This window comes from Sturnira hondurensis, unplaced genomic scaffold (assembly GCF_014824575.4).
Source record: "Sturnira hondurensis isolate 20B ecotype Veracruz unplaced genomic scaffold, ASM1482457v3 Scaffold0013559, whole genome shotgun sequence".
NCBI classification, from domain to species: Eukaryota; Metazoa; Chordata; class Mammalia; order Chiroptera; family Phyllostomidae; genus Sturnira; species Sturnira hondurensis.
Genome location: NW_028086190.1, coordinates 1089822 through 1161910, shown reverse-complemented (window position 1 = coordinate 1161910; position 72089 = coordinate 1089822). Strand labels below are relative to the sequence as shown.

Genomic DNA, 72089 nt, shown 5'->3' with positions numbered 1-72089 from the left:
GCCTTGTAGATAACCACTTGCTTTTCTCTGGCAGCTTTTAGGATTCTCTCCTTGTCTTTAAGCTTTGTCATTTTAATTATAATGTGTCTGTGTAGGCCTCTTTAAGTCCAACTTGTTTGGGACTCTCTGAGCTTCCTGGACTTGTTTGACTTTCCTGTCCCAGATTAGGGAAGTTTTCAGTCACTATTTCTTCAAACAGGTTCTCAATCCCTTCCATGCTCTCTTCTCCTTCTGGTATTCCCATGATACATATGTTGTTATGCTTCATGTTGTCTAAATGTTTCTTAAGCTCTCCTCATTTTTTAAAAGTCTTTTTTCCTTTTGTTGCTCTGCCTGAGTGTTTTTCTCTACCTTGTCTGCCAAATCTCTGATTTGATCCTCTACTTCATCTAACCTACAGTTTATTTCTTCCAGTATATTACTCATTTCAGATACTGCATTCTTTATTTCTGACTGGCCTTTTCTATGGTTTCTATGTCTTTTTTCATGCTGTTGAGTATCCTTACAATAATTACTCTAAATTTTCTGACAAATTGCTTGCATCCATTTCGTCTAGTTCTTCTAAAAAATTCTCTCATTCTTCCATTGGGGTCTGTTTCTTTGTCTTCCCATTTTGGCTGCTTCTTTGTGTTTTTCTGCCTTAGTTGTTAAACTAATCAGCCACTAGACAGATCAGTTATTAGTCCAATTAAGCTATGATAGTCAACCAGTCTTAAGCTCCATGGGATGGGGCAGAGTAAATTCTCAGGGTAGGGGTATTGCTTTCCTTCAGGCTGATGCCATTGGAGAGGGGTGCTCTGCCTGAGAAAGATGGTGGCGGTTCCTTCAGTTCTCTCCCCTGGGTCACCAACCTCAGACTCTCCTCCATCTCTAGTCCACTCTGCCCTCCCTTTGACAGAGACCAGAGTAAGTGGCTGCAAACAAAATTTTGTGTGTTGGCCCATAAGAGGCTCTCTGTATCTCCAGCCATCTCTCCCTGGTGGACAGAAGCTCTGCTGTTTTCGACAACTGTATGTTATCTTGGGTCCTTTCTGGCTATGGTGCTTTAGGCTGGGGAGCCCAGCTTGGGGTTTAGACCTTGAAGCTCTCAAAGGAACCTCCAGCCACTGAAATATCCCTCTGGCACTTCAGCTGCCACCCGTGGGAGCCCAGCCAACCCTCTCACATCTCCTCCATGCTCCCTGCCAGTCACACTGTGCTGAAGTGGTTTCTGTCTTTCCATGGTCATAAGGCTTCTCTCCAGTCAGTGTTCAGTTGGTTATTCTGGATGATTTCTCTGCAATTTTGTTGTAATTCCAGATTGGTCCTCAGATGAGGGTAGTGTAGCTTTAATTCATTCCTCTGCCATCTTGGATCCCTCTCAGTTTCCTATTCTTGATTAAAGGGGTTGAGAAGGCTGCAAGCAATCATCTTGTCCTTCTGAAGAGGAAAGACTTCTGAATTCAAAGATCATCATCAGTTAGTGTTATGTCTTTCTATGAGTCTGGTAACCCACAAAGCAGCAACTATTTAGCAAGTATATGTTACATGCAAAGTGTTGTGCCTGGATTCATGGGTACATATTTCATGAACCAAAAATTAGAATTCAGAGTCTCACATAAAAGAAATGTGGTAGGTTCCAGCTCAAAAGTGCATGCCTCAAATTCTTGAATTTATAGGCATTCTTATGACCTAAAGGGAGCAATGTTAAAGACAATTTAAATGTGGGCTGCTTGCTTGCAAAATCAAGGCTTATGGTTTCTGTAGTTATAGGAGATATACAATTTTTCCATCACTTCACTATCTTTAGACTTCCATCCTCATGCAATTGGAACAATATTTCAGTTACCTAGGAGCCCATTTAATTTATACTTTGTTTATAGTATTCATCAATTCCTGCAGTAAATAGTAATTTATCCTAGCATATCATGATTTCCTTAAGATTGTAAGGTTTTCAAGGGCCATTCAACAAAAGAAAGAAAAAAGGAGGTCCTTAAAGAATAAAAAAAAACAAAGTAAACTGTACCCATGACTCCACTGCATGTTAGTGTATACACATGTATGTGTGTGTACATGCAAGTATGTGCACATAAATGAAGAGGTGAAAATCTCAGATAATCTCCAACATACAACCCCACCATTCCCCAGGGTTAACCACTAATGCATAATAAGTGTATTGCTTTTCTATTTTTTGTGCTAATATCTGCTCTATTAGCATATATGTATCATATATGTATATATCACACACAAGCAGAGACATATATACACATTTCTTTTTTACAAATATGAAATCCTGCTATACTATTGATGTACAACTTGTTTTTATAATAGCTCTTTATTATATCTTCTCAAGTCAGTACATATTGTCCTATGCATTCTTGCTATGGTTGCATAATACTATATCTTTAAATAATAATCTTTAAATAAATATATCATCTTTTATTTAAGCAATTTCACAACTGATAAATATATAGCTCATTTTTTGCGCTATAAACAAGGCAGCAATATCCTTATATGCATACTTTTACTAATTTTTGTTAACTATTACTTCTGAAAGACCAATTCCTAGAAATATAATGCTGATAACTGGGCTGGGATTTGTCTTTAATTATTAATTTGTCAAAAGAAAGAATTTGAAGTTGGGGAGAGAGATCATTGGTAACAGATGTACAGAGAGTCTGGAAGACAAACATTGTTAGAGCCATTCAAATGCTGTTGAAAGAAAGAGAATTCTGCGTCTCAGACCTCATGTATTTGGTTCAATTGGCAAGTTGCCTCTTTGAGGGGAGACTTGCCTTCAGCTCTTTTAGCTGATAACTTTAAGTGATAATTGAATACATTGAATAGTATCAAATTCCTATAACTTACTCATATTCTTTGCTTGCTAAGAAACATTCTGAATCCAATATTTCTCCAAAGGTCTAAACTGAGAGAAAGTTGAGTATTGGAAAAATGTAGATAGTAAGCTGTCTGTTAGTCTATCTTTTGGGTTTGTGTAAATCCAACCTTAATACCCAACCTCTTCCAACATGCTCATAAAATTAATTCCCCCTGTTGAATCTATAGAATTACCACCCTGTGGGACCTTTCAAAAGGCATTCAGTCATTAACATAGTCAACACTTTCCCCCATTACCTATCTTCAATTTCAAGCTTGGATAGATGGCAAGCTTCTAGGAGACCAGAGCCACTTTTGATTTGAGGTCATCACCCCTACAGCTAGAGGATAATGGCAGAGTGGGCATCCATTACCAGGTGAACTTCTCAGTGTCCTTTACACTGAGATCCTCTTGGTTCAAGCTTGCATCTGCAACATCAGCATTGCTCCCCACTGACTCCACTGTCTTCAGTCTCATTCTCCTTGATAGCACGCTAAAATAGTCATCCTACTCACAGAATAAAGTACAATCCCCTAACGACTGACTTCTAAGACCTGAGGTCTGGATCCACCATAAACTTTGCAGTCCAATTTCTCACTACACCTTTTCATTCCAATCTCCAGGCCTCTGCTTATATTATTCTCTTCACCTGAAATACCGTTCCATCCCCACTACCCTCTCCTTGAGAATCTAAAATATATTTGTAAAATAGAAGGTATAAATGTTTCACTGAAGAGCAGAAGCCTTTATAATAAAGCAAAAGTTGATAAGGCTGGGAGACTTGGGGCAAGGATGGGGGAGAGTTTTGGACTCATCAGTCATGAGGACCTATCTACTCCTGCCTCCTGGCCCTGATTTTTCTTCTGAGCTGTGGCATCCACAATAGAATAATATTTCAAGGAAATTATTTTATAAATGGTCACTGTTACTTTACATTATTATTTTTCATAAGGTGACAAAGATGGAAAAGAAAAGCTGTGAAAATCACAAGTCAAATATGTGTTTGTTGGATTGGCATGATGCTTTCTCTCAGTACTGAACAAAAAAAGAATCATTTGTTGAAGAAATTAAGTAACATGTTTATTTTCTTTTTGAATTTGGTTAACTGACATTAACACCAAGCAATCACTTATAAAGTTGGGGTTTTTTTAAAAAGATTTTATTTATTTATTTTTAGGGAGAGGAAGAGCAGGAAAGAAACATCAATGTGTGGTTGCCTCATGTGCGGCCCCTATTGGGGACCTGGCTTGCAGCTGAGACACTTGCCCTGATTGGGAATCCAACCTGTGACCTTTTGGTTCACAGGCTGGCACTCAATCTACTGAGTCACACCAGCCAGGGCTATAAAGTTGTTTTAGAAAATTCATTGGTCAAGTTATCCATGTTGATATTTATTATAAATTTAACTTTGTTCTTTTTCCTTGAGAAAAACACAGAAAAATTTTAAATTGTTGTTAAATATTATTCTAATACAAGATCTGGATTCAAGATCTGGAGCACCTTTCTCAGAATAATTCTTATTTTACTTTATTAAAACATATGGAACATGTAATACATTTCAAGTTCCAAGAATAAATCTTTGTCTGAAAGTTTCCTTGACTTCCTGTTTACCTTGCTGCTAAAGAACAGAGAGAGACCTAACTATGAACCCACCTCAAATAAAGTATAGACTTAAGCTTGTATATCTTGCTGCCAATCAGTTCTGCCCCAAGAAAGGTTATGAAAAGCCCTGGAACACCTCTCTCCTTGGAATCAGCTGTCCAATTTTCTGAACAGCACATCTTCAAGTTTGGGATATCCAGAGCTGTTAGACATAAGAAAAAAGGTAAAAATTTCACATAAGACTGAAAACTATATGGTGACATAAATATTGTGTAATAAGGTCCTAAGACAAAAGTAAATGAGCAACATAATAATGACTTGACCATTTTTTAGGTCTCTTGATATCTGGAAATATTTTAGAAGAAAAAAATTGGTTCAAAGCTAGACATAAGAATTTGCCCTCAGTTTGGCAAGTGTCCAATACAGATATGCAATAAATACTTGATCAGAACTCAAAAGGTGCAAGCCTTACTCTGAGTTAAGGATTTTTTTCTAAAATAAAAACCTACTTACAAACTTTAAAGGATGGCCTGTGGCCAGTACCTATCCTACCAGTCTTGGGGAGATAGCATCACAAAAGGGTATCATTAACCAGGGGCAAAGAGAACTAGACCTTATCTCTGTCCAGTGATGACTTCTTTGGACAAGTCACTTTCAACTAGTCTTTCAGACTAGTGACTTTTCTTATTCATAAGAATAATAATTTTTCTTATTCATAAGATATGGATAACAACACATGCCTACCCAGTCTTAGAGGAGGATTGAAAGAATTAAATAATGTATGACAGAATGCTTTACAACTACCATGCATATCACAATATCATTTTCTATTTTAGCCCAAAATCATCTCTTGTAGTCTACATAGTCAAACAAGCACTATGTGGGCAGGAAAGTTATACGTTCTAAATTTTCCCAGATGACCTAATTTCAACAGTTCTACCCCGTTGTCCTCATGAGCACACATCAAATCACATGTCCTTACTTAGATTAGAAATCACATCAACTTGGTTTTTAATAAGATACAAAAATATACATCATATAATTATGATTCTACACAAAAACAGTTTAATAATAATATACTTCTGAAAGACATAGTATGCTCAACAATGTCACACAAGAAAATCGGCCAAATGCAAAAAGAAAGAGAATGCAATATGAAACTAGGTCAGGAGAGGAAAGGGAAAAGAGCTACCAGAGGCATCTTTCTAAGCCACAGTAAAACTTCTGGAAACTAGATAAAACTATCCTCCTTTACCTTTTACTATGGCAAAAAACCACATAAGACATTTCTCCAATGACAGGTGGATGTGAATTATGACTATTGTAGAAGAAAACGCCTTTTGGAGGAAGTCTTTGGCAGCTATGGAATCCGGATTAGAAAAGAGTTAATTTAAGTGTACAAATAAATGGAACCTAAATACACAGGTATTAGGAATGTTATTTTTAAAAAATATTTTTTATTGATTATGCCATTACAGTTGTCCCATTTCCTCCCCTTCATTCCTCTCCATCCTGCACACCCTCTTCCACCCACATTCTTCCCCTTTAGTTCATGTCCATGTGTCTTAAGTTCTTTAGCTTTTACATTTCCCATACTATTCTTGCCCTTCCCCTGTCTATTTTCTACCTACCTTCTATGGTACTTATTCTCTGTACCTTTTCCCCTCTTTCCCCCTCCCACTCCCCTGTTGATAATCCTCCATGTGATCTCCATTTCTGTGGTTCTGTTCCTGTTCTAGTTATTTGCTTAGTTTGTTTTTGTTTTAGGTGAGGTTATTAATAATTGTGAGTTTGCTGTCATTTTACTATACATGTTCTTTATCTTCTTTTTCTTAGATAAGTCCCTTTAACATTTCATATAATAAGGGCTTGGTGATGATGAACTCTTTCAACTTGACCTTATCTGAGAAGCACTCTATCTATCCTTCCATTCTAAGTGAAAGCTTTGCTGGATAGAGCAATCTTGGATGTAGCTCTTTGGTTTTCATGACTTGGGATACTTCTTTCCAATCCCTTCTTGCCTGTAAGGTCTCTGAGAAATCAGCTGACAGTCTGATGGGAACTCCTTTATAGGTGACTGTCCCCTTATCTCTTGCTGCTTCTAGGATTCTCTCCATTTTAATCTTGGGCGTTGTAATTATAATGTGCCTTGGTGTGTTCCTTCTTGGGTCCACCTTCTTTGGGGCTCTCTGAGCTTCCTGGACTTCCTGGAAGTCTATTTCCTTGCCAGACTGGGGAAGTTCTCCTTTATTATTTGTTCAAATATGTTCTCTACATTTTGCTCTTTCTCTTCTCCTTCTGGTACCCCTATAATTTGAATGTTGAAACATTTAAAGATGTCCTGGAGGTTCCTAAGCCCCTCGTCATTTTTTTTTTAATTCTTTTTTCTTTTCTGTTTGGTTGTTTCTTTCTTCCTTCTGGTCCACTTCATTGATTTGAGTCCCAGTTTTCTTCCTATAACTATTGGTTCCCTGTACATTTTCCTTCATTTCACTCAGTGTAGCCTTCATTTTTTCAACTAATTTGAGACCAAATCCAACCAATTCTGTGGGCATCCTGATTACCAGTGCTTTGAACTGTACATCTGATAGGTTGGCCATCTCTTGCTCACTTAGTTGTATTATTTCTGGAGCTTTGATCTGTTCTTCTGTTTTGGGCATTTTTTTGTCTTGTTGCACCTGTTACATAGTAAGGTTCAGAGCCTTAGTTGTTCCCCCAGGCGGGGCAACCTAGTTGCTGGGTTATGACACCGCTGTATGTGGGGGCAGGGTCCCAGAGGGAACAATGGTGCTTACTCTGCTCTCTGTTGGACCTCAGTCCCTTCTGTCACTTCCCCCAAGCAAACTGGGCCCTTCTGGTGCTGGCTCTTGGGTCGGTGGGCTTGTATACATTCTAGGACCCTGTGAATCTCTCCAACAAACTCTCCTGTGAGGCTGAGAGTTTCTCCCTGTGCGTCAACCTCCATAGGTGATTTCAGTTAGAGGTTTGAGGCTTTATTTCCCAGCGCTGGGTCCCTGGGTTGTGTGGCCTGTCTCACTCCTCATTTATGAGCATGCGAATGTGGGATAGTCAGTCAGCCCAGGTCAGTCAGCCGCCTGGTGCACAGTGCCTCATTTCACACTCGCCCCCTCACTGAGTCTTCCTGCTGCCATCTTGTGCACCTGGGGTGCCTTTCATGCTGGGTGCCACTGCTTCTTGTGCCACAACCCCTCTCCGCTTGGCCACCCAACTCCACACTGCCTACCGGTCTGGATGAATGTGCCTATTTCAGCTTTTTGGCTGTCCGACTTCCATACAGTTCAATTTTCTGTCAGTTCTGGTTGTTATTTTGTTTCTAAATTTTTGTTGTCTTTATTTTGGTTGTGCGAGGAGGCACAGTGTGTCTACCTATACCTCCATCTTGGCTGGAAGTCCAGGATTGTTCTTTTTGACATTTAAAAAGAATAAATTTTGACCTCAGTTGGAATATGTATATATGTGATGGATCTTCTATCTCATTCCTAGCCTCACTAACTGGTGCATTATTACTTGGCCACTAAAGGAAGAGAAATGCCATTCCATCACTAGATCAACATGCTCCTTTAGAAATCCAAGTTTTAACACAAGGAGTATGTCGACAGTGGATGGAGTATACCTGAGCATACCTCCTCTTTGCAAAACCCCCACAACCCAGCTGATAAATCACCCAGAAAGCCACTTCTATTTAAATACTAATGAAACTTCTGAGGAGAAATCTGAAACCTTTTTAAAAATCACAGTTGAAAGTGAATTACAGTCTTCTAAGAGTAACAAAGCTGGGAAAATTAAGGCAAAATTTAAGATTTTTCCTCCACTCGGGGAGTCAATATTTATTTATTTATTTATTTATTTATTTACATATTTAGTTAGTTAGTTAGTTAGTTTTAACATGAGGCAAGGAGGGCTTATGCTTGTATACAGTTTGATTCTAAAACATTGAGTGGGCTTATGTAACAAATCTTCAGGGAGGTGAAAGGTCCTGATGAGAAACTCATGAGGTCTGGCTTACAACTGCAATATCAAATTTGGGTGACTTCCTGATAGCTCTCATGGCTTTCCTCTCTAATTCCAGTCCAACTTGGCTATTGGGTGTCAACTTTCATATTGCCACTCTCCATGGAACATCCATAGCCACAGTAAATATGCCCATCAACCATGAGAAAATTTCCAACTTTTTTGTTTTCAGTCCAATGAATTGAATTTGAAACATCTAGCAAATAATTATTTCCCAGGCAACCCTGTTAAAATGATCATCATTTTCCTCAGGTCCACATCTAGGGTAGGAGATTGACAAGTATTTTCTGTAAAAGGCCAGAGAATAAGTTTCTGTTGCAAGTTCTCAGCTTTGCTACTATAACACAAAAGCAGCCATAGACAATGCATAAATAAACATGGCTGTGTTCTAATAATTTTATTTATAAACATATATTTGATTTTCATAAAACTTTCATGTTATGCAAGTTATTTTGCCTTGCATATTTTGCAACTATTTAAAGATGTAGAAACAATTCTTAACTAGTAAACCATACAAAAATAGATAGAAGGACACATTTAGCCCATGAGCCAAACTTTGCTGACCACTGTCTCAGAAGCTCAGAAGGGAAGAGCGTGCCAAGGGTCACTTTCAGAAGTCAGTATAGGAGGTTAGCTGTGGGAGCAGCCCCTTCCTCAAGGGTTAAAAGGTCACTTAGGTGTGACAGTTACTGGACACTCAGGTATGATGTTCAGTGTCTATTCCCTGGTCTGTACCTGGGCTCAGGGTGGCATTGTCTTTTCTACACTCTGTAGTCAGTATGGTCATATAGCTTACTTTGTCCAAGGAGATATGAGTAGAAATGGCATGTATCCCTTCCAGGTGAAAAACTAAAGAGCAAACACATGATTTATTACATTAACTTTTCAACATTAGAGCAACTAGGAATGACAAAGAACCAACTATTGATTTACAGTGCAACTAACCTGAGCAAGAAATAAAATTCTATCATATTAAGCAATTGAGATTTTGCAGTAATTTTCTTGCACAGTTAACTTGGCCTGTACTAAATGCAACCAGCTTATTACATACTACAATCAGAGGATGCCAGGGGTTCCTTAAAATAAAATACTTATACCCACATTTGCAGGAGACAGTCACTTTATCAAACTTATCAGTTTATTGTTCTTTAGTCTCTGAACTATAGAGAAAATGATAAAAAGTCATAGATAATATTTTTAATGATAGTATTCAATGAAATACTATCACTAGTATTATGAAAGTGATGTAAGACAGGTAATCTCATATTCTGCTTATTGAAAAATAAACTGCTGCAACCTGTCTATAAAGTTATTTACCTAAACACATCAAGATCTTTTAAACTTTCAAACTTTTTACTATAAATCCTACTACTAGTAAGGATCAATACTAAAAAATCAAGATCCAAAGAAATATTTATGAATAATAATACCCATTGTGTTAAAATGATTTATTAAAACCCTGGAAATAACCGCATCCAACTATATGGAAAATGCCAAAATTCATTTGTATAATGAAAATATATATATAATTATTAAAAAACAAGTTTGTTAAAATTAATGACAAAAACATTATATATGTTACAATTGGTGTAATTCAATAATTTATTACATATGATGTATGTAGAGAGACAGAAATAGAAGGAGAGAAAGGGGAGTGGCGTAAATACACCCAAATGTGGTCGGGTTACAGATGGTTATTATTTTATTTCATTGACACTTTTATATTTTCCAGTTTTTCTGAGGAGTGTGTATTACTTTTATAACAAAAAAGAGCAATAAAATGTATTTTTAAAGTAGTCCCAAGCCAGCTAGCTTTAGCCTCCCTTTCAGAGCACACCAAGTCCTTTCCCTCTTTCCATAAGCTATAAAATGCTCAAGCACCTCTTTACTGAAGAAGCTCCTTTTTCTAAAATTGTTACTTAGGACCCTAAAATTGTTGTCAGCATAAAATTAGCCAGAAAAAAATGATGACTCATAGAGTCGCTCAATGGAAAGAATGAGCTATGCCTTCTTCCTGATGTTGGCCTATATTAATTCAAAACTTATTCCTACTTAAATTATTATTCTAATTCTTGTAAATGACTTTCTTCAGGAGGATTTCATAGGCCTTTTAGACTTACCTTTTCAGGCTGACCATCCTCTGCCATAGTGCTCACAGCTTAACATAAATCTTGTTCCCAGTCTAACCAGGTATTTGGTGGGCAGTTTTCTGCTGACGATCCCAGCATCTTGGGGGCCTTCCATTCCATGGGACCACCCTCTCCCAGGGTCTCCTCAGAGACCTTTGCTGGATGCTTTGCATTTAGCTAGCCAAACCAGCAAAGAGAGAAACTTAGCAGAGACTGGTGTACAATCACTCTCTCTTCATTTCATCTGCCAGAAGAAGGCAGTAACAAACCCACATGTAACTCAGGGAGGCTGCAGAATGTAGTTTCTCTATTTGTTCAAGAAGAGGAAATGAGATTGGGGAACATCTAGCATGTCTCTGCCACGCTAACTACAGGTACCTGGGAGGAACTCACGCCTCTCAATACTACCACATGTATTCTGTTTTACCTTAATCCCTTTGCTAAAAGAACTTCCCAATTACCTGCCTTTCTCCTTCCAGGTCCATTATACTACTTTTCAATTTACCCCCCTTTCTCCATGGTTCTATTGCATGAATATCTAGTACAGTCCTTCTCTGGGTTGTATTAGAGGAAACTGTATGTTTTTTTCTTCACCAGAGTGGAGGGAAAGAATTGGGCGTCACCTTCATGACCTGCCCTGGTGCTCAGCACAATGCTTTTGCATAGTGGGCACTCACCAAATATTAACTCCCTCCCATTGCCTTTCAATCAATATTTGTGAAAGTCAACTGAACAAAAGGCACTGCTTTAGCATTTTATATAAATACTGATGGTTTTTGCTCTCCCTCTTTGGAGATATTATCTGAAGAACATTTATAGTGAGGTCCAGAAGAACCATCCAAAAAGTATATGGGCTTAAAATCTCTTTGGCGATTGATTTAAGAACCACAGGATCTAGCGTAATATTTCTTATCCCTCTGATAATCCCGTTGTATTTTACAGATTTTAGAACTCTCTGTGGATTTTTCCTTTTCCTGGAAAATCCAAGTTCTTCAGTAAATTAACTTTTCAGTCCAGTGGGTATAAAAACAGAGGATGTAGTGAATACGCTTCAGCTTTGCCGAGTTTGCAGGCAAATGGAAAGAAAAACAAAGAAATAAAGTAAAAGTGAGAGGTGTGAACTTACTCCATCTATCTTAATGGAGTGCTAACCTTCCTGCCTCAAGGTGACTAGTCGAATCCTAGAACTATTAAACAATGAGCTGAAATCCAAACACTCTGTCTGGGAGTAAAATCTCCTTGAGAAAGGACAGCTGTGTCCAGTGTTGACTAAGATTTGGGCTTAAGAAAGCAAACACACACCAAATAAAACTGATCCTGGCTGTCCTATATAGCTGTAGGCTCTAGAATCTTCTCTTTGCTCTGCTGTGAAAGGGTCACCCTGTTTAAAAGGTGAATAGGGTGCACAGAGTAGCTTTGCTTTTAAAGGTGGCACCTGAGGCAAGAAACATTAAGTCACAGACATTATCTTTGGTCAAGAAGTGTCTCAAAACTCTTAGAATTTAGAATCTCAGTGTTTGTTGGTGTTCATCATTTGGAGTGATTTATTTAGTGCCTGAACAATATCCTACCCATTGAAATAAGGTCTTGACAAATGCATATGAATTTCCTGGAGTGAAAAGGCACAAAGTGACCAAAAGCTGACCAGTAGAGCTTCACAAGAAGCCAGAAAGAGCAAGCAAGAGAACTCATTTCCAAGACTCTTCTTGGTAGTCTCTTCCTTTGTAAAATAAAAAAAAGGCTTGGAACCAAAGGACCAACAACTCCCTGCTGGTTCTGTTGTTTGGTAATTAGGTAAAACACAAGAAAAAAGAAGAAACCTGCTTTGAAGTCAAGTCAGAAATGGGCCTCATTTCCAGCTTTAGGACTCTGCTGCCGTTTTATTTTGGGCAAATTCCTGACTTTCCCTGACCTGGGTACCTCATCTTTAAAATATAAATAATAAGAGGAACACGTGTAGCTTTTGCCTGTTGATTATGATGCTGGCAGTGGGTTTGTCATATATGACCTTTATTATGTTTAGGTATGTTCCCTCTATGCCCACTTGGCTGAGAATTTTTATCATAAATGGGTGTTGGATTTTATCAAATGCTTTTTCTGTGGCTATTGATATGATCATGTGGTTTTTATACTTTATTTTGTTTATGTAGTGAATCATTTATTGATTTGCAAATGTTCTATCAACCTTGCTTTCCCAGAATAAATCCAACTTGATCATGGTGTATGATCTTTTCGATGCATTGCTGTACCTGGTTTGCTAATATTTTGTTGAAGATTTTAGCATCTATGTTCAACAGAGATATTGGCCTGTAATTTTCTTTCTTTGCAGCAACTTTATCTGGATTTGGAATTGGGATAATGCTAGCCTTATAAGATGAGTTTGGGAGCCCTTCCTCCCCTTGAATTTTATGAAATAGTTCGGGAGAGGTGTTAGTTCTCCTCAGAGTGTTTAGTAAAATTTCCCTGTGAAGCCATCTGGTTCAGGGCAGAGTTTTTTTAATTGCTTCAATTTCACTAGGTCTAATCTGTCTATATAGATTCTCTGATACTTCCTGATTTAGTTTTGGAAGATTGTATATTTCTAGGAATTTATCCATTTCATCCAGATTGTCCTGTTTGTTGGCATATAGTTGCTCATAATATTTTCTTATAATTTTTGTATTTTTTGGTGTTGTTATTTTACCTCTTTCATTTCTGATTTTATTTATTTGGGTGCTTTCTCATTTTTTCCTGATGAATCTTATTAAAAGTTTGTCAAACTTGTTTATTTTTTCAAAGAATCAGCTCTTGGATTCACTGGTCTTTTGTAATTTTTTTAGACCCTATTTCATTTATTTCTGCTCTAATATTTATTATTTCCTTCTTTCTACTTACTTTGGGCCTTGTTGATATTTTTCAAGTTTCTTTAAGTGTAAACTTATGTCTACTTTCACCTCTCTTATTCAACATAGTATTGGAAGTCCTAGCCATAGCAATCAGAGAAGAGGAGAAATAAAAGGCATCCAAGTTAGAAAGGAAGTAGTAAAACTGTCTTTATTCACAGATGACATGATTCTATACATAAGAAACCCCAAAGATTCTACCAATAAATTATTAGAACTGGTAAATAAATTCAGCAAGTAGCAGGATATAAAATCAATATTGAGAAATCAGTTTCATTTTTATATGCCAATATGAAATCACAAAAAGAGAAATTGAAAAAAACAATACCATTCACAATTGCTTCAAAAAATAAAATACCTAGGAATAAACTAACCAAGGATGTAAAAGACCTGTACTCAGAATATTATAAGACACTGAAGAAAAAAATGGAAAAAGAGATAAATAAATGGAAGACTATACTGTGTTCATGAATAGGAAGAACTGAAATCATTAAAATGTCCATACTACCCAAACAATCTATAGATTTACTACAATTCTTATCAAAATTCCAGTGCCATGTTTTACAGAACTAGAACAAATATTTCAAAAATTTATATGGAACCACAAAAGGCCCTACATAGCAATAGCGACCCTGAGAAACAAGAACAAAGTTGGAGGAATCCCACTACCCAATATCGAACTGTACTACAAGGCCATAGTAATGAAAACAGCCTAGTCCTGGCATAAAAACAGACACAGATCAATGGAACAGAGTACAGAGCCCAGGAATAAATTCACACTTTTATAGTCAATATTCAACAGGGGAAACAAGCACATACAATGGGCTAAAGATAGTTTATTCAGTAAATAGTGTTGGAAAAACTGGTTAGATACATGCAGAAAAATTAAACTAGACTACCTTCTTATACCACACACAAGAACAAATTCAAAATGGATCAAAGACTTAAATGTTAGCCCCAAAACAATAAAAGTCCTGGAAGAAAACATAGGCAGCAAAAAATCTCAGACATTGCTCGTAGCAGTTTTTTATCGGCTATATTTCCCCTGGCAAGGAAAACAAAAGCAAAAAGTAAACCAATGGGACTATATCAAACTAAAACATTTTTGCACAGCAAAGAATATTATCAACAAAATAAAAAGAAAACTCACAAAATGGAAGAACATATTCACGAATATATCTGATAAGGGGTTAATATCCAAAATGTACAAAGTAATTCTGAAACTCAAGTCCAAAAAACCCAAAGAACCCTATTAAAAAATGGGCAAAGGGCTCAAATGGACACTTCTCCAAAGAGGACACACAGATGGCCAATAGACATATGTAAAGATACTCAATGTTACTAATTATCAGAGAAATGTAAACTAATACCACAGTGAGTTACCACCTCACACCCATCAGAATGGTCTTCATCAAAAAATCAACAAACAAGTGCTGGCAAGGATGTGGAGAAAGGTGAAGTCTTTTGTACTGTTGGTGGGAATACAGACTGGTACAGCCACTGTGGAAAGCAATGTGGAGATACCTCAAAAAATTAAAAATGGATCTGCCTTTTGACCCAGTGATGCCACTTCTGGGAATATATCCAAAGGAACCCAAAATACTAGTTTGAAAGAACATAAGCACCCCTATGTTCATTGCAGCACTATTTACAATCCCCAAGATATGGAAGCAGCCCAAGTGTCCATCAGTAGATGAGTGAATGAAACAACTATGGGACATTTACCCAATGGAATACTTCTTAGCCATAAAAAAGAAGAAAATTTTACCCTTTACAATAGCGTGGATGGACCTGGAGAACATTATGCTAAGTAAAATAAGCCAGACCCAAAAAAGACAAATACTATATGATATCACTCATATGTGAGATCTAATGAACAAACTGAACTAACAAGGAAAATAGGAACAGATTCATAGATGGAGAGCTGGATGAGAGCTAATGGAGGGGGACAGTTAAGAGGATAGGGGATGGAGGGATTGAGCAAAAAGGTTGATCGACTCATGGACATGGACAACAGTGTGGTCAATGCTGGCAGATGAGGAGGTATAAGGAGACAAAAAGATAATTTAAAAATTTGTAATGAAATTTTTTAAGTAAAATAAAATGAATAATAATGTTGCTTCATAATTGTTACTTTGAGAACTAAGTAACATGAAGACTACAATAAGCAATCAAAATTGTAATTGTTCTTCATGATGAGTAGGGGTTCAGAGAGGGTCTGACAGGCACCCTTCCTGACATACACTCCTTCAGTTTCTCCTGTTATCTCAGTTCTGTATGACCAATAGCTGTGAACAAACAAACAGAAGCCCTACTGAAATCTATGCAAAGCAAAAAAACAATGGAAAGTAAAACTCCAAAAGGTCAACAATGTTGTTTTGGAGTGCAGGGACTTGAGTGATTTTTGTTTGTTTGTTTCAATCTGTAGTTTCCAAATTTTCTATATTAGCATGTATTGCTTTTAAATATTTTAATATATATTTTTGACAGAAAAAAGAATGAATATTCAACAAATATAGAGTGATTGATAGACTAGTTATAAAGCAGTCCTTTGCAGGTTACTATATATAAACCATGAAAACATATACCCCAGACTTCATGGAGAGTTCTAAAAGTGTAATTCTTTTTTTTTTAAATTTAATTTATTTAATTATTTCCCAAGTACAGTTTTCTATTACTCCCATCCATCCCATCCCCTCCTGCTCCCCCCTCCCTCCCATTTCCACCCTTGTTAGTTGTTGTCCATATATTCTTTATATTTGTTCCTCTAAATCCCTCCCCTGTTTCCCCTGAAATTCCCTCCCCTCTCCCCTCTGGTCACTGTCAGCCTGTTCTCTACTTCAGCGTCTTTGGTTATATTTTGCTTGCTTGTTTGTTTTGTTGTTTAGCTTCCTGTTAAAGGTGAGATCATATGGTATTTGTCCTTCAACACCTGGCTTATTTCACTCAGCATAATGTTTTCCAGCTCCATCCATGCCATTGCAAAAGGTAGGAGATACTTCTTTCTTTCTGCCGCATAGAATTCCACTGTGTATATGTACCATAGTTTTTTGATCCATTCATTTACTGACTGGAAGCAACCTAGGTTGCTTCCAACTCTTGGCTGTTGTAAATTGTGTTGCTATGAAGATTGGGGTGCATAGGTTCTTTGGGATTGGTGTTTTAGGGTTCTTAGGACACAATCCCAGCAGTGGAATTGCTGGGTCAAAAGGCAAGTCCAATTTTAGTTTTCTGAGAAAATTCCATACTGTTTTCCATAATGGTTGTACCAGTCTGCAATCCCACCAACAGTGGACCAGAGTCCCCTTTTCCCCACACCCTCTCCAACATTTGTTGTTTATTGCTTTTTTTATGATAGCCATTCTCACTGGTGTAAAGTGGTATCTCATTGAGGTTTTAATTTGCATCTCTCTGATAGCAAGCAATATTGAGCATCTTTCCATGTGTCTCTGGATCCTCTGTATGTCCTCCTTGGAGAAGTGTCTGTTCAAGTTCTTTCCCCACTTTTTAATTGGGTTAGTTGTCTTAGAGTGAAGTCATGTGAGTTCTTTGTATATTTTGGAGATTAAACCTTTGTCTGAGGTATCATTGGCAAATATGTTTTCCCATACAGTTTGTTGTCTTTTTATTTTAATGCTGTTTTCTTTAGCTGCGCAGAAGCTTTTTATTTTGATGAGATCCCATTTGTTTATTCTTTCCTTTATATTCCTTGCTCTAGGGGACATATCAGTAAAAATGTTGCTGCATGAAATATCTGATATTTTCCTGCCAATGTTCTCCTCTAGGACTTTAATGGTGTCACGGCTTATATTTAAGTCTTTTATCCACCTTGAATTTATTTTGGTGTATGATGTAAGTTGGTGCTCGAGTTTCATTTTTTTGCATGTAGCTGTCCAGTTCTCCCAACACCATTTGTTGAAGAGGCTATCTTTACTCCATTTTATGTTACTGCCCCCTTTGTCGAATATTAATTGACTGTAGAGAGTTGGGTTTATTTCTGGGTTCTCTATTCTGTTCCATTGGTCTATGTGCCTGTTTTTATGCCAGTACCAGGCTGTTTTGATTACAGTGGCCTTGTAATACAGTTTGATATCAGGTATTGTGATCCCTCCTACTTTGTTCTTCTTTCTTAACATTGCAGCTGCTATTCAGGGTCTTTTATGGTTCCATATAAATTTTTGAAGTGTTTGTTCTATGTCTGTGAAATATGCCATTGGTACTTTAATAGGTATTGCATTGAATCTGTAAATTGCTTTGGGTAGTATGGACATTTTGATGATGTTAATTCTTCCAATCCATGAACATGGTATATGTTTCCATTTGTTTGTGTCTTCCTTGATTTCTTTCTTCAGTGTTGTGTAGTTTTCTGCATACGGGTCTTTTACCTCCTTGATTAAATTTATTCCCAGATATTTTATTTTTGTTTTTGCTATATCAAATGGGATATTTTTCTTGATTTCTGCTTCTGCTGATTCATTGTTAGTATACAAAAATGCTTTTGATTTCTGGATATTGACTTTGTATCCCGCTGTTTTGCCAAATTCATTTATTAGTTCGAGCAGTTTTTTGGTAGAGTCTATAGAATTTTCCATGTACACTAACATGTCATCTGCAAACAATGGCAGTTTTGTTTCTTCCTTTCCGATTTGAATGCCTTTTATTTAAAAGTGTAATTCTATTCCATGTGTCACTTGATATATCACATGCTATATTAGATTAGGGAAAGCACACACAATCCTACCTATCTGGGATTTTAGATCTTTTAAAAGTACTGTATGTATATTAAAATAATGATAAAATCAAACTATGTAATGCCTGAGCACAGACCAAGTACATATTGTAAGATAGTAAGTGGGGAAGTCACACTGGGTACAGACAGCTTGGTGTGTTTAGGATGCAGAGAACTCCTCTGGATCCAGTGTAGTAGTTCATGTTAATTGGTGGAAGAGATGGCAGAGGAGCAGAGAATCTGGAGAAGGTTAAAATGCAAACTAGAAATGACCAAGGGTTTTTCACTAGGAATGGAAGAACTGCAGGGGAGAAGAGATATTGAGAACAGAATTTTAGAATTATAATCTTTATAAATTCACTGACCCTAGATTACCAAAGGAGAATTGTGACTGCAGAATCAATATCAAAATCACCTATGGTACAGCTATAATCATGTTATTTTTTTGCCAATTCAATACTTTTTACTGTGAAAAATTGGATACCATACTTAATTAAAATATGTTTGGCTGCATATAACAGAAGCCCAGAGGTAGGTGTTCCCAAGATTGATTCAGTGACTCAACAACATCAAGAATCCAGACTCTTCCAGGTGTGTTTCTCTGTACCATCCTCTGTGCTCTGGTGCCTTGAGTGGCTGCAGGATAACTGCAGCCACTGCAAGTCTTACATACTCATACAACCTCCAAGAGAGCAGGAAAGAATTGTGGTGAGGATAGGGCAAAGAAGTCCAGAGTGACATAAAAATTTTTCCCCAGGCTCTCTATCTTTATCAGGGAGAAAAATATTTCCCAGAAGCTCCCCAACAAAGTATCTTTAATCTTCAATGGCCATAATTGTGTCAAAGGCCACCCCATCAAAGAAGGCAGAAAAGCAAGGGTCTGTATTTTCAATTCCTAACATGGGCTGTTGTCCCTACCCCACATGAAAACAAAACAAAACAGTAAAAAACAAAAGAATTGGATAGCAATTATCTCTTATGTAGAGAATCAACATTGTTTTTAAATAAATTAAAATGCCTTTCTTTGGTTAATTTACCCACAAATTCTCTATCATTACAGAAAGCTTGCTATTTTACCAAGTGATTCAATTGGGTTAATTGTTTTAGCAGGTATTGCTCAGAATAAAAGCACCTGTATTATTCCTCATGCCTGCCTCCACCCAACATACATGTACACAGCAAGCACTCCTAATACTGGCCTCTGCTTCTATTTTTCTCTCTTTATACTTCTCACAATGTCTGTCCCTTGGCTGAAACTACAGAACAAGATCATCTCAAAATTACAAATGTTACAAATGTAATATTTCTCATCCTTTGGATTTTTGTGAACTTTTTTGTTTTGGGTGAAATTAACGTGATTGTAACAAAAAACAGAAGTCAAGAAAGTGTGGTTTCTGAAAATGTTTACTTTTTATATTAAGTTTTAAAGAAATATTTCATAAACACTTTTGAAATCATACACCAAATGATGAACATGGTATGTCCTTGGGCATGGAAAGAAAATTAACCAAAACAGAAATGATACCAAAGTGCAGTGCATAATTAGAACAGCTTCTATTAACTAGTTCAAATGCACCAACATAGTAATTTAGAAAATCAAAGGTGATATACATTCATCATAATTTCATTTTAATATAGAAATTATTTCTGAATAGTATTTGAAATCAAAAGCTAGCCATTTTTGGATAAGTTAAGAATAATTAAAAGTAGAACTAAAAGTAGGTGACAAATTCTTGTCTGTTTTGTTTTACTTTCCAGAAAAAACTAAATGCAACACAAAACAATGAGAGCAATTTAAAATTGTCATGCATTATAATAATTGCTTTGTAATTAGAACACTTCATCTTTTTTAAGAGCTCATTACTTGTGCAATGTATTCATCTGCACAAATATTCCTGAATTCCCTCAGTTAATTCATTTTATAGAATAGTGCTGAATGACACATTCTCCTTTACCATTATTTCTGAGATTTCATAAAATATAAGATCTCTTATCACAATGTTATGTTCAGAAATGTAATTAACAGAAAATGTTATATGATATTCATGTGAAACAGTATTTGGGTAAAATGCATATAGACTCTAAGTATTCCTAGATGACCTAATTAGGCAAACCAAATTTATCTCACAAAACTTGACATCTATTCTCTCTCTAGCAAAGACATTCAAGGCCTTAGGAAGGATGTGATTCTATGTTTAATCTCATAGACTCTCAAGATTCTGTATCCTACAGTGAATTTATGAAATGAACCAGGAGGGTCCCCTCAGCTCCTTTCCAGTGAAGTCCTCATCTCTCTAATACACTGGAGCTGGTCCCACTTCCCTGTTGGCTCCTTATTGTGAAATCTTTATTACTTGCCTTTGGAAATCAAGGAGCTTATGATAGCTTTTACTCATTGACTCTCCACCCAAGGCACACATGTTGCTGAACTGAATTTTCTCCAGTAATTCATAAAAAAGGAAACTTCTTTGTTAGACAGTGACATCACACAGTTTCTTCTCCTTTCCTGTTCATACTAAATCCTACATATGCCCTTTCACCTACCTAATGTTTCACCAATGTCTAGAGTTTGTTTTTGTTTCTAATCTTGCACTCTGGCCCTGTCCTTGTAGCACTAAATATAAGAAACTCATTCCTAGAAAAGGTACCTATTGCTGCAGTATTGCAAAATATCAACTAACATTTTCTCAAGTCAGTAACACAAAGATCCAACACCACAGTGAAGAAAATAAATGCTTCTATTCACCAGACTCCAAAATGGCATTGGTTTTTCAATTAAGGGTGACTGTCATGAAGGACTTCCAGTCAAGATGGAGGCATAGGTAAACACACTTTGCCTCCTTGCACAACCGTAAGAAGGATCAGAACTAACCTCAAAACAAAAAACGCCCAGAACTGCCAGAAATTTGAATTGTATGAAAGTCCAACAACCAAGGATTTTAAAAAGCCATATTCATCCAGATGTATAGGAGGTGGAGACCAGGAGCTACGGCAGAGAGGACACAGTGTAGCAGTGGTAAGGTGGCAACAGCAAGGCAGCCAGCAGAATGGGTGCTCCCACATTCATGTGTGGTGGATACAATCGACGGATACCTTGGGAGTGAGCAATCCCAGCCCTAGGTCAGACTGTGCAGACCAGGGTTCCAGTGCTGGGAAAATAAAGCCTCATAACTTACTGTCTATAAAAATTAGTGGGGTTTGGGGCAGCGGAAGAAACTGCCAGTCTCTAAGAAGAGGCTAATTCCAGGGCTTGCATGGTTCTAGGATAAATGCAAAGTCACCCACTCTGGGAACCACCACTGGGGCAGCAGCTAGAGGGGTGCCAGTTGCATATGAGAAGGAGGTGAAGTGACTGGAAATGGGGCAAGTACCAAGCAAGCGTCAGTGGCATTGCCCCCTCTCCAACCCCTCTGCCACATACAGAGCCACAAAGCAGTGAAGCTGATTGCCCTGCACTGGCAAATACCTAAGGCTCCACGCTATACAACTTAACGAGTGCGCTAAGACAGGGAGTCAAAGCAGTTCTACCTAATACACAGAAATAAACACAGGGAGGCTGCCAAATCAAGGAGACAAATATGGCTCAAATGAAAGAACAGAACAAAACTCCAGAAAAAGAACAAAGTGAAACAGAGATAGTCAACATATCAGCTGTAGAGTGCAAAAAGTGGTGATAAGGATGTTCAGAGAACTCATTGAATATGGCAAAACCTAAGGGAAGAAATGAAGGCTACACTAAGTGAAATTTTAAAAGTTCACAGGGAAACAATAGTGAAGAAAAGGAAGCCAGGGTTCAAACCAATGATTTGGAACATAAGGAGGAAATAAGCAATCAGCCAGAACAGAATGAAGAAACAAGAATTCTCTCCTCATGTTTGAAAACATGAGGAGAGAATAAGAAGATTCTGAGACATCTCAAAAAGGGCCAACATCTGAATCATAGGGATACCTGAAGGAGAAGAAAAAGAGCAAGAAATTGAAAACTTATTTGAAAAAAACAGGAAAGGAATTTTCTCTGACTTGGTGAAGGAAATAGACATATAAATCCAGGAAATAGAGAGAATCCCAAACAAGTCGGACCAAAGAGGAACACACCAAGACACATCATAATTAAAATGCCAAAGGTTAAAGTGAAAGAGAAAACCTTAAAAGCAGCAAGAGAAAAGCAGAGAGTTACCTACAAAGGAGTTCCCATAAGACTATCAGATAATTTCTCAAGAGAAACTTTGCAGGCTAGAAGGGACTGGCAAGAAGTATTCAAAGTGATGAAAAGAGAGGACTTACAACCAACATTATTCTATCTGGCAAAGCTATCATTTAGAATTAAAGGGCAGATAAAGTGCTTCCCAGAGAAGACACTCTAAAGGAGTTCATCATCACCAATCCCTTATTATATGAAATATTAAAGTGACTTACTTAAGGAAAAGAAGAAGATAAAAACTGTGAACATTGAAATGACAACAAACTCACAACTATCAACCACTGAACCTACAAATCAAAACAAAAACAAACTAAGAAAACAACTAGAACAGGAATAGGATCATAGATTTGGAGATCATTTGGAGGGTTATTAATGGAGATAGGGAAGGGGAAGAATGGGGGCAAAGATGCAAGGATTAAGAAGCATAATTAATAGGTGCAAAATAGGCAGTGTTAAGAAAAGTATAGGAAATGGAGAAGCCAAAGAATTTACCTTATATGCATGACCAATGGACATGAACTAAAGCAGTAGGGGGGTTGCTGGAGGAAAGGAGGGAACTGGGAAGAGGAGGGTAAAGGAGAAAAATTGGGAGGACTGTAATAGCATAATCAATAAAATATACCTTGGAAAAAGAGTGACTGTCATGAGAAATAATTTGTTCTAAGACTAAGATATCTACTAAGGACACTATCACTTCTGTCCAAAGCAAGAGACAATAAAAATTATTTTTAAGAAACATTCTTTATAATTTTCTTATATCAATTTATTTGTTGAGCATCTCTGAAGTACTCACAACTCTGGTAAATAACTAAGAAGGACAGGAGAAATGAAAAACACAAGAACTTTATTAAACTGAAAAAGTATTTTCTATTAAAGATAATTATCACCACTTGAATCAAATCTCCATACAAAATCATGAGATCAACAAGAGGGAATAGATAGAGCTACACGACACTCACATGATTAGCATTACCTGAAAGTATTACAAATTTCAAATTGGTCATAATAAATAATGCCAGTTTTCTGATTTTCACAGAGTCCCACAACCATTACATGTTTGTAAGTGTAGGGAATAGAATGAGGTGGTTTGAGAGGCTCCATGAAGAAACTGGGCAGGCAGGGGTGGCAGAGGGTAGAGTAATTGTACATAAAAAACACCTTCAAAAATCTAACATCAATTGCTAAAATAATGAACACGGGTCTAGGACTTGATATTTCACAACTATGCCTATAGGGAAGGGCTTTATAGTAAAAGATATTGAAAGTGGGAACTTCAGAGAAGCACTGCTTCTGAAGAAGAATCAGATAAATACAAAAAGTGTGATGGCAATTGGAAATGTAGCAGTGAAGAGACAAAAAATACATAAAAGGGGGAAATACAAAATCAACAATTCTATAGAAATTATAGAAATAAGATACATCAACCCTCTCCCTACCCCTACTCTTACACCCATCTGTATAATCCATTAGAAAAATTGTGCTGCGTGAACCTGAGGAGGGTACTCTTCAAACTAGGATCCTTGACCACAAAATACCTAGTAACAAAATCTAAAAAGCAGGGGACTTCCGCCAAGATGGAGGCATAGGTGGAAACACTGTGCCTTCTCCCACAACCAAGTTTGAACACAACAAAGGTTTGGAGAACTGGGACACACCCAAAGACCAGAAAACGGAATTATACGGAAGTCCGACAACTACGAACCGATCAACGGGGACGGTAAGAGAGGCGGAGCCAGCAGTGGAGCTGGGTCGGGCAGGACAGATCCCCCGACCTAGGCACGCAGGCAGCCCGGAACCAGTCGGGGTGTGGGGCAGACTGACCGAGGTCGCACATTCGCGCACAGTGAGACGGACCACGCAGGCCCCAGGGGGCGAACCCAGTGGTGGAGGGCTGACAGCGGTGGCACACTCGCATGCAGTGGAACAAAACGCATGGGCCAGGTGACGGTGGTGGCTGCGGCGGCAGGTGGCAGACAGGAAGCCATTGTCCCTCTTTGACCCCGCCCCCACATACAACGTCACAACCCAGCGACTTAATTGCCCTGTTTTAGTGAACACTTTAGGGCTCTGATCCTGCTACAGAACAGGCACGAACAGCCCAAAAGATGGTGCAAGAAGAACTCAAAGTCCCAGAGCCAATAACTCTAAGTGACCGAGAAATTGCCAGCCTCTCAGAAGCACAATTCAAGACACTATTTATTAGGATGCTCACAGAACTGGTAGATTATAGTCACGAATTAGAGGAACATAGTCACAAAGTAGAGGAACATATGAAGGCTAAACTAATTGAAATGAAGGGAAATGCACAGGAAACCAATAGTGATGGAAAGGAAACTGGGACTCAAATCAATGGAATGGACCAGAAGGAAGAACTAAACATCCAACCAGAAAGGAATGAAGAAATGAGAATTCAAAAAAAATGAGGAGAGGCTTAGGAACCTCCAGGACATCTTTAAACGTTCCAACATCCGGATTATAGGGGTACCAGAAGGGGGAAAGAAACAGCCACGAGTGGAAAACGTATTTGAACAAATAATAAAGGAGAACTTCCCCAGTCTGGCAAAGGAAATAGACTTCCAGGAAATCCAGGAAGCTCAGAGAGTGCCAAAGAAGTTGGACCCAAGAAGGAACACACCAAGGCACATCATAATTACATTAGCCAAGACTAAAATGAAGGAGAGAATCCTAGAAGCAGCAAGGGATAAGGGGACAGTCACCTACAAAGGAGTACCCATCAGACTGTCAGCGGATTTCTCAAAAGAGACCTTACAGGCAAGAAGGGGCTGGAAAGAAGTATTCCAAGTCATGAAATCCAAAGACCTACAGCCAAGATTGCTTTATCCAGCAAAACTTTCATTTAGAATGGAAGGACAGATAAAGTGCTTCTCAGATAAGGTCAAGTTCAAGGAGTTCATCATCACCAAGCCCTTATTATATGAAATGCTAAAGGGACTTATATAAGAAAAAGAAGATGAAAAATATGAACAGTGAAAGGACAGCAAACACACAGTTATTAACAACCACACCTAAAACAAAAGCAAACCAAGAGGACAGCTAGATCAGGAGTGGAACCATAGAAATGAAGAACACATGGAGGGTTAGAAACAGGGGGGTGGGAGGAGGAGAAGGGGGGAGAAGGCACAGAAAATAGCATGGATGGTAGGTAGAAAATAGATAGGGGGGAGGGCGAGAATAGTGTGGGAAATATAGAATCTAAAGAACTTGAGACACATGGTTATAAACTAAGGCGGGGAGAATGGTGGGGGAGGGAGTGTGCGGGTGGAGGGGAATGAAGGGGGGGAATAGAACAACTGTAATGGTATAATCAATAAAATATATTTTTTAAAAAATCTAAAAAAGCAACCAAGCTTTATGCGAAGATCCTAAAATAAGAAAATAAAAGACAAGGATGACAGCTAGCAGGGGAATGGGGGGTGTTAAGGGGTGGAGAGATTTTGCAAAAAGGATAAAGAACTCATGGATATGGACAACAATGTGGTGATTGCTGGGGGAGGAGGAACATGGGGATTAAAGGGTAATGGAAAAATACAATAAAGATTAAATAAAGTACAAAAAAACTAAAAAGATAACTGAGTTTCCATTGAAAATTCTACCTAATGAATCATAAGACAGAAAAAAATGACTTCCATAATAAATTAAATATCCTTAATTAACCTTTGAGAGAATAATTTTAATGGCTAGAATCAGAAATTTAGAAACTTAAAACAACCATGGGGGGAAAGGGACTAGGAAGAAGTGCAATCAAAATCTCCATAGCTCAAGATAAAAATAAAGAAAAAGAAAAAAATATAAAATGAAGAATAAATTGCAAGTTGCACAGAGAGAATAGATTAAAGTACAATTTTTAATGAGAGATATTGAGGAAAGGTAAAGAAACAAATAAGAATAAAATGAAAAAAAGAAGTAAAATTGGCAGAGAGAAAAGAAGGCAAAGAAGGGCCAACACACACATAATTGGAGACTCTGAGGAAGAAAAACAAAACTATGGAGGGGAAATAAATATTTAAACTATAACCAAGTAAAATGTTCCAGAAATAAAAGCACATTTGAATTTTTGTATTAAGAGGGCCCACATATTTCTGAAAATATTGATAGAATTATTCTGATCTACTGCTACATCTATTCTAGTGAAACTACTATATTTTAAAGACAAAGAAAAAAGTTTCCAGGGCCTTCAGGAAAATGATCAAATTATCTATGAGGAAAAAATAATTAGATGAACACCAGTTTCCAAGAGCAACATACAAAATATGGCCACAGTGAGGGAGAATTTTTAAGAAATTGAAAGGCAGGAAGTGCAAGTAAAGGATACACCCAGTAAAGTACTGCTTCAAGTATCAAAACTACAGAAAAACAGTTTTGAACATTAGTAACTGAGAAAGCATGATACACATGAATCATTCCTGAAGAGTCTATTATACAAGTTTTCTCAACCTTCCTCCCCATTATTACCCCATAAAGATCTTTTTGGATATTCTTACATATACATCCCACCACCATGAAATTTTTATACTTCACATATACTATTTATCTCTTTATGTATTATTTACCTTTGGAAGGTTACATACTATTGTAATATGTAAGAAGTTTTCATCCTGACCCCAAGAACTAATTTTTACTTCTTGGATATAGTAGAAAATAAACATCTTTTAAACTAGCCATACATTAAAATTTTTAGAGAAAGGACTGGTGGAGTGTAAAATATATTTGACTGTAGATTTAGAACTCAAACAATAAAGAGACATGGAATGAAAAGTAGTATGTAAACATTTTATGTTTTGATACGATAGAATATTATACACATACCATGCCCCTGTGCCACCAAAAAAAGAGAAAATGAGAAAAAAGAAAGGGTAAAGTCTAACAAGATAATTTACCATTATATAGGTAATAGGTAGATGTCAATAGATAACATCTATTTAATACTGGAGAACCAGAACCAGTTAATAAAAGATTAAATAAAAATGAGTATTAAAGGAATATATACACAAATAACCACATAGGAGACTCCAAACTGGAGAATTTGGGGCACAAATTAACAAAAGTGGTTTGGGGACAGAATTGGGGCACAATTAACAAAAGTGGTTTATGTTCTCTAGATTAAATAAAATAATTATACTGATGTTAACTTTCCTGAATTTGAGAACTATATTTTGATTATGCAAAAAAATATTCTTGTTTTTAAGAAACACACTCTAAACTATTAAAGGGGCATTATGCATGTAACCTACTTTCAAATGGTACAAAAAATGTATTTATATATGTGTGGGTATGTGTGTATGAATATATATCTACATACATATCAGTAGATAGCCACATAGATATATTAAATGTAGCAAAATGCTAAAAACTGGTTCATGTGATAAAGAATATATAGGAGCCTCTACATTATTCTTTCCACTTTTTATAAGCTTAAAATTATTTTAAAATAAAAATCTTAAAAAGGAATGTAAGTGAAATAACAACGAAATTACAGGCAATAAAAAAACTAGATAAATTGAATTTCATCAAAATTAAGAACTTTTGCCCTGGCTGGTGTAGCTCAGTGGATTGAGCACAGGCCTGTGAACCAGAGGATCGCGGTTCAATTCCCAGTCAGGGCACATGCCTGGGTTGCAGGCCAGTTCCCTGCAGGCCAACTCCCAGCAGGGGATGCACGAAAGGCAACCATACATTGATGTTTCTCTCCTTCCCCTCTAAAGATAAATAAATAAATAAAATCTTAAAAAAATTAAGAACTTTTGTGCATAAAGGCACACAATCAAAAAACCTAAAAGACAGCCTACAGAATGGGAAAGAATATTTTTAAATCACATATATCTAGTAATGAATTAATACCTAGAGAATATTTTAAAACTCCTACAACTCAAAAAAACTAAATAAACAACCCAATTCAAAAATGGGTAAATGTAAATAGACATTTTCATAAGAAGATACACAAATGGCCAATAAACACATGAAGAGATGTTGAACATTATTAGTCACTATGGAAATGCAAATAAAACCACAATAAGATAACACTTTACACCTACTAGCATGGCTATAACTTTTTTATGAAACGTAACAGGAGAAACTAGAACACTGTGTATTACTGATAGAAATCTAAAATGTTACAGCCACTATGGAACCAGTTTGGAGGTTCCTTAAAATGTTATAGAACTACTATATGATCCAGCAATTCAAATCCTAGGTATATATCCAAAAGAACTGAAAGCAGGGACTTGAAGAGATGTCTCTACAACAATGTTTATAGCAGCATTATTCACAATAGCCAAAAGTGAAGATAATCCAAAGGTCCATTAACAGATGAATGAATTTTTTGACTGTGGCATATTCATACAATGGAACATTATTCACCCATGAAAAGGAATGGAGTACTGGTACATGCTACAATATGGCTGGACCTTGAAAACATAATATTTAGTGAAGTGAGTCAGACAAAGAACAAATATTATAAGACTAAATTTATAGGAGATACCATCAATAGTCAAACTCATAGAGAGAGAAAATAGAATAAAGTTACCAGGCAACAGGAGAAGGAAGGTAGGTGAGGGAGACAGAAGTTTGGGAAGTTAGTGTTTAATGGGTACAGAGTTTATATTAAGATGATGAAAAATTGGGGTATGGAGAGTAGATGGTTACACAGCAGTATGAATTTATTTAATGTCACTGCATCATACATTTACTGTACAAATGGTTAAATTGATAACTATGATGTACACTTTACTGTAATTTTTAAAATCACTGGAAAGAAATATATGTAGGAAAATGGTTATGTAACTTCACATACAAAGCAAGGTGCACTGATGTCTTCAAAGCACTCTCCTTAAAACAAAAAAGTTGAAAATCTATTTTTGGAGAGAGAAGACTCTGTGGTATAAAATAATTATAGAACTTATCATATACTATTCCTATATTACTTTGTCATGGTAATGTAACTAAACAGTAAGTTCTTTTAGGTTGAAAATCATTATTCATCTTTGTATTTGAAGACCTGTTGCCATTGGATAAATAACAGAATGATGAAGGGTAAATTATTTGGACTTGGGTTTTAAGAAGCTATTAGGAGCTAGAGAGAAATTAAATTGGAAAGACTTAGAAAAGAGACCAGGGAAGGGTGTGATCTGAGCTAGAATGCCATGGAGGCTCTGAAGGGTAGAAAGATGAAGTGAGGACCCACTGAGCATGAAAAACAGAGAGGTATTGTCAGGTCATGGGCTTCTATGAAGCTGTAATAGTACTAGCACTTTTTCATTCTCACTTTAGAGGCACTATGTTAAAGCTTTGCTTGTGGAGTAGAGCCTCAGTGAAGCTCGGATTTTTCAGATGATCAAATGAAAAGCTTAAAAATGAAATGAGTGCTTTTCTCCACCCTGTCCCTAATAAGCCTGTTTTTCTGAGTAAAATGATAGCTTCTGATTTAGTTAATTTTAAGATGAGGTCAAATGATGTATTATTTATAAAATTACAGCTATGATTTTTATCGAATGAATCAGATGCTAAATCAAATCACAGAGAAAGAACCAACAGCTTGTGGATCAATTAGGGAATATTCTAACTATAATTTTAAGAATAAAAACAGAGGTCAATAAAGGTTTTGAAGAGTGATAAGAAACCTCTTTCAGAAATATAGTCATTAAAATAACTTCCTGTAATCTCCCCGACTAGAAATAAACTCTGAAAGAGTCCGGAATCAGCAACATCTTGGGAATGCAGTGCTATCTTGCAGATGAGAAGTACTAGCTAGAGACACTGCTGAACACGCATAAATTTTACTGCCAGGAATTCATCCAGGGATGTTATTAAAGGGAGTGAGTAGACACTGATGACTATGGGTCTTAGTTCCACTTCAAGTATGAACATCCACCTCCATGTCTATTCTTTCCTCACTAGTTTTAGAAAAGAATTAATCTGGATCTATATTATATTGAAATTGAAAGATGCCTAATTAAAGACCAAGTTGCAAAATCTAGAAATAAACCTATAAATATATACTTGCTATTATAAGCCTTAAAATTCTGGAGAAATATCCACTAAAGTTTTAATAATTATTTAAAGTGGGAGATGAGTGAGGAGAATGAAGAAACAGGGAGAATTAGAGAGAACTGCCCTACTCTTTATTTCTCTGCATGCATTTTAATACTAGCAATATTTATTAACGTACTAGACACTCATGTAATTCTCACATAATCTTCACCTAAACCTCATGAGGTAGGAAATACCACTATCCCATGTTATAAATAAGGAAGCTAAGGCCCAAGAAAGTTAAACAACTTGCCTGAGGTCACACCCTTAGCCGGTCAAGGAGTCAGGATTCACACCCAGGTAGAATAGCGTCACCACACTCTACCTCCAAGCGTACAACGGTCTGATAGAGGAGAGGCAAAACCATAACTCGTGATAAGAGGATGGCATTCTCTTTACAGAACTATCACTATCCAGCCCACACACTTTTTAATCATTGTGCCAAGAACTACTGCCCTTCATTTGGGAGCTGCTATTATATTTCTTGACCCCATCACTGTTGGATGACCCGAGGGCAGGACCCAAGCCATCCAATGAGAATTGTCCTTCCAGATTTCTTCAGCTAGACCTGGAGGGGCATGGCAGCCCCTATCAGGTTGTGGGGGCCATGCGCTGTGAGGCTCAGAAGTGCCACAGCAGCCATGCTTTTCATGCCCTGGAGGATGCACGTGAGTGAGAAACACATTAGCAAGCAGAAATAGTAGAGAAAGAAGAGCTTGGACCGTGCGTGCCTAAGCCCCCTAGCTGTGATTGTCCCTGAGGCGCAGCTGCAATGCTGCCCACCCACTGCTGTCCTGCCCCTCTCTCTGTCACTCATTAGAGGACCTCCATATCCTTCCAGTCCATTTCTGTGTCTTGCTTCTGCTATTTTGACCTGAGTTGTAAATAGTTTTGCCTCTGCTAATTTGAGCTGGTTATTGCATGTAACAATAGCAAAAAATTCATACCAATCAATGGGAAAGGGAACCATTTTGATATTTATCTTAAAGGCCCAGAATTTCAATTTTTGATACTGAATAGATTTTATGCAGAATGTCAACAAAACAAATAAAAATGTGTATTGACTTTAAAGAAATAAATCTATGATTAAAAAAGAGTCACTGATTCATAGAAACTTCTATATTAAACCATTAGCATGGTTATTTTGAACATATGTCTCCATAGCAAATATTAGATTAACTGATATTTATTTTTATTATTTTTGTGAAGTGCTTTACTGTTTTCATTCACTCTCATTCTTTATAATATAGACCAGTTGTTAAGCCTATACTTGTGAATTTAAGTTGTATATTTTCATAAGAATTTTTATTAAAACTTTCAAAAATAAAATAACACATTATCTGACCATATTTCCTGGCTTCTGATTTTTTAAATGGCCACAGAACACTATGCTAGTGCCACATTTACTTGGCCTATTTCCCTGTTCACCATGTTTAGAAGGAAATATTCATTTCCTTTCTCCAAATTATTTCTCCCTAAGGAGCTACTTTGTCTTCTCTGTAGCCACAGAACAATACTCACTCTAAAGATTCAGATCAGAGCAGCTAAAAAGGTACAAATGACCCTTTTCCCTGAGGAGTAGGAGTTCAGGAAGAGGTGTCAACACCTGCTATATGATCTGATCAAGTCGAGAGGAGATGTGCAGTGTGTTTAGAACCTACAGAGTAAGGTGTAAGATTAGAGAACCAAATTCTAACCTGTAGTAGCTCCAAGTCCTAAACTAATCCTTTAATCTTCAGGTGAATAATTAATTAAAATATATACTGAAATGTAAAGAAAATATGCAAGAAAACTAGCATTTATTGAGTGCCAATTACATCATATAGAGTATACTACATACTATTTCTTTTTAAGTATATTTTGTTGATTATGCTATTGCAGTTGTCCCATATTTTTCTCCCCTTTATTCTGCTTTCCCCTGCATTCCCCTCTCTCACCAGCATTCCCCTCTGCCCTTAGTTGTATGTCCACGGGTTGTACATATAAATTCTTTGGCTTCTCCATTTCATATACTATTCTTAACCTACCCCTGTCTGTTTTGTACCTACCAATTATGTTCCTTATTCCCTGTACCTTTTCCCCATTCTCTCCTCTCCCCCTCTCCACTGATAACCCTCCATGTGACCTCCATTTCTCTGGTTCTATTCCTGTTCTAGTTGTTAGCTTAGTTTGTTTTTGTCTTTGTTTTGTTTTGTTTTGTTTTTAGGTTTAATTGTTGATAGTTGTGAGTTTGTTGTCATTTTACTATTCACAGTTTTGATCATCTTCTTTTCCTTAGAGAAGTCACTTTTTTATCATTTTTTAAATTTAATTCTTTTAATTTTTTTTAATTTTTATTTTTTTAAGTTACATTTTTTTATTTAATTCTTGTTCAAGTACAGCTTTCTGTCTTATATTCCCAACCCTGCCCACCCCCCGCCCAGTGCTCCCCACATCCCTCCCATTTCTGCCCCCTACCCTTAGTTATTGTCCATGTGTCCTTTATACTTGTTCATGTGAGTCCATTCCCTTTTCCCCTATGATTCTCTCCCCTCTCCCCTCTGGACTCTGTCAGCCTGTTCCATATTTGAGTGTCATTGGTCATATTTTGCTTGCTTGTTTGTTTTGTTGTTTAGATTCCTGTTAACGGTGATATCATATGGTATTTGTCTTTCACTGCCTGGCTTATTTCGCTCAGCATAATGCTTTCCAGTTCCATCCATGATGTCGCAAAGGGTAGGAGTTCCTTCTTCCTTTCTGCAGCATAGAATTCCATTGTGTAAATGTACCATAGCTTTTGATCCAGTCACTTTAACATTTCATATAACAAGGGCTTGGTGATGATGAACTCCTTTAACTTGACCTTATCTGGGAAGCACTTAATCTGCCCTCCCATTCTAAATGATAGCTATGCTGGAAAGAGTTATCTTAGATGGAATACTTCTTTCCAGCCCCTTGTTGCCTATAAGGTTTCATTTGAGAAATCAGCTGATAGTCTAATGGGAACTCCTTTGTAGGTAGCTGTCTCCTTTTCTTTTGCTGCTGTTAAGATTGTCTCCTCATCTTTAATCTTGGGTAATGTAATTATGATGTGCCTTGGTATGTGCTTTTTTGGGTCCAACTTCTTTGGGACTCTCTGAGCTTCCTGGACTTCCTGGAAGTCTATTCCCTTTGCCAGATTGGGGAAGTTCTCCTTCATCATGTTTTCAAATAAGTTTTACATTTCTTGCTTTTCCTCTTCCCCTTCTGTCACCCCTATGATTCAGATGCTGGAACATTTAAAGTTGTCCTAGAGGTTCCTAAGCCTCTCCTCATTTTTCTGAATTCTTGTTTCTTCATTGTGTTCTGGTTGAATGTTTATTTCTTCCTTCTGGTCCAAACCATTGATTTAAGTCCCAGTTTCCTTCCCTTCACTGTTGGTTCCCTGTATATTTTCCTTTATTTCACTCTGCATAGCTTTCACTTTTTTCTCTATTTTGCAGCCATACTCAATTTCTGTGAGCATCCTGATTACCAGTGTTTTAAACAGTGTATCTGATAGGTTGGCTATCTCTTCATTGCTTAATTGTACTTTTTCTGGAGCATTGATCTGTTCTTTTGTTTAGGCCGTATTTTCTTTTCTCTTGGCACACCTGTTAGGTAGTAAGGGGCAGAGTCTTAGGAGGTATTCGCCAGGGTGAGGCAACCCACTTCGCTGCACTGTAGCATTGTATGTGGGGGAGGGGTTAGAAAGAGAATAATGTTGCTTGCTTGGCTCTTGCCCCACTTTCAGTCACTTCCCCCGCTACCCACTTGAAAATTGGGCCCTTCTGCTGTTGATTCCTGGATGGGTGGGTTTGTGTATATTCTAGGACCCTGTGGGTCTCTCCACTGCAGCTGGGAGTTCTCCAACTACTGCAGCCCCCACAGCATTTTACAGCCAGAAGTTTTGAGGCTTTACTTTTCCTTGCTGGAACCCTGGGTTGCATAGTCTGTATCACTTCCCAGTTGTTCCTACTAGCTTATCTGCATGTGAATGTGGGACCACCCAATCCACCAGCCACCACCTCAACCACCTGGTCTGCCTTCTTGCTACACATCCTCTCCACCCCAGCTGCCCATCTCTACCCCTCCTACCAGTCTGGATGAATGTTTCTTCTTTAACTCTTTGTTTGTCCAACTTCCATATAGTTTGATTTTCTGGCAGTTCTTGTTTGGTTTTGTTTTAAAATTGGTGCTGTCCTTCTTTTGGTTGTGGAAGGAAGAGAAGTTTATCTACCTATGCCTTCATCTTGGCCAGAAGTCTCTATATTATTTCAATAGATGTTCATAATAACCCTGAATAAGATATGAATATCTCTCTTTTGAATATGAAAGAAACTAAGTCATAGAGAAATTATATAAATTGCCTGAAGAGACACACACACTACATGGAGAGCCAAGATTTGAACTCTTATCTGTCTGCATCCAGAGTCCATACTTTTTCCACAATTCCAAATTACTTTTATGCAAGTGAGTATTCTCCTTTACCCATTCCAAGTAATTAGTCTAACATTTATAGCATCCAGTATAAATTGTAGGGCCTGGATTTATAAGGTTCTCTTTATTTCTATAAGTTTAAATATTTTCATCCATATGGGTAAAAAGGTTGATGATCTGAACTGTTCATGGTAAGACCAGATCCACAAATTAAAAATCACCTTAAGCCAATTTTTTCAAGACATAATATATCTTAAAAGGCAATAATAAGTCATTGCAAGGATCCTGTAGCCCATCAGCTGTTACCATCCTTTGCACCTCCTGTCCTTGGATGCTAGACTGCTGTCTGCCTCCCCAGAGCAACCTCCAAAGGGCTTTATCATCATTACCTGCTGAAAGCCAAGGCAGATGAAGGGCACATTGTCACTACAATGATCCCCCACAATCAGCATATTCTGAAAGCTAGTGACATCTGATTCCAGTTCTTTGCTGCCTTCTGTTCCTTAACTTGGACAGATTTTAATGAGACAAATGCTAGCTGTGGATTTCCTTTCTTCGTCTTTGCATACCTTGTCCCTCTGGAACTCATTTTTTTGCTGCTGTCCTTTGCAAAATGGCAAACAACATGAAAAATCGTTGATAAGGAGGAATAGACTTATGCCCAGAGGGTAAACCTAGCAAAGTTTGCCCTGCTTGTCTGACATTGATCCCTGCCTCTAACCTTTCAGTACTGTTGACCAGGCCTGCTCCTGACAGGCAAAAACATGGACACCAAATCACTCATAAATGAAAAACAGCTGATGTTTCCAGAACTCTTTCATGTAATATAAATACTAGGAGATTGTTGGGTATGACTCAGGTTCTCCAGCAATTTGATGAACTTAGGGTTTTTAAAGAAAATGTAAGCAAGTTGGCAGGTGTATTGTCAATCCAAATACTTAAAAGAATACTCAGAATAAGGACCATTTATTGAGTATCAGCCATATCAGCTACTTTATATATGATTTTTAATTATCTTCAAAGTTAAACTAGTAATACAATATTCTGACACTGAAAGAACAACTTTGAGGTTGGACAGGCTTATATCCAAAATCTTATTTTTATAACTTGGGGAGTTTCCTTCACAGTTTGAAAAATCTCATATGGCAGACCTTCAACTAAGTGAAGAGAATTATCATGACCACCTCCATTCCTTCACCTTCTCCCAGGTTTTCTAATATCTCAGTTTAGAAGCTCAAGGTTTGGAGATAGAAAAAAAGAGGAGACCATGGAAATCCTGACTATGTGGGACAAGACTCTTGGGCACACAGGTTTGTGCCTCGCTTGCACTGCAATCACTCACAGATTGTAGTGTGGTGCAGAGCAGGGGAATAAACAATGGGTAGTGCTTGAGCAGAACACTCTAGAGTTCAAGTCTACCACTCTTCAGCAAGAGAACAAAGGGAATGAAGTGGCCCTGTGTACAGACAAGAGACCCACAATATGATGCCGTCACAACTGAAGACTGTGGTAGGATTTTCAGACATCAGCAGATGTTGGTCTATGTCCAGATATCAAGCGAACATATTTCATCAAAAATAGAGACAGAACAAGGACATAGAGGCCAGAGGGGACTTCTCTTGTGGCCACGATATTATTTCTGAGTGCTTCCCTCTGTGCACAGATGTCTCCTGGAAAAAAGGAAGGGGAGAGTGAATGTGGAAAAGGCCTGAAATACTGTGCTTTACCTTAAAGTGAATGAATTAAGACTAAGATAACAAGACATAGGGATAGAAAAAAAGCATTAAAAATGGGGTAGAATAGATGGTGAGCTCTAGGACTTTAGAGCAAAGTTGAACTCAAATATATAAAAAGAAGAAAGTAACATTTTGGTAAATTCTAACTTGTAGAGTATGCTAATATTACTTTGTACATATGTTGTCCATGTTTTCATGTATTACTTAAAATTATTGAGCAAAACTGAACAAAGAAGAGAGCTCAGCACACACATCTCCACAATTTCTTCAAAGATGATTTCAATTTATAAGTCAATATTAATTAATTACATTGGTCAGCCAATCACAATGCAATATATTTACAGTCATCCATTATACCCCATACTTTTCATAAGGATGTCAATAAAGACTTGGTCATTTTCTGACTTAAATTAAGATTTACAACACCTATAAAGAGTGTGATGTATAATATAAGAAACAAGTAGAGGCCTTGGAGTTAGAAAATCTCTTTAAATTCCACAATGTACTAGGTGAGGAAGATTGTATAAATTATTTAATGTCTCCAATAATCTGTAAAATGAGGGGCAAATTTATAAATAATATTTGACTCAAAGACTTGTTATGGAGATATGTGGATCAATTGAGGTCACCTAGATTAATCACTACATAGATGTTTGCTCTTATCTATTAATATATGGATAAGATTTATTTGAATCTTATTATATTAAAAAGAAATAGTTAACTTAGAATATGTGTTTGTAATAAATCCATATTGGCTCCTGGTGAGCTCCATTTAATTTCTCAAGTACTGGTAAACGATTTACATTTTAAATTCATCCAAAAATTTTTTCCAAAGACAGTTTCAGAAATCTTTTCTCCTTTCATACTCAGAGCAGAATGTATAAAAGAACTTTTGCGGGAGAAAAGAAAGAACTCTTTTGGCCCCTCTCCAGCTCTCCATGAGTCCATGGAAATAATTGGCCCAGTTAATGATCACATTCAAAGTTGTTTTAAGTTTCCTGAGAGATTAATAATCAGAGCCTTAAAGATTTGGGATTAATTATCACCATCATTTTTACTCTCAACTAACCTTTTTTTTCCTACATCCAGTGAAACACAAACTTCTCAACCATATTAGTTTTCTCCTCTCTTGTTTGAAGATAATCTTCCTTAATAGAGAAGAAGAGACAAATGAGAATTTAAAAGCATTAAATTCTCATTTAATAAGAATGGTTTCCAGTGCTGAATTCCCATTCTCCATTACTTCCTCTTAGTTCTCTTATGACATAACATAATGTGCCACTAACTGTGAGCTCTTTCCTTCCCATTTCTCTTCCTTGACCTGAACCAACATCAGCCTACTTTGGGCACTAGTCTTCCTTATACTGACACTTTTCCTGAGAATCATGCTTTTCTTGGCAACTTTCTGTCATGAGTCCCACTACCACCTTCAGCACATGTTCATGTCAAATAGAAATTGTCTTCAGAAAAAGCCCATGCCAAGAAAATTCTTGGCATTTGAGAGAGCACGTATCAAAGCAGAGTCTGGAGTTGTGAGGCACACCACCTGACCAGGAGGCCAGAGGTGGTAGGGCACACTAGTGCCAGCTGGCAAACCCAGTGCAGATCAAGGTGCTTCTAGATGCACCAAGTTCCTCTGTCCTGCTGGGCACACAAGGAAGTTTGATATAAAAATGAATAAATTTATTTCAGTACATAAGTATAGAGAGGGGTGATTATCAACAGAGAGAACAAAAATTTTAACAATTGATATCTTTGAGGCATAATTTTTGTTCTTCTTTCTACTTATTGGAATGTTCTAAGATTTCCTTAAGAGGCAGAGAAGACATTGTTGGACTGAACCTAATATTGTGACTCACTTTCGTGACCCATTTATTTTTGTTGGGAAAAGCAATTTTTATTTTCATTTGAGCCTGTGTTAAATTCTTATTAAGGAATCAGCCCTAAGATAGGTGGAGAGAGGAGAGGCTAAGGATAACACCTGGTTCCCGATCTCAGGAGCATTTGGCACAGCTGAGAAAAAAAGACTAAAAGTGATACAAATATTGTTCTGTTTTGTATTATGAATCACAAATACAAAAGAGAAGTTCAGAGACTAGAAAGATGAGTATAGATGGGAGAAATATGTACCAAACTGTCTTCTACAGAAGCACCGGAGAACAATATTTCATTGTTCATTAGAATATTTAAGGTTCTGAGGAGTCTGAAGTAAAAGATCTTTAACTTTGAATAACTACACTTTCCAAAATATAGTGGCAGAAGAAGCTCTTTATTTTCAAGGAATACCTTTAGTATCTTATGGAATCGTCCCCACACCAGAGATGATGTTATCCGAAACAGACTCGTGCAGGATGGACATTTACTCTGGACTTTGAAGAGAGGGTAACTCTTGGATGAGCAGAGCATGGAGGTGGCTTCAGAGGGTGCAAAGCATCTTCTGGGAGTGAAAGCACATGGGAAATACATCATATTTAGGGTGAAGATTGCTCATGAGAGTTAGAGACAGGCTAGAGGGAGAGAAAAAAGAGTGAAGTGGCCCCAGGTATAAGGATCAGAAGGCTATAGAGCAATGGTTTTAAAAATGTGAGTCTTGGACCATGTGTACCAGAATTTTGTGATGTATTTGTTAAACAGCCCTCAATTCCACTGAAAGTGGGTCATAAAAATTGCAATTTTCAAATTGCATTTAAAATTTGCATTGTATTTTTTAGTTATATTTTATTTATTATTCTATTACAGTTGTCCTGAATTTCCCCCTTTGACCTCTCTCCAACCAGCATCCTCTATTCATTCAGGTAATTCCCCCACCATTGTTCATGTCCATGGGTCATGCATATAAGTTCTTGGGCTACTCCACTTCCTATACCATACTTTACATCCCCATGGCTATTCTGTATCATTCCAATTTTAGTATAAGTGCTGCCGAAGCGAACACCCCATGGCTATTCTGTAACTACCCATTTTTACTTCTTAATCCCCTTACCTCTTCACCCATTATCCCCACATCCCTCTCCCATCTGGCAACCATCAAAATGCTCTCCATATCCAGGATTCTATCTCTGTCCTTCTTGTTTCCTTAGTTTGTTTTGAGATTCAACTATTGAAAGGTATGTATTTATTGCCATTTTATTATTCATCATTTTGATCTCCTTCTTTTTCTCAGATAAGTCCCTTTAACATTTCATATAATAATGGTTTGGTGATGATGAACTCCATTAGTTGCTTCTTGTCTGGGAAGCTCTTTATGTGCCCTTCAATTCTGAATGATAGCTTTGCTGGGTAGAGCAATCTTGGCTGTAGCTTCCTGCTTCCCATGACTTTGAATATCTCTTGACAATCCCCTTTAGCCTGCAAAGTTTCTTTTGAGGAATCAGCTGACATTCTTATGGGAACTCCCCTGAAGGTAGCTGATGTCTTTCTCTCCCTGCTTTTAAGATTCTCTTTATCTTTAACTTTTGGCATTTTATTATGATGTGTCTTGGAGTGGGCCTCTTTGCATCCATCGTATTTGGTATTCCCTGTGCTTCCTGGACTTGACTGTCTATACCCTTCACCAAATTAGGGGACTTTTCTTTCATTATTTTTTCCAATTAATTTCCAATTTCTTGCTATTTTCTTTGCCTTGGGAAAGAATCCCTATGATGAGAATGTTGGACCTGTTGAAGTTGTCTCAGAAAATGCTTAAACTATCCTCATTTTTTGGATTCTTTTTGTTTTTGTTATTCTGATGGTTTTTTGCTTCCTTAAGTTCCAAATCATTGATTTCAATCTCAGCGTTATCCACTCTACTCTTGTTTCCCTGTAAATCGTTCTTTATTGCAATTAGCATATTCTTCATATCTGACTCAATCCTTTTTATGCTGCTGTAGTCCTCACTAAGTTCCTTGAGCATCCTTATAAGCAGTGTTTTGAACTCTGCATCTGATAGATTGCTTCTCTCCATTTCCTTTAGGTAGTTTTCTGGAGTTTTGATCTGTCCTTTTATTTGGCCCATGCTTCTCTGTCTTCTCATTTCAGCAGGCTCCCTCTGTTTGTTTCTATGTATTAGGTAGAACTGGTTTGACTCCATGCCTTGGTAGTGTGGCCTAATGTAGTAAGTGCCCTGTAGAGTCCAGTGGCACAGCCTCCCCTATCACCCAAGCTTGGTACTTGAGGTGCACCCTTTGTGTAGGCTGAGTACACTCTCCTCTTATGGCTAGCTAAGCTTTGGTTGCTGTTGGCAGGTTAATGGGAGGGATTTACCCTGGCCAGTCAGCTGCAAGGACTGGCTATGACCACTGGCCACCAACTTTCACCTTCTCTAGAGGATCAGCTGTGCAGGGACAGGGTGGTGGTGCTCTGACATGGTCTGTAGCTATCCACTGGGTGTACAGATTCTGCAGTTTCCCTGGTGGTGCAGGCCAAGTTCAGTCCTCACCTGTGTTTTGCCTGGGGCCACCCTGTCTGGACTATAAATCAATCTGAGATGCTTGCTACTTGTGCTGGGCTTGGAGATTCCCAGGCATAGCCCCGCTGTGAATCTAGACTGGCTGCTGCTAGTGCTAGACCTGGGGCTCACTGAGGCCAGCCAGCTCTTGCCTATCTGACAAGATTTAAGAAGTTGCGCAGCATATTTCAAGACCAGATATTCATATGGAATAGCAGCTTGGCTGGGGTGGAGTCTCTGGGGATCTCCAAGATGGGTCAAACGTAACCAGTTTGAGAGAGTCTCAGATATGGCACCAGCTTGCCAGCTTTGCGGTTTGTGGGGGAGAGTTTGGAAAGGGGATAATGGTCTCTGCCTTGATGACAGACACTTCAGTTTCTCCAGTATGCTAATGGTGCCTTGCAAGCTGCTATCCAGGAGTTTTTTCCACTGACTCAAACTCCACTGGATTTTGCAGAAGTTGTGGGCTCTTATCTCCCTAGCATGGGAACCCTGGGCTGTGGAGACTGATGTGAGGCTGGGACCCCTTGCTTCCAAGATATCCTCCTGAATTTTTATCCACCTAATGTGGGTGTTAGACCAACCTGTTCCATGTCTCTGCCCCTCCTACCAGTTGGATGGATTTGGTTGCTTTAATTCCATACTTATCAGACTTCCATTTAACTTGATTTCTGATGGTCTGACTGATGGTTGTTCTATATTTTAGTTGTATTTTTGATGTGGTTATGCAAAGAGGTGAGCCATGTCTGCCTATGCTGCCATCTTGACCAGACATCCTTAAAATTTGCATTTTAAAACAAGTGATTGTTATTAAATTTAATCTTTATTATATTTCCATTACTATTTAGTCTCCTTATACCCTCCCCCAGCAATCACCACTGTTGTTCATGTCCGTGAATCCTTTTCCCTTTTTTCTCAATCTCTCCTCTGCCCTTCCCCACCAACAGTCATTCTGCTCTTCATCTATGAGTGTGGCCCCATGTTCTTTGTTAGTTCAGTTTGTTCATTAGATAAAAAGATTATTTTTAAGCACTCTAAAGTTTGGAGAGAATGGTTTCCAGTCAGGGAAAAAAATAGATTTGATGAAAACACGAAGTTAAATTGGAAAAGCAGACACCCCCACACTCGTGTACTTATTTATCTGATATATACTCAATGTCAGCTCTATGCTAGTCCCTACATATACCTTGTGATTGTGATCGGAATAACACCTGTCCCTGTGCTCGTGGGGCTTTCATCCAATGGTTAATTAAGACACTTCTTGTTTATCTGCCTCAGACTACTTGTCCAGTTTTCAGAATTTTTCTCCTTTCTTATTCCCGAGACCTAACTGTAACTAGTATCCTATTCATGTAATTGGATTCTGCCCCAGTTCATTGGTCTTTGTCACTATTGTTTCTTTGCTTATTCCTGGCTACCAGCGTCATCTCTGTACTGCCTCTGCCTTCTAACCATGCTAACTGGAGGATTCTAACTGGAGTCCTGCTAGCTGAATAACTGACCTGCCAGGTATTGACTCACTCCTCACCATCTCCCTGCCTAGAGTAACAAGAGTAGCATGTATTGCCACTCCAAGATTCTCAAGCACTTGCCTGGACCACCTCACTACTTGTTCATTTTGAACCCATCCTTTACCAACTATCTATCTGAACTACAGCAAACCTTTGCTATTGATCCTAGTGGTTTTGTAGAATTGGCTTTGGGGTAGGCAGTCCAGGCCGTCCTGAGTTCAAGTCCTAGTTGCTGCCATTTCCAATCACATGGCCAAAGAAAGTTTAATTATGTCTCTGAGTCACAGTTTTTTATCTAAAAAAAAGAAGGACTAATAATGCCCATCTCACCAGATCATAAAGGATTAAATGTGGTGTTGTGGGGTTTTTTTTTTTTTGGCTTTTTAAGATTTTCTTTATTTATCTTTAGAGGGGAAGGGAAGGAGAGAAGGAGAGAAGGATCAATGTATGGTTGCCTCTCATGAGTCCCCCTCTGGGAACTGGCCTGCAACCCAGGCATGTGCCCTGACTGGGAATCGAACCGCAATCGTGTGGTTCTCAGGCCTGCGCTCAATCCACTGAGCTATGCCAGCCAGGGCTTGTGGTGTTGTGTTTTAAATTCCTAGTAGAAAACCTGGCACATAGGCGTTTAATCAGTGAGAGACATTTTTATCCACTGTGGGGATCTTTGCCCTCCAGGTTGTAATTTTCTTTGAGGACCTACATCCAGTCACATTTCTATACTTTCATGCTGATCATTGGGAAGAAAGAGGTTGAGCATGGGTATTGAGTTCTGAGCCCTGGTCCCATGCACACTCTCCAAAAGTGGCACACTTTAAAAGGTGATACACTAGACCCTGGCCAGGTAGCTCAGTTGGTTAGAGCACCATTCTGATGTGCCAAGGTTGTGGGTCCGATACCCAGTCAGGTCACATAGAAGTATAAACCAATGAATGCATAAATATGTTGTGGAACAACAAACTAATCACTCGCTCACCCTCTCCCTGCCTTCCTCTCATTCTCTCAAATCAATGATTTTTTTAAAAGGTGATGTGTTCACTAGACTCTCTAGGTTAAGATAAAAAGACATGAGGAAAAGCAATGTAAAGGAAGAACGTGGGACAGTGTTCCTCACCAAGCAGCAGAGCAAGTCCTGTTCTCCCCAATCTGCTTGTCATCCTTGCACCCAGGCTTATTTCCATTGGTGTCGAACCTGGTTCAGCCCTCACTACCCTGCTGCAATGCAGTTGAGCTTGGCCCACCTCAGACATGGCATTGCCCTGATATGCCTACAGGTTCTAAATAAGGTCTGCTTTTCAAAAGCAAAGTTTCCTGTCATTTATTTAATTGTCCTATAATTTGCCAACCAAGACAAGATAGACATTTCCCATAATGGGTAGCAACAGAGATAATTCTCTGCCTCCATTTTCTCCTTTCCCTTAGCTTAAAAACAAACAAACCAACAAAACCCCAGAACTTTCCTTTGCTTACTTGATGAAATCCAAACTTCTTAGCTTCATCTCAGGCCACTCTCCCAATCTTAAGCTCTTTGCTGCCGTCATTTGGTGATACCCACAGTTCTAGAACTCTCCTATTGTCTCTCTTTATATGTACTATTCCCTTTCCCCCAATCCTTTGTCCAGAAATCTTCCATTCGCACAGGTCATTTCTTCTTCCTTTCCCTTTTTCCAGCCTTGGGTAGGTGAATTCCTCTGTGCTCACTACATTTGTGGATTTACTGGTAAAGTGCTTATCAGACCACATCACAATTAATTATCAATTTATGGTCAGTCTCCACTAGGATCTTGCCACTTGACATGTTAAAAGTACAGAATTTTTATTTTGACAAGATCCTCAGGTGATTCCTATGCTCATGGAAGTGTGAGGTTTCCCCAATGAGTGGACTTGTGAAGAGTCTCAGGATGTAAAATCGTCATCTCTGAACCCCAGTAGCTACTGTGGTATCTGGCACAACCTAGGGGCTGAGTTTGGCATCAGTCCTGTCCCTGAACCCCACCTGGGCTCTCAGATTGGTTCAGTATCCCTGCTGAGAGAGAGACTTAGTGCCAGAAGCTGTTTTTGAGAGAATCCTTATAGAACCCCAGTCACAATGTTTTGTGGGGCCCACGTGACAGCCCAGAGCCAGAAAGAGGAACATTTTCCACATCTCCCCTGAGGGATCCAGCACTGCTGGATCATATCCTCTGGGAGTCTTAGAAGTCCATATTATTGAAGTCCATATTCTGAACTCCAAGGTTCAGACCTTGGAGTTCTCCTCTTGGGTGACATGGTGAAGCTTCCTCAGCAGACCTTAACAAGGGGGAATCTCTTTTGAGCACCTACAATGGGGGGGCAGGCTTTTTAAATTTTTGGCTTAATATTCACCTAAGAATATATTTATTGATTCTAGAGAGAGAAAGGGAGAGAGAGAGAAACATCAGTTGGTTTCCTCCTGTACACTCTCCAATCGAGGATTGAACCCATAATATTTTGATGTATGGGACCACACTTCAGTGGAGCCACCCAGCCAGAGCATGAGTGGGGACACTTTTTAGGAACTCCAAATAACACTTTAGGCATAACTGCGTGAGTCAATGGTCCTGCAGAAGCAAAGGGAGCAAGGTAGTGATAGTACAGCAGGCAGAACAATGACCGGTCCTGCCCCCCAATATGTCCACATCCTAATTCCCAGAATCTGTGAATATTACCTTCCCTATATAGCAAAAGGGACTATGAATGCTAGTAAGGATGTTAAGATAGGGAGACTGTCTTGCAGTATCCAGTTGGGTTTGATGGTATCACAACAGTCCTTATAAAAAGGACGCAGGAGGAATTAGAGTCAGAAGAGTAACAGAAATGACAACAGAAGCAGTAGCAGGAATGTAATAAGGGGCCATGTGCTGAGGAATGAGGAAAAACTCTAGTAATTAAAGTAAAGAAGCAGATTCTCCCTGAGAGCTTCCTGAAGAAAACAGACCTACTAGCACTTTGATTTTAGCCCAGTGAGAACTCTGTCATACTCCTATCCTACAAAACTGTAAGAGAATAAATGTATGTTGTTTTAAGGCTCCAAATTTTGTGGTAATTTGTCACAGCAGCAATTGGAAAACTAGTACAAGTAGGAGATCTCAGTTATTCATGTGATTGTGAATCCCTTTGTTTACATGAGCTGGGGCACATGGAGTCTAGGTTACTCAAGCTAAACTCCCCCAATCCTGAACTGCCAGAAATTGGTTTTATTTCCAGCTGACTGGCTCCTAGAAAGCTCTAGAAAGAAACATACTTCCTTGGATGGCGAGATGCAACTTAGTTCTACCTCAATTTCAAAAGATCCAGCAATCTTCAAGCAGATTTACTGCTGTATACAATACTGCTCTCCCAAAGTCATCCTCCTAACCTAAAATCCCAAGCAGTTCTTGAGAACCAAAGCTTCAGGAGAACTACAATGAACTTGTCATGCTGTGTTGATAAATTGACTACTCAAAAGCTCTGGAGGCTTGGTGGCGAAAGCCAGTTATCGTAACCATGCAGAGAAAGTCCTTTGGGCCATGAATGCAGAAAAACAGTAGCTTCTATTAATAAATCAATCCCTTCCCAGAAGAACTTTAGTTTATTTATGACTGTTGGTTTATGGGAAAACCTCAAAGAAAAAAGAGAGGCCCATGTCAGATCTGTCTAGACCATGAAATCCATCTGACATTTTGATTCTTATGAACCATTTGAGACATCCCCCTTTGAAAGGTCTCAGTAAAAGTGGAGCTCTCAACAGCTTTGAATTTCATATGGCACCAGCTTCCCTTTGGAGAGCTAACAGTGGTCTAGGTGCCAGAGGATCCCAAAAGCGGAAGAATTTCTTTAGTGTCCACAGCTAAAGCTACTTTCTCAAGACCTCTGCAAATCACATTATTTTAGCTATGGGTAACTGATTCTGAGACTCTTGGAAGAGATTTCTCTGGAGTTTTCAAACCTAGAGACAAGGGATAGTGACTGCCCAATTCTGCCTCCAGAAAGGATGGCCCATCATACCGTTTCAAAACAGAATTCTCATTCAAAGGGCAGCTGAGAGGGGAGGGGAGATGGGTTGCTGGTCAGTGTCTAAGAGTCACCGGGAGGGGCTGATCTAGGAGTCCAGGAGGACTGACAGCTTAATTCCTAGCTCCCACCAGGAAGTTGTGACAAGAGTTAATTGATTTCCTCCCCAGCATTTCCCTGGGAGAGTTGGCATAGGTTCATAGCAGCATGAACCCATAATACTACCCAATACTCTCACAGGAGGCCTGGTGAGGAGGCAAAATGAGCTTGTTCCTCATTGGTATCTTTGTTTCTTCATTTATGGAGGTGAAACAGAGAGGCCATTGTCCCTTTTCTGAACCATCATCCCACAAAGCCACAGAGCCAACTATGGTCACTAACTATGCTTGGCAAGGGCAACAGCCAAGGCAATCTATGGGGAAACTGCAAAATAGTTTAGGGTTGGCTTTGGCTTCTCAACATAACTCGTTTGGGGGGCTTCCTCCATCTCTCTCTATACAAATGAGTGAAGTCAATACCTGAACCCAATTTATAGATGACAAAAGTGAGGCTCAGAAAAGTTAAATAATTTACCCAGCATCCCATAACCAGTAAGCTATGGACAAAGCAAGAATTTAAACCTAGTCTGCCTAACTCCAAGCCTGTACTTTTTCTGTAATAGTTATGATCTAAAAATCTGAAATTAAAAACAAGAAAACTGATATTCAAATCTTAGCTTTGCTATTGAGTAATTGTACGACTTTGGCCAAATTACGTAAATAAAGTCTAAGGGTTTTTGTCTTTTAAAATTGATGATAAAAATAATATCTACTTTATATAATTAATGAAGATTAAATAGATAGTTTAAGCATTGTTTAGTACAGTACTGGGTACATTAAAGTTCTCAAAAAGCATTACCTATACATGATAATTTTCCATACTATTCTCAAGGAAGAGAATAAAATGATAAATTGATAGTAATTTATCATTTATTGATAAATTGATAGTAATTTTATCATAATAAAATGATAGCAATTCTCATAGGAACATATTCCACCTTTTCTAAAATTTTAATACTTATAAATTGACATTTCTCCCATCAGAAATCAAGTTGATAACTATAAAATTAAAGAAACCACATACATCCAAACTGGTAGGAGGGGCAGTGACCAAAATGGGCTGGTCCCACACCCACCAGTCACGGATAAAAATTTGGAGGGATATTTCAGGAATGAGGAGTTTCAGCACCACACCAGAACCGACAGTCCAGGATACCAGTGCCAGGAAGATAAGACCCCACAACTTCTGGCTGCAAAAATCAGCAGGAACTGAGTTGGTAAAAGAAAATTCTGGAGTCCCAAGAGCTCCTCTTAAAGATACCACATACAGACTTAATCAGAGGTATTCCCTCTGAGCTCCAGCACTGGGGTAGCAGCTTCAAAGGCACCAGTGGTCTAGGGAGGAAGTGAAGGGTATGGCATCAAGACAAGAGCCGGGGGAAAGCTTTCTCCCATACAGAGAGGCCATTGTCCCTTTTCTGAACCATCATCCCACAAAGCCACAGAGCCAGCTGGCAGGTGCCATATCCGAGACTCCACCAATCTGACTAACACTGCGCCACTCTGGAGATCTCCTGAGATGCCAGTCCACCCAAATTACCAGTCCATCCAAACTGTTAACAGAAACTTTTCATTTAAATAGTGGATCTTGGCTCATGCTTCACAACTTCCTAAATCCTCTCAAACAAGCAACAGCCAACCTCAGTGAGCCTCCAACCCCCGTAACTCTTGCTAAGTGTTCCCAGGCATGTCACTAGTAGCAGTGAGCCTAGATTCACAGCTGGGCTTTGCCTGGGAATCTCCAAGCCCAGCACAAGTAGCAAGCATCTCAGATTGATTTATAGTCTAGACAGGGTGGCCCCAGGCAAAACACAGGTGAGGACTGAACTTGGCCTGCACCACCAGGGAAACTGCAGAATCTGTACACCCAGTGGATAGCTACAGACCATGTCAGAGCACCACCACCCTGTCCCTGCACAGCTGATCCTCTAGAGAAGGTGAAGGTTGGTGGCCAGTGGTCATAGCCAGTCCTTGCAGCTGACTGGCCAGGGTAAATCCCTCCCATTAACCTGCCAACAGCAACCAAAGCTTAGCTAGCCATAAGAGGAGAGTGTACTCAGCCCACACAAAGGGTGCACCTCAAGTACCAAGCTTGGGTGATAGGGGAGGCTGTGCCACTGGACTCTACAGGGCACTTACTACATTAGGCCACACTACCAAGGCATGGAGTCAAACCAGTTCTACCTAATACATAGAAACAAACAGAGGGAGCCTGCTGAAATGAGAAGACAGAGAAGCATGGGCCAAATAAAAGGACAGATCAAAACTCCAGAAAACTACCTAAAGGAAATGGAGAGAAGCAATCTATCAGATGCAGAGTTCAAAACACTGCTTATAAGGATGCTCAAGGAACTTAGTGAGGACTTCAGCAGCATAAAAAGGATTGAGTCAGATATGAAGAATATGCTAATTGCAATAAAGAACGATTTACAGGGAAACAAGAGTAGAGTGGATAACGCTGAGATTGAAATCAATGATTTGGAACTTAAGGAAGCAAAAAACAATCAGAATAACAAAAACAAAAAGAATCCAAAAAATGAGGATAGTTTAAGCATTTTCTGGGACAACTTCAACAGGTCCAACATTCTCATCATAGGGATTCTTTCCCAAGGCAAAGAAAATAGCAAGAAATTGGAAATTAATTGGAAAAATAATGAAAGAAAAGTTCCCTAATTTGGTGAAGGGTATAGACAGTCAAGTCCAGGAAGCACAGAGAATACCGAATACGATGGATGCAAAGAGGCCCACTCCAAGACACATCATAATAAAATGCCAAAAGCTAAAGATAAAGAGAATCTTAAAAGCAGGGAGAGAAAGACATCAGCTACCTTCAGGGGAGTTCCCATAAGACTGTCAGCTGATTCCTCAAAAGAAACTTTGCAGGCTAAAGGGGATTGGCAAGAGATATTCAAAGTCATGGGAAGCAGGAAGCTACAGCCAAGATTGCTCTACCCAGCAAAGCTATCATTCAGAATTGAAGGGGCACATAAAGAGCTTCCCAGACAAGAAGCAACTAACGGAGTTCATCATCACCAAACCATTATTATATGAAATGTTAAAGGGACTTATCTGAGAAAAAGAAGGAGATCAAAATGATGAATAATAAAATGGCAATAAATACATACCTTTCAATAGTTGAATCTCAAAACAAACTAAGGAAACAAGAAGGACAGAGATAGAATCCTGGATATGGAGAGCATTTTGATGGTTGCCAGATGGGAGAGGGATGTGGGGATAATGGGTGAAGAGATAAGGGGATTAAGAAGTAAAAATGTGTAGTTACAGAATAGCCATGGGGATGTAAAGTATGGTATAGGAAATGGAGTAGCCCAAGAACTTATATGCATTAATGGGGAATTGCCAGAGTGAGTTGGGGCTGTTGGGTGGAGGGGAGCAATGGGAAAAATTGGGACAACTGTAAGAGCATAATCAATAAAATATAATTTAAAAGTTAGAAAAATTAAAGATTAACTTTTGAAGATCGTCTTTCAATTGAAAAAACTGAGATTGTGTGATCTTGAATTATTCAAGGTCATAAAATTGGTCTACTCCAGCTGTAGTCACCATGTTTTCTGGACCACTTTTTTGGGGTGACAGATTACATCTTTAGGTATCTTACTCCTGTTTATGAAATATGGATTGCTGCTTTTCGTTTATAAAATATCACTGATGATCTTCTTAGTAAGTGTATAGTTTTTATAATTATTTCTTTAGGAGAAATAAGAATATCTCAAAGAGTTGTAGAAACAGCCTCAAGATCTTGATTCACTTTTTCCTATAGGGTATTGAGTTCATAAACAGTGCCCTTCCATGCCAGAGTGATTGATGGGGACATAGAATAAATACATTATAAAAGGTGAGTTGCTAAGACCAAAAGAGAGGTGCCACTGGAGGGCATTCCAGTAGTATCTGGGGAAACTAAGAGAGCATATGTGCTGTGACTAGGTCATCCATTCTTTAGTTGGAATTTCAGAGACATTCTCACACAGATCCACTAGGGTCTACCTACAAGAATGTTCATGGCATTCCCCCTGCGACCATGGAGTTGGGGACAAACTGGCATCAATTTTGATGGGAACAGAGAAGTAAATAGGGTGGTGGCTGTTTCCCGAGGAATACTATGCAGCAAGTAGAAGTAATGAATTTAATTTAATTTCAGGAATGTGGATAGATCATAAAAATCTGGGGTGCTAAAAGAGAGTAAGGTTTATAGTGCAAAACCATCTGTGTAATTTAAAAGCATCTATATACATAAAAATAAGTTGTTTCAAAAGGACATACACATATTTATGGATACTGTTCAAATGTATTAGAGAAGCCTGGCATTGACCAGTGAGGATAACGTGCTATGAATAGAGGGGTATGATGAACTTAGCTTTCCACAGCTCAAGTCCAACCAAACCAAACAAAATAAGAGAAAGATGCAGATCACTTGCAATAGAAAAAGGCATGAATTATCCTAATTTGGAAAGATCACAGTTTCATAGAAGTCATGGCATTCTGGCTGCTGGTGAGCAGGATTTAGATGAGCCAAAGTAGGAAAGGCATTTAAAGGCAAAATAACTACGTAAGCAAAGGCTCTGAAAGAAGAGAGCAGAAGTCAGTTCAGAAAAGGATCCAACATGCACATAAGAGAGGGGTCCGATGGAATGACTGAGAAAGTCAAGAAGATACACGGAGAGGGGAAGGCCTTCAAAACTACACTAAAGATGCTGTTTTGAAGACAATGGGCATGCAGGGAATGTTTTTTAATTGAGGAAGAATACGTGTTTAAGAAAGATATTTTGAGAGTCAAGTTAAGGATAGATAGGGATGGAAGACACTAATGTCAGTGTCTTCCCATTTTTGTATAAAGTGGGAACCATGTACATCACAATCATCACAATCACATGGACTTTTGTTAGGAATGCAGATTCCTAGACCCTACTCCAATCCATTGCCTCAGAGGGTATCTAGGTAGAGCCCTGGATCCTACCTTTTTGAATTAGCCCAGATGACCCTTTGCTCAGTGGGGACTGAGAAATATGTCATTTCCAACCATGACTGAGTATTAGAATGAGTTGGAGAGATTTTTAAACTCCTGATACCCAGGCTGCTAATCAGACCAATTAAATTAAAACCCCAGGGGGTGGGGGATGTGAGCATCAGTATTTTTAAAGCACTACAAGTAATTCTGACACTCATCCAACATTGAGAATCACTGTACTCCAACCAGCCTTCTTTAGAAAACTCAGGAGCTGGAAAGACTTCCCTTCATTCCATCTTCATTTGATCTCCAGCTAATTTGATTCTCTACTTAATTGGATCAAAGCCTCAGGCTCTAAATCACTTATATTAAAAATATAAATTACCCAACCTTTTATTTCGAGTCCCCCACCCCTCAGGCACACAGTGTGGTGCTTTCTATCCCTGGTCCTGGGCAATTGACATTTGATTATCATAAAAGGACTAAAGTTGGAATTGAATAAAAGCAGCAAGATCCCTGCTCTGATTCAGTCTGATGAAAAGCAATAATGACAGGTGGTAGAACATGCCACATATGTTGTATACTGAATACACCTTAAAATCATATACGTTCAAAACACAAACATATACAGCTATTAGATGCATATACCAACTAAGCAACAGGAATGAGCTTAAAATAAAGAAAGCAACAAGCAAGTTTTGTAACCTCGATTAGCACTAAGACATAAACTATGCCTTGTAATTCTTTTATTTATTAGTCAGTGAACATAATTCTGGTTTAAAATAGGCCTGGCTAGAATTTCTTGGTGTATCTTCCTCAGGTGCCCACTAAATAACTATGGAAACACAGGAAAACAAGAAAACTCAAAAAGTCACACCACCCAAGACAAAAACTGTCAACTCAGTGCCAGAATTTGAGACTTTCCATGAAATACTAGGAAATACAATGTATTTTTTAAAAACCCAGCTGACATCCCCCAATGAAATGAAGCTAATTTTTAATGTAAACAAATATCTATCAAACTAGGTTCTACAGTTAATGCTAGATGCTAAAGCTGATAAACAAGATATCTAATTTAGAGATGATAAGCATTTAGAATATTGATTAAAAAAATTAAAACCCATCCCTAATGGACTTGGTTCAGTGGCTTGAGCATCATCCTGATATGCCAAGTTTATATCACCAGTTTGATTCCTGATTAGGGTGCATGCCTGGGTTGGGGGCATGAGAGACGCAACCAATCGATGTTTCCCTTCCTCTCTTTCTCCCTCTTTTACCCTCTCTTTCTGAAAATAAATAAATACATACATAAATACATACATACATACATACATAAAAATGAAAACCCAATAGAGAACCATACAAAAATAACTGAATAATTAGAGATACAAGGGTCTTGAGTAAGAATACTATTGAAAATAATCTATAAACTCAATGATTCCATAGCAAAGTCCCACCAGAGTTTTGGTTTGCTTTTGTCTTATTTTCCTCTGGAAAGTGGTAAAATGATTCTAAGATTTAAAAGAATCATCAAATAAGAGGTATCAAGGAAATACTGACAAGGAAGACTTTCCCTATAAGATGTTTAAATTTATCATAAAACTATCATAGTTTTAAAGATAACAATAGTACAGAAACAGAATCCATGGAATAGAATGGAGCGTATATGAACATGAAATTTAGTACATGATTAAATGAGTCATTTTAAGCTATCAAAGAAAAAGATTGAACTGGCTTTCTGGGAAAACAAAATGGAGCTCTCCTTCCATCCGTATAGTAAGTAAAATTGTAGGCAAATCTAGGATTTTAAATATTTTAAAAGGACATGATGTCTTTCAAGCATTTATAAAAACCAGAAGTCAAAAAATAAAGACTGATATATTAGACTTTCTATAAGTTTTAAATTTGTATGGAATAAAGAACTAGAAGGAGGGAGAAGAGAAAACCCTGCCATAAACCAATATCCATGGTAATCGGGTAGGGTACCCTTCTCTGGAGACTTAACTTCATTTAGCTGAAACCCCCATTCCAGATCCTGTGAGACTCTCAGTCCACTCTCCGAGATTTCTGTACATAGCTGGGGGCTCACATTCTCACAGCCACTCCTTGTCTTTCCCAAAGAATCCCTGATCTAAATCCAGTATACCTCACTCCCTCTTTTTTTCATGCCAACTCAGTTACTTATCTTTGGCTTCTTCCCTCTCAGACAAAATATTTTTTAAAGATTTTATTTATTTATCTTCAGAGGGGAAGGGAAGGAGAGAGGGAGAGAAACATCAATGTATGGTTGCCTTTCATGTGTCTCCCCCACCCCCTGCTGGGAACTGGCCTGCAACTCAGGCATGTGCCCTGACTGGGAATCGAACCGCGATCTTCTGGTTCGCAGGCCTGCGCTCAATCCACTGAGCTACGCCAGCCAGGGCGTCAGACAAAATATTTAACAAAATTTATTGAAAGTTTAGAGTGAAGAGAAATATACTAACAATATCAAATTGAATATTGGATAGCTTTGTCTTAAAAACTCCCTTGTACGCTCTACTACTAGGAATAAATAATGAACAATATTTCTCTGCAGGCTTTAGTCTCCTGCTAGGTCATCCAGCCCCCTCTCTCACAGCATTTCTTTTCACCTCCTGTATCCCACTTCTCTGCCCTTTCTAAGTCTCCAAGTTTCTATGTTATTGTTAAATATAAAATGCATTCCAAAAATGTGTATGCGTTAAATAGCAAACTCTTTGGTAAAAAAAAGAACCATTGGCACGCCAGGACCCTTGTCAAAAACAAACATGCACACAGGCACACCCTTTCCCATCACAGTCACCTCCCCACCTTCTAGAAAGATCTTATATTTTAATTATGAATCATGTTCTTAATTTTTAATTAGTAATTGTGTCATTGTTTTTTTTTAATAGTTTTACTACTTAAGTATACACCCCTAAACCATATAGTTTAGCTTCTTTCTGGGCTTTTTATACATGGAATAATACTGAATATGCTTTTTGTGTCGCCTTGTTCTTGCCCAGCACACGTTGGTCAGATTTATCTAGGCTGGAGCTTGTAGCTCCAATGTGTCTGTGTTCGCAGCTGTATGGTTTTCCACATAACGATTTATTTATCTGTTCTGTGTTGATAGCTATTTTAGTTGTTTTCACAACTAAATGATAAACTTTGAGGAATGATAAACAGGATTTTAGTAAACATATATATTTTGATATAGAAAATCACACATTTTTACAGGAATAAAAATATATTCCTAGGTCGTTTTTGTGTGTGTATCCATATTAGAAACTTTTCCAAAAAGTTTGAACAGTCCCACAAGTGAGTTATAAGAATTATCAATATTCCATATTCTTAAAAACATTTGATGGTAATAAACATCTGATAAGTGTGTTTTCATTTATATTTATCTGATTAAGTAGGTTTAGGAAATTTTAATATATTTATTAGTCACTTGGATGTCTTTTTTTGTGAAATGACTGTTAAAAGCTTTGGCTATATTTAATAGTGGTTGTCAGCTTTATTCCTCTCAACTTTTAGGTATTCTTTATATATACTGAATTCTATACTTTATCAGTTATACATGTTGCTAAAATTGTCTCCTACTTTTCTTTTTATTGTGTCTTTCACCAGCATTTCACTGAGTTTAGCTGTTCCTTAGTTTCACTGTTTGCATATGCATTTCACCCTCACGGTTTATACTCTGATTCCTTAAAGTATTCTCCTAAGCAAAATTAACTTTTCACTTAAAATAATAAAAAAATATTATTTTAATAAATAATTAAGATAATTTTACATCTATTTTAAAGTTATTTTTTCTATGCACATATATCTTATATAAAATTGAAATCATCTTTTGTATTCTGGTATTTTCCAGCATTGTATGTTCAAGGCATTGCATCATAGTTTTCCATCATTTCTAATCACCGCATAATATTCTGTGGTATGAATATAACATAATTTATACAGTTACTCTTCAAATGTTAGATGTTTAATTAGATTCTTTGTGTTTTGTTTGGGGGAGTGATGATGTTTTGTTTTTGTTTTGTTTTGTTATTTTAAGAGAGAGGGGAAGGGAGAGAGGAAAAGAGGGAGAGAAACATCAATTGTTTGCCGCTCATAGCTCTCTGAACAGGGATGAACCTGCAACCCAGGGACATGCCCTCACCAGGAATCAAACCCTCAGCCTTTTGGTTTGCAGGATGACACCCAACCAACTGAGCCACTGTGACCAGCACTATTTTTGCCTTAATTGTAATAAATAATGCTAGAATGGAGGTCTATTACTATAGTTTAATATATTTCTCTACTACCTATATGAGATATTCTCAGAAGTAGAACTTCTGGGTTAAAGCAAATGAGCGTTTTCAAGGCCCTGCATATACAGAGGATTGCTACATTGCTTTTCCAAGGATTAGTTGGATCAATTTATATTCTCAGAGTAAGAGAAAGGGCCCCTTCTCAAGTTTGTATGTTTTCCCCTAGATATAGACATTTGGGGGGCCATTTCTAACATGAGGGCTTCTAAAATCAATTTAATTCTGTTGATTGGCATCATTATCCATATCAGTTAACACCATAATAACCTCTGTTAATCAGGGCCTTGCAGCACCACAGAACAAACACAGGCAGAACTGGTTCAAAGAGACCAGTATCATTTGTAAGGCTAAGCCTGCAATTGCTCATGAATATAAAACTGAACAATGATAGGGTACCTGAAACACTAACCATGACCTCACTGTCCTCCCTTGCAAATCCTTACAGTATAAGGACCAGAGGGCTATTTATCTCCCAAGGGACAAAATCGCTAAAGACTTCCCTGCCATTTGACCACATAAACAAGAGTAAAAGGGGCTTACAAAACACTCCACTTTCAAAGGCAGTTACCTCCAGATGTGTCTGCCACAGGTACCAACCTCCACACCAGATGTGATCCCCTGGGAGTCGATGGGTGGGAGAGCTCGGAGCACACAGCTGCAGATGATGAGGTCATCAGCACAATTTGGGGAATGGATGAGTTCACTGCGGAAAGAAAAAAAAACAACATGTCACTTTTCTTTTTCCTCGTTTGAAGTCACTAAGCTTCAGGGTTCAGGAGTGAATTGTTGCTCTGACTTTATTCTTTGGGAGGCGGGTGGCTGCCTGCCAGAGGCAGCTGCACATGGGGTCATTTACATTGCATGCAGTCTCTGGTTTTAGGGGGAAGCTCTTCCTTTTCTTAGATCATCTGCCTCTTTAGAGTCAGGGCCACTGCCTCACACAGATTGTATTCGCCCTTTAATCTTCTCCCTACCCCTCCCTCTCACTGACTTACACTGAGCAGTTTAACAAGCTTCCCAGACAGGTCCAGCAGGCTCATCCCAATAGCTTTGAAAGCCAGCTGGCGGACAAAGGAGGAATTATTTCATACAGTCATGGCTGTGCACAGGAGAGAGACACTTTATGGGACAAATAGGGTCTTCTTGGCTTGCTCTCTCTGTCTCTCCCTCGCTTCCTCACTGTTTCTCAGTCTACCCCTAGATGCTAATACCTTATAGCCTGGACCTTGGTTGGGTCCGACCTGAATCACAGTTGAGATCGCTGAACTTTCAACAGGCTCTCGCAAACCTGATGGGGCCCTGAGGGAGCAGTTTCCCAGAAGGAGGAGTAAATTTGCTTTTGTGTATGGGCACATTCTTGAAGTTTCACCAAGGTGATGCCGGGCTGAAAGGGATGGGGATCTGGTTCTCCAATGTGGGGAAAGTTGTGCTCAGTTAAATGGGGCATCTTCTTTCTTTTCCATGATGCAGGGGAAAGAAAGCAGAGAAGAGTGTAATGGAAGGTAGCTCCGGCAGGGGACATGGCCTTTTTTTGCAGCAAGAAAAGCTTATTTCTAGCCAACTGATTGCTTATTAACTGACCAGAATGGGTCAGGTGTCATTTTATTTTTTTATCTCTCCAGTTAGGGATTATTTCAACCATTACTTTAGAAATGACACCAAATGGTGAGTAAGTGATCTATTTCAACTTCATCCGTAAAACTCAGGCCTGATAGGGCTTCGTAGTATGAATCAATAAAAAGGACAATCAGAGAGGCCTGATAGTTACTGTGGAGCACCTGCAGCCTGGGAAACGCACTATGTACTATTCAGCCCCAAAGTCTTCATCAGTGGCCCTTGGAAGGTCCAGATTCTTATTATTAGTGTTGATATAAAACATCTTTTTTAAAAGACTTTATTTATTTATTTTCAGAGAGAGAGAAAGGGAGGGAGAAGGAAATGGAGAGAAACATCAATGTGCAAGAGAAACATCAATCAGTTGCCTTTTGTACACCCCCAGCTAGGGACCTGAACCCCAATCCAGGCATGTGCCCTGGCAGGGAATTGAACCGGTGACCTTTCGATTTGCAGACTGTCTCTCAATCCACTGAGCCACACCAGCCAGGGCTATGACGCATCTTAAAGGTGTTTAAAATCTTTAGTCATTTAGAGTAAGAGCACTTCTATTACCTAGAGTCCCAATAACCAGCATCCTCCATATTTTCTCTAGCAACTCTCGTGCAAAATAAAGAGGCAAATAAGAGGAAAAAGTAACATCAGATATTTATTATTTACTCTTTTAGTAATATCTTTCAAGGGTGATTGCAAACTTCCAAGAATTCTGATAACTGCTTCTCATGGGGATGGATACTAAGATGCGTCAAGTAAGAAAAAAGTAGTGCCTTTATTTAGCAACTATTTATTCTAGACACTGGTTAGCACTTCCACACATCTTATTTTATTTATCTTACTAAAAATTTCACAACATACTTTACATGATTATTGTAATATATAATAATTTTATAGAAATACAATTTTAATTTATATTTCATAGACTAGTCCCTAGCTCCAGGCATTTCAAACCTTGTTTCTCTTCCCCCTCCACCCATGTATCTTTAGTGCCAACCACCAAGGAACACTTTCACTTGCCCTGCCTCTTCAGTCCCATTTTCAGGCAGGTCAGCACAGTGGGCTCTAGTCATGTACCTACAAGCCATTTCTACATCAAGATGACTACCGATGAGTAACCAAACATGGAACTGACATTGATCTTGCTAACTCTATCTCCCTAAACCCAAACTAAATACATGTCCAACTCAAATGCACTGGATTACACTAACCCCCTGCAACAGGAGGGGAATGCAATAGAAGGGAAGTTGAAACGGAGGCAGCTGTCAACTCATCAGGCTTAAAATACCTTATTTTTGCAAGTTTTGCAACAAAAATATAAACCTTGCTAAGACACCCTCCAAAGGGACCCAGAAGCTTAAGTTTTATTAGCTTTGTGGTAAATTGGCCTCTTGCCAGGGATCCTGCTGTTGTCCAAGCCTTTGGCAGTGACTTCAGAGCTTACTTCACGTGTGTCTGATTGTCTCACTGGTAGCTTTAAGGGTTGATTGGACTTTTGAAAACAATCAATGTCTTTTGTATTCAAGTGTTGTGGTTCAGGTAATTGGTCAAGCTGTGGAGTCCTGTTTTGAAGTCGGCAGTGTGGTAGTTTTCTTGTGTGGCTCATTAACTGTATCTGAGAACAGTTCTCTGAAATAGAGTGTTTGCCATGCAAATCATAAAATACAGCCCAGGATTATTTCAAGAGCATCCAAGAAAGAAATGACAGATTCCAGTTTGCACCTCCCAAGACCTAATGCCCACATTGTACATCAGCCCCTGGTCTGCCTGCTTCAAGTGCCCAGAGAGTGGACTCCAGAACTGGAGTGCCCTTGGCTATAGACACCAGGGACTTGCTTATCCTTGCAGATAACCGCTCTCATGAGCTGTCTTTGGGGAAGGGTTTTGTTTCACCCAAACTTCATCCCATAGCTTTAATCTTTGTCATCTTTGGCCACACTGAATACAGAGAGAGGCTTCAACCAGCTTGCCAGAAAGGTAAAGAGGTTTAAACTCACCACAGATGGCCTCATCTCTCAGTGTCAGATTTTCATCAACAACTGGTGTAGCTAGTGACATGGCAAAGAACCACAGCCACGCCTGGCTCTTGTCCACCTCTCTGAGAGTGGAGACCAGGAGGGGATGGAGGGCACAGACACGGCCTGACAGTGTGGGCTAAAGAGAAGGGAGGTCAGCGATGGAGGGAGAAAAGAGAACTACTATGTTATAAAACGGGGAGAAGGATCTTAACAGAAAAGAATGAGAAGCATATTGTTTGATTGTTTTATGTAATGTCTTCCTCATTTCACAAAGAACTGATGCCCTCTTTTATTTAGGACTAGAGCTATTTCAAGCCAATAAAGTCTTTTTCATTCTCTTATTTCGGTTTAGAGAGAAGAGCAAAGTCACGTTTAAAGATTGCTTATTATTTTTAAATATTATTCTTTCTTTCTCCCTCTATAGTTGGCCCCTACTTTCCCACTATTTGCAATTTCTTTTCTTCAAAAACATGCCAATTACAGCGAGTATGCATTTGCCATTGCTGTAAGGCCACACCTCAGTGGTTGACTAGAATGGGAAGAAAAAAGAGAAAGAATCACAAAAAGAAAGAAAAAAGAAAAAAACATGACTTGGCCTGTGGTCTTTGGGAAGTTGCCAGAATCCTTTTTTGATGAGCAAATTCCGTTCCATGTTGTGTGTGTGTGTACGCGTGTGCGTGCCTGCTCGTGTATTTGTGTGTGAGCCTGTGTGTGCATGTATATGTGTGCTGCGTATCTCTAAGCCTGGGTGAACACAGAACACTCAGATCTCCATGAATTGCTGAGATATATGAGGCAGAAATGCTTCTAGCAACGGTCATGGTCCAAACGATTATCAAAGAATTGCCCTCCCAATCAGGTTTTGTGCTAAACACGCCAGAAGAAGAAAGAAAGGGCTGATGACTGCTTGTTTGGCATTTCTTTGTAGTCTGGGACTTTTCTTCCCCTGAGGTGGTTGTTGTTGTTAACCGGGGTTGTGTGAAACCCCTTCTGTGCAGAAACTGGAGCTTCCGCTTTGAAGCCAGAGTGTCTTTGTTCTTCACCTAAGTTGGTGCCGTTTTCGACAGGAGCATTTGTATTGAAGTCTGCTCAATGCTTGCCACCCAGAATTCAGTGAGGCTATTTTCCAGGTGGGAAAACACAGTGATGGTAGGGCCAGAGGGGACACTGTGGGTTGGGGGCACAGAAGATATAGGGAAGAGCTGTCTGCATATAAAAATACAGCACAAGATGCTGTAAAAACTGGCTTGGATTGGTGGGTCAGAGTCCATAGCTGTCCTCCAGGATGCGAATTCTCCAAAAAAGAGTGCTTGGGGCCAGAGAAGAACAGGGGAGAAAAGCAGGTGGAATAAACTACCACACTGCAAAAAAGAAAATGGAGAGAAAGGTGGACATTTACAAAATAGAATTAAAATAGAATCCCTTGATAAATGGCATTGAGACCAGAAATGGATTTAGCAGTTGTTAACAAAGCAGTAATTGTCAAGGTTTCCCCAAAACACTTATTCCAATTTCGCTTTTGAAAATTATATTTAAAAAATTTAACATAGAAAACAACTCAAATGTGTAAAATACTAAATTTCTAATGCACCAGAGTAAAGTAGATTTCCATCTTATCTAGAGTTTGGTTTCAATATTGCTTGTTAGCAAAATTGGCTTGAACATTCTTAAATCTCCCGTTAATTACATAATCCCTAAATAATCATTGTTATCCACACTATACTTGGAGAACCACTGACTTAAGGGAGAAATAAAAAAAGAAAGACTGGGCTTGCATGTCATTTTCTTTTAAAAAGCACTATTAAGCCCAGCTGTGAATCGGGCAAGAGTGGATATCTCTATAGTGGTTGGCAACAGAGTTTACTTCTACCCCTCTCAGTATGAAGCCCCTATTACCTTCATGCATATTATGATTTTGTTGTTGTGACAATTAAGCTAGGTAATATAGTTTCTTCTTATGGAAGGGAGTTGTTCCTACAGTTGGCATGTAAATTTGCTCCTAATCCAGCTCTACTGTATATCAGACCATTTATTTCTTGGCTCAGCCCTACTGTTAATTAGCAGGTGAACTAAGGCAAGAAACTTCAACTCTGCCCTTCTACGTATCTGTGTACTAGATGGCTTCTAAATTGCCTCCAGCACTAACTGTCCATGCTGCTACAATTAAACCCATATCTTTTAGCCGATAGCATGATACTAGGTTTCAACCGTATAGTACATTCTAGGTCAGTGGCAATGCCATTCAAGTAGGAAGACATCTTCAGGATATGAACAGCTAACTTGGCTCCTTTCTGGTATCAGAAGCTGCTCCCAACACTCTGACTGGATGCCTGAATGATCCTGCATCTTAGGTCCCAGTGAGGTGCAGGTAAAGATAGGCAAATACTAATCGCTAACTGGAAAAAATATATATCTCAACTCAAACTCTGGGGCAAAGGCATGTCATCATTCATGTTTGTTGAGATGACCTGTGATATGTACTTGTTAGTAGGACCAGAAAGTGGTACCTCTTAAATCAATATTCTTTGAATATTTATTCAACATATATTTAGTGGAGATGGGCAGAAACTTTTTTTCTAGTAAGAAAAAAACTGTGTTCAGAAACAGATTCACACTATTAAGTTACTTTCCTTGGCTAAATTGGACCCAGTATACAAAAGAAAATTCAAGAATATATGTTGGAAAGCAAATTCAGAGTTTAAAGATAAAGGACTTAAAATATTTTAAACATAGATGGATGAAGCTCTTAAAAGCCAACAATGATTGCTTACATTTTTTAGACTAGAAATAAAGAAGGCCCAGAGGCATCTTACAAGGTAAATCATGGAACTGCATTGGCTGGAGAAGCACATGCAGCAGCTGAGAGACAATAAAGCCTGATATAGTTAAGTTGCTGAATGCTGCTGCAGGAAAAGTCACTAAAAGAATGCACAGCACTGCTACTTTCCAACAATACAATCATTTATTGAATTAAAGATTTAGCTGGAAACATGAAGACAAACTTGTTTTCTCTTCTGCAGAATTGTACTTTTTTGCTTCTATTTGTCTAATATTAATATCAACTAATCATTAAAGATGATCTTCTATGTGAATGCTTAATAACAGCCATGAGTGGTACTGAGATATTCAGTGTTCAATACATTTTTAAAAATCTATTGATTAATCCTGGAACAGCCATGTTGACATAGTGCTGACGGGTAAATCCGTTGGCATCCTGGTACAGATCACAGCGGCAGCACCAAACTGCATGAGTGGTTATTGTATTCTTCACAGCACACACTTAAAATAAAAACAGACACTTGCTTTACTAAAGGTTATCTTGATGAAGCAATAAAAAAGTATTACTTTTGTTAAACCTGACCCCTCAGCACACATTTTTTAACTCTCTGTGATAAAATGGGAAGTACACACAAAGCACTTCCTTTTTAAAAAATATTTTTTTATTTATTTTTATACAGAGGGGAAGGGAGAGGGAACGAGAGGGAGAGAAATGTCAGGATGTGGTTGCCTCCTGAGCACCTCCTGCTGGGGAACTGGCCCACAACCCAGGCATGTGCCCTGACTGGGCATCGAATTGGTGACTCTTTGATTCTCAGGCTGGTGCTCAATTCACTGAGCCACACCAGTCGGGGCTCTTCTATGTATTGAAGTGTGGTGGTTTATTCCTATGGATGTCTTGATAAAGAGCATTGGTGTGATTGACTTACAAGTTTGTGTTGTGACTGTTAAGGCCTGCCAGGTTCATGGTATTTGCGCAGGTGGGAAATATTCATGGAGCTGTTAGGATGTCAGGCATGCCTTTATTCACTGGTGGGCGAGCCCCACATGTTGCAAGCTGCATGTCTCCCTGCATGTCTCTGCATGGCGCATGTTATGGCCCCTGCTCCCCAGCATGGCCCCCATCATGGCACCCAGCAGGGAGTCCCTACCTGCTTAGATACTAGAGGCAAACAAAGCTGGCTTCAAGCCAGAAAATTATATAACACAGTATAATTCTGCACATGTGAGCCCACTCTATGTTAAGGGAACAGTTTATTGGATCCAGTCTCAAGGCTACAAGAACACTACTTATCAGGCCCTTTCAAAGGCTATGGGAACACTGCTCCTCTTAGTTACCCAGACACCTGGGCGAGGAAGCCAGACTGCCTCCACTTACCCTACCAAAGTTGAGCTACTCAGTTTCTTCATGGAATGCTACTTTTACTTGGAAGGATGACTTACGTAAAAGCTATGATTATTTAGACTTTTATATTTGGCCAACATTTTCTAAAAAATGGATGATGTGAGCCTGTGTATATAAAGAAAAGAGCCTGCACTATTTGCGACCAGTGATGAGAACTGAACTTTCAAACAAAACTTAGAATTTTGGTCAACTTGTCACCATGAGCTTTACAGCTTCTCAGTAGTTATATTTGTCTGATAAGGTCAGCCTTGATATTAATAAATTTATATGTATGTTTATTTATGATATTTTAATATTATTACATTTCTGTCATGTTTATATTATGATTTGATGTTTTATAATAAAATGCATCTATAGTTCACTCAGTGAACCAATATTTTCCAAATGACTATTACCTGATGTTATAATATCAGGACTAGTTAAAATTTTCATTCAAAATGTATAGTAGACCAATAAATATTTATGTGACAGAAAACAAAAAGTTTGTTAGTTTTAGATTTCACATTCCAACTAAATAGTAAGAAAATACCACTTGTCAAGTTTCTACGTAATGTCAAAGAAGAATATCTGGACTTCTGGTCAAGATGGTGGTATAGGCAGACATGGGTTACCTCTTCACACAACCACATCAAAATTACAACAAAAATATAGAACCACCACCACTCAGAAACATCAGAAACTGAGTTGAATGAAAGTCTGACAACTATGGGATTAAAGAAACCACATCCATCCAGACTGGTAAGTGGGCTGCAGATGCAGAACAGGCTGGTCCCATACCCAGGTAAAGTAGACAAAAATTTAAGAGGGATACCTTGAGAGCAAGGAGTACTAGCCCCACACCAGGCATCCCAGCCCACGGTTCCAGTGCTAGGAAGATAAGTCCCCATAATGTCTGGTTGCAAAAACCATCAGGGATTGAGTCAGTGGAAGAAACTTCTGGAGTCTCAAGAGCAGTTCCTCTTAAAGAATCCACTCATGGACTCACCTAATCAGGCTTATTCCTTGGAACTCCAGCACAAGGGTAGCAGCTTGGAAGGCACCAGTGGCATAGTGGAGAAACTGAAGTGTCTGGCATCAGGGCGAGCAAAGGCCGTTGTCTCTTTTCTAAACCCTACCCACCCCTCACAGAGCCAGCAGACTGAGCCGTATATAAGATTCCATCAATCTGGCTAACACGGTTTGACCCACCTCGGAGATCCCCAGAGACTCCGAGCCAACCAACTTATGGGTGTACCCAAGCTGCTTTTCCATATAAATGGCTGGTCTTAATGCACGCTTCACAACTTCCTAACAGTGGCTGCTAGGAAAACAAGCAGTGGCTGCCTCAGTGAACCCCAGCCAGTGGGCACTACCAGCAGCCAGCCTAGTTTCACAGCTGGGATTCACCTGTGTATCTCCAAGCCCAGCACAAACAGCAGCCATCTTAGATTGCTATATAGCTCAGGCAGAGTTGCCCAGAGCAAAACACAGGTGGGAACTGACCTTGGCCTGCACCACCAGGGAAATCCCAGGGCCAGCATACCCAGTGGATAGCTACAAACCACACCGAAACACCATCACCCTGCCCCAGCATAACTAATCCTCCTCGGAGGGCAGAAGTTGATGGCCAGTTGTCACAGCCAATCCTTGCAGCTGACTGGCCTAGGTAAATCTCTCCCATTCATCTGCCAATAGCAACCAAAACTCAACTACAAGAGGAGGACATACTCAGTCAAAATAAAGAGTGCATCTTGAGTCCCCAGCTTGGGTGATAGGAGAGGCTGTGCCACTGGACCCTATAGGATACCTACTACATTAGGCCACACTACCAAGACACAGAGTCAAAGAAGCTCTACCTAATACGTAGAAACAAACACAGGGAGACTGCCAAAATGAGGAGACAAAGAAACATGGCCCAAATGAAAGACCAGATCAAACTCCAGAAAAAGAACTAAATGAAACAGAGATAAGCAATGTATCAAGTAAAGAGATGAAAACACTGGTTTTAGGGATGCTCAAGGAACTTAGTGAGGACCACAGAAGCATAAAAAAAGATCCAGTCCAAAATGGAGGATACACTAATTGCAATAAAGAACAATTTACAGGGAAACAGTAGAGTGGATGAAGCCAAAACTCAAATCAATGAGTTAGAACATAAGGAAGCAAAAAACAACCAAGCAAGGAAAACAGGAAGAAAAAAGAATCCAAAAATGAGGATAGTATAAGCATCCTCTAAGACAACTTCAAGAGGTCCAACATTCACATCAGAGGGGCGCCAGAAGGAGAAAAGAAAGAGCAAGTAATTGGAAATCTGTTTGAAAGAATAATGAACAAAAGATTCTCTAATTTGGTGAAGGGAATAAACATGCAAGTCCAGGAAGCACAGAGTTCAAAACAAGGTGGAGGCAGAGGCTCATTCCAGACACATCGTAATTAAAATGCCAAAATTTAAAGACAAGGAGAGAATCTTTTTTTAAAGATTTTATTTATTTATTTTTAGAGAAAGGAGAAGGGATTGAGAAAGAGAGGAAGAGAAACATCAATGTGTGATTGCCTCTCACTCACCTCTGCACTAGGGACCTGCAACCCAGGCATGTGCCCTGACTGAGAATCGAACTAGTGACCCTTTGCTTCACAGTCTGGTGCTCAATCCACTGAACTACACCAGCCAGAGTGAGAGAATCTTTTCTGAAAGATTTTATTTACTTATTTTTAGAGAGAGGGGAAGGAAAGGAGAAAAAGAGGGAAAGAAACATCAGTGTGTGGTTTTCTCTCACACACCCCCATCCGAGGACCTGGCTTATAACCCAGGTATGTGCCCTTACTGGGAATTGAACCAGAGACCCTTGGGTTCACAGGCCAGTGCTCAATCCATCGAGCCACACCAGCCAAGGGATAAAGACAGGATCTTAAAAGCAGTGAGAGAAAAGATGTTAATTACCTACAGGCAAGTTTCCATAAGACTGTCAGCTGATTTCTCAAAAGAAACTTTGTAGGCTAGAAGGGATTGGCAAGAAATATTCAAAGTCATGGAAAGCAGGGACCTATAGCCAAGATTGCTTTACCCAGAAAAGCTATCATTTAGAATTGAAGGGCACATAAAGAGCTTCCCAGACAAGAAACAATGAAAGGAGTTCATCATCACCAAACCATTATCACACGAAATGTTAAAGGAACATATTTAAGAAAAAGAATATCAAAACTATGAACAATAAAATGGCAATAAATACATACCTGTCAACAATTGAATCTAAAACCCAAACTAAGGAAACAAAAAGAACAGAGGCAGAATCATGAATACGAAGAGGGTTTTGATGGTTGCTCATTGGGAGGGGGTGTGGGGGTGAATGGAGGAAGAGGTACGGGGTTTACAAAGTACAAATAGTAGTTACAGACTAGCCAGCATGATGTAAGGTACAGTATAGGAAATGGAGAAGCCAAAGAACTTATACACATGACCCATGGTCGTGAACAACAATGTGGGGATTTCCTGAGGGAGTGGGTATGCTAGGTGGAGGGGTGCTAAGGAGGAAGAATCGGGACAACTGTAATAGCAAAATCAATAAAATATAATTTAAAAATTTACACTGAAAAGAATACAAAAGAAGAATATCCACAATCATCTACAAAGGCTATTGAAACACCTCCCTGCCCCCACCTTTCCCAACTACATCACTGTATCAGGCTGGATTTTCTTCATGGACTTTAACCAAGCAACAGATTGCAGCAGATTGAATGCAGAAGATAAATATGAGAAGTCAACAGCTAGTAAGCCAGGCATACAGACTTGCAAAGCTGTAAAACATTGGCATTCTTTTCCCTAAATTTTTTTTGTGAAAGGAAACTAATGATGATACAGTTATTGTTATAAAAATAGGTTAACATGTATTTGGTTTCTGATTTTAATTAATGAATAAATTTTTTCTAAATTTTCTGTTACAATTTATATATACAGGGTGTAGCAAAAGTAGGTTTTTGGTTGTTTGTGTGGAGAACAACACAATAATAAATAAATACTAGAATAAATCATTTTATGTATTCACAAGTGTAAAGCTACTTTTGCCCCACCTTGTGTATAGATAACACCCTCTTTATATATATTATATATACACACATATGTATATATAAATTACATATATAATACCCTTATAAACAAAAGGTTTTTGTGACATTCAGTAATACTCAAATAAAGGAGTTGTAAGACCAAAATATTTGAGAAATACTGACTACTATTGTACTTAACTCATTGTAGTTTACTCTTGCTTATGCAGCTGTTTCCCTCACTATACTATAGAACACCTTGAGGGTAAACACTGTATCTTATTTAAATCTGTCACTATCCTCAGTGCTTAGTTCTTAGTAGACACTAAGTAAACAATCAATGGAGGAATGAATAAATTATTCAACTTCAGTGTCTGAAATTTTTCTGCATTCTATAATACAAGCCTTGGACTCACTGACCAAGAAAAATACCAGCACTTACAATGCCCAGGTTGTGAGGAAAAATAAAAAGGAAGGAACACACACTACTCCACATGCTCCGTAAGATCATCCATGACTTCCCCTTCTAGCATAACCTCCACCACTCCCTACCTCAAGCTTCATGTTTCAACAGCATCAAATTGCTATTAAATCATGCTGTTTACCACTGTCCCTGGCACCCAAATCTATCACACACACACATAATTCTAACTTTGAACTTTGAAGATTCACATCAGGCGAAGGAATGAGACATCTCCCTATTCTCTGAGCTTCCATAATGTGCTATGCATATCTTTTTCATTGTGCATGCAACACTTCACCTTTCATTATTTTTTGTGTGTCTGTCTTCCTTTCTAGACCATCAGCTGACACATTTTTGTACCCTCAGTACTATACATAGAGTTTGACCTTTCATGGGTGCTTAATAAATATTAATTAGACTGAACCAAAATCCTTCCTATCTATAATGCTAAAGCTTTGGTATAAGGTCTACAAGTTTCATTCAATTTCATTCTCTTTTGTTGAGCACTTTTCTTTTCCACTCTGGTGGGCATTGGGGATTATAAATATTTATGTGAGTTTACAATCCAACAGAATATATATATATATATATATAATCACAGAATATAAGAAGCAGGCTATGTGCACATGTGCCCATGAGCCCAAGAGAAGCACATTCCTTCAACAAATATGTAGAACACCATCTATGTGGCAAAACACCAGTGAAAGACATTAATGAAAGTACGTGCACTCCACGAACTTTGAGTTTTGTGAAGGGAGGTAAGCATTAAACATATATCACACAAATAAATATATAATTACAAATAATGAGCAGGGCCGGGAAGAAAAAGTAGTGAGAAGATACCATTTTAGGTTGGGGGAGGGAAAAGTGATTTAGATGTGCCAGAGTAGGGGTGGGTGTAGGAGTTAACCATAGGAGGAGTACTGAGTAAAGCCCTCCAGGCAGTGGGAAGGATGGATAATTTGGCTGGGAGAGAAGGCTTGACACAAAAGTGGGCATTTGCCCATTTTGCCAGGCCAGAAATGTAGAGAGGGAGAGGGCTGGATGAGTGGGAGGGGGACTAATATGGCTCAGCACAGAAGACTGAAGAAGCCTAGAGCTAAATTTAGATATTTAATCTTCCCCTTGTGATATGCAGAACCGTAATTCTGGGTGGTCTGTATTCACTTCACATAAGCCCTCACAAGATAAATGGAGCCTGTCCTGGAGTAACTACTGCTAAGAGAAAAGTTTTCTTCAGATGTATTTCTCCACCAGCACTTCCCCCAGAGGGCACCTAAAAACCTGATTCATCATAAATGTTTCACCCAGAATACACATATAGTAATACAAATGTGGCATATTTAAATGCACTCCTCAGAGAAATTTTCTGGCAGTGATCATGAACCATAAATAAAGAAAAAATAGCTCAGCTGTGGTTGTTTCCTGAATGAGTAGATAGACCCCTACTCGGGCTGCTGCCCAGAAGCTGAAACATAACTCAAGAGAGTCACTGCAGCCCTGGTCGAGTGGTTCAGTTGGTTGGAGTGTTCCGTACACCAAAAGGTTGTGAGTTCAATTCCCAGGCAGGGCACATACCTAGGGTACAGGTTCATCCTGTGGGTGGGAGGAGGTGTATATATGAGAGGCAAACGATCCATGTTTCTCTCTCACATCCATGTCTCTCTCTCTCTCTCTCTCTCTCCTTTTCTCTCTAAAATCAGTAAACATATTCTCAGTTGAGGATTTTTTAAAAGGGGAGAGCCACGGCAGTGTTTTAGAAACACTTATTCTGGAGCTGAGACCAACTCTTACTTGAAGGTTGACCCCTGAAAGGGGAGACATACTAGCAAACTCTATCCATTTCTTCAATTGGTTTCTTAGACATGGGGCAGGAGAACATAGGGCTCACCAATCAGCAACGTGGGTAGGTCCAGTTGGGTAATTACAGTACACTGCCTAAGTTCAAACCCCAACTCAACCATCTACTTAGTCTATTACCTTGGCTAAGTTATTTAACCTGTCCTTCATAGCCTCCTCAGTACAATGAAGTAATAGCTATTTTATAGACTGTTGTGAACATTAAATGAGATGATGTAAGTCAACGCTCAGCGAAACATTCATTACATCTCAGCTATCATTTTCATGGTTGTCCACAACCAATCAACTGACCGGAGTATTTCCAAGTCTCGGCCTGCCAGACCTCAAGACCAGCTTAACTGCCTCTTTTAACCCCACCTGGAACCACTCATTTGACATTTTAAGGACACAATTCTTGTAATGAATCACCCTGTTTTTAGTCTTCTTGCGCATAATACTCATTTTATGAAATCCTGGCCAACCAGCCACGCAAGAAAACTACCTTTATTTTTCCTTCCTTATTGCTCATAACCTTTATATTCTTTAAAAATGATCCAAGAAAGCCCTCTCTATTACAACCTAAAACATGGTTCTAAAGATCCCTCTTTTCACGGAGTTTGCCGACTGCTTCCTTTACTGCTCTGAACAGACACTGCAGTTTGGAGAACAGCAGATTCCCCATTCAGTTGCTCACTGACACCCCAGCGTGGATGCTCGGGCATCTCCGTTCACACCTGAGCACTGTCCTCGTTTCACACCTAGCAACACCTTGAAACCAAAAAGCCTGCCACACTCACCCTAAGACTAGGCAAAGCATGAAGTAATCACACACTCCGGTATTTTTCCAACCACAAGTCCCCTCAAAGTCAAATGTGTCCATGAGAGAAAAGTGACTCTTTCTTACCTAATCCACAGTAGAACAAGGATCAATAGAAACCACATCAAGATTGTGCTTGGGAAGACATAAGAAAGACTTTCAAAATATACATTTGGTTTAAGCATGCCTGAAATATGAAATAACTAAAATAACACTCTTGGCCTCCGCAGAGGGCCTTTCATAGGAGTATCTCAATATCTCAAATGAAAGAAAGTACTTAGAAACTTGAAACACTTTTTAAAATCTGCAGACAGCTTAATTTAAGGGGTCTTATGAACAGTTCGTTGTCAGAGGTTTCTAGCAAGTGTTATTTCTTCCTCAATTCTAAGAACCAAGTACTCTGATGTTTACATTCACACAGAATGAAAAAAAAAACAAAACAACACCATAGCATTAAAGAAGAAAACACCTGATGTGGTTTTCTTTGAGGGACGGTTTAACGCCCATACACACATCCTCTGGCCCAGTACCTGGTGAGAAGGCAGAGAGGCAGGTGGCCACCAGCGTTAGGGCTACACTGACATCACACACAACACGTAGGGCAAGTGCCGGCGATCGGAAGAGTAATTCATGAGTGTAAACAAATGGCTCTTAAAAAATCCACCTGGTGTTGGAAAGCAGTGACAAAAGACAAGCATTTGGCTAAATAGCATTTAAAGAAGAAAAGATGGACAAAATCACCCTGCAGAAGGTTCTTGTGCACCTGAAGGGCACCACATAAAGGGCTTGTAAGTAATGGGAAGGGAGGGAAACCTGAACAAGATTGTCACCACAATCACGCTGCTGTTGCTGGATTCTTCGATGTTACCTTAGTCAAGTCAACATAAATCCTTGGGGTCTACACTGTGTTCCTAAATAGGCAGAACTTTTGTTTTTATGAAGAGAAGCTTGATTTTGGTATTAGAATGAAAAAATTCTTGTATTATGGCCAGTAAACATACACCTACATCTAAGTGATCTCTCAAAAACAAATGCTGGCGCTAAAGGCAAGAAAACAGGGTGCAAAGTTTTAACAAACACATGCTATGCTGACTGGTATTGGCACTTGCCTTTTATATCTTCTGTGAATACCTGTTATTAATGTGATTATAAAAATAATACA

The 72089-nt window shown here is 38.7% G+C and overlaps 1 long non-coding RNA gene across 1 annotated transcript; it reads right to left on the bottom strand.

The window, feature by feature from the left end:
- Window positions 1-36043: 36043 nt before the first annotated feature.
- On the bottom strand, window positions 36044-56940 carry LOC118997991 (uncharacterized). The gene is made up of 4 exons (XR_005068784.1): window positions 56836-56940; window positions 56548-56682; window positions 37721-37799; window positions 36044-36585 (listed from the first exon to the last, which is right to left on the bottom strand). It is a non-coding gene; the product is annotated as an uncharacterized LOC118997991 (long non-coding RNA).
- Between the last annotated feature and the right edge of the window lie 15149 nt (window positions 56941-72089).